At 42.9% G+C, this 60948-nt stretch overlaps 2 protein-coding genes across 3 annotated transcripts; one reads left to right on the top strand and one right to left on the bottom strand.

Annotated features, from left to right (window-relative positions):
- Nucleotides 1-15690: 15690 nt before the first annotated feature.
- WRAP73 (WD repeat containing, antisense to TP73) lies at nt 15691-48362 on the top strand. Of its 2 annotated transcripts, none has more exons than XM_075018146.1 (12): nt 15691-16032; nt 19784-19936; nt 20479-20595; nt 35432-35504; nt 38904-39007; nt 39631-39717; nt 40186-40320; nt 40405-40482; nt 41563-41668; nt 43366-43491; nt 44927-45118; nt 45652-48362. In XM_075018146.1, the coding sequence occupies exons 1-12, from the start codon at nt 15964-15966 to the stop codon at nt 45759-45761; spliced, it is 1350 nt and encodes a 449-aa protein (XP_074874247.1). In that variant the 5' UTR covers nt 15691-15963; the 3' UTR covers nt 45762-48362. The 2 variants fall into 2 exon arrangements, with proteins under 2 accessions (XP_074874247.1, XP_074874246.1); XM_075018145.1 differs by having other exon boundaries at nt 38883-39007.
- Nucleotides 48363-50249: 1887 nt separating this feature from the next.
- On the bottom strand, nt 50250-57656 carry TPRG1L (tumor protein p63 regulated 1 like). The gene is made up of 5 exons (XM_075018188.1): nt 57405-57656; nt 56559-56650; nt 52916-53092; nt 52656-52809; nt 50250-51830 (listed from the first exon to the last, which is right to left on the bottom strand). The coding sequence occupies exons 1-5, from the start codon at nt 57600-57602 to the stop codon at nt 51636-51638; spliced, it is 816 nt and encodes a 271-aa protein (XP_074874289.1). The 5' UTR covers nt 57603-57656; the 3' UTR covers nt 50250-51635.
- Between the last annotated feature and the right edge of the window lie 3292 nt (nt 57657-60948).

The raw sequence follows: 60948 nt of genomic DNA, 5'->3' as shown, positions 1-60948 counted from the left end.
CACTTACTTTCACTTCCTTGCCTTCTCTCCCACCCGGGACACAGGACCCCATGTTTGTCCAGTTAGTGCCTTATGCCCACCCCAGGGGTAACCTTTTTCAGGCAGAAGACTCGTATTGCCAACTGTGAGCCCCTTCGGGTTGTCATCTCATATGAAGAACCTAAAAGCTTCCTGCTTTTCGATCTTCAACTGCAGAATCTGAAAGCAGCAGCTTTCTAACCAAGGGAGCTCTCGTTTTTAGTGGACAGATACCCCTTCTGGCTCGAGGAGTCCCCTGATTATCCGTCCCCTTCCTCTGTGTGCTCACCCTGAGTTACTTGGAATGTAAAGGATTAAAAAGTGACTGAAAATACCACCTTGGAAAGTTAAAATGAAAGCAGCCTGAAGATCATTTTTCAGCTGTCCTAGAGCCTGGGGTTCTATTACCTTTGTGTCTGGTCTGTGAGATACAATGTCCACAGATGATTTTCTGCGGGGGGTCTTTCCCAAAGCAACAGTGGACTCATTTGCTAAGAATTTAGCCACAGAGGATTCTGCCTGTGGAAGTGTCAGACCCCCCAGCTCCATTCACACACGAGAAAGAAACTTTGTGCTAGGAAAGAACACAGACTGCAGCTTTAAGAGAACGCTTAGAACCCTTCTGAGCTGCAGTGAGGCTTTTGTGAGCAACCTTACCCTGGCTCCATGCTGCCTTTCTTGGTCCAAGGAAGGAGCTGCACGTTCTCTTTCAGCAGAGAGAGCACTTCAGCAGCATCCACTACAATGTGGTCATGATGGGTGACACGGTTTCTAACCACGTGGTTCAAGTCATTTTCAGAAGAAAAAAACAATCTGAAAATTTTAAGGGCGTTTTTGGAGTTCAGAAGCAAAGCCAGGCTAGGGTCTCTGCACAGCTCAGAGCTCCCACGAACACTCCATGGCATAAACTCTGTGGTGTCCCGAGAGGCTTGCGTTATTAATATGGTTACTACACTGGTCTGTGCATTTGCCAGTTCATCTGCCGCAAAAGAATGGTAGGAACCAGCACAGCAAAGATGGAGGAATAGTAATAATAATACTTTGACAGCTTAGAATGAAAGACAGAACTGCAAAGTACTTTCCAACTATTAGTAATCCCAGAAGTCTGCAGCAAGGAGAGAATCCTCTAAACCAAGGGGTCCTGAACTTTTTTTCTGAGGCCCCCTTTGAAAATATATGATGACCATTCTCCCCTCAAAAGTGATAGCCCCACTGCCCATACCAAGCCACCCTTCTGCACCACTGCTGGCAGCAGTGCTGCCTTTGGCGCTGGGGGTCCAGCTGCTGCTCTCTGGCCCCCCAGCTCTGAAAGCATTGCAGAAGGAAGGGTGGTAATCTCGTGACACCTCTACCATAGGCCAGTGACCCCTTTTGGGTCTGGACCCCAGTTTGAGAAATGCTCTAAAATGAAATCTAATTTCAAACCATTATTTCTAATTAAAGTCAAAATAATTTAGGGTGGGTGGTGGGGTGTCTGTAACAGCAAGATTTCAGCACATTTTTGCAGCAAGATCCATTGGAAGGGGAAAATGCCCCAGTGCAAATGGTGGATGCTCTACCACTTCTGTTAATGAAAAGTGAGCTGGGAAGAGCCCTATGGAAGAATCCTGTATTGCTGGAGAGGGGCGGGCTAGATAATCAGATAGTCATTTTCCTCCCTTGTTTCCAGAGCACTGTGAGCACAGTGCCATGCAGTGGGGAAGAAAGGAGCAGTGCCCCTATTGCAAAGCTAAAGCTCTAATACAACAAAGTGACTAAGCCAAGGCTACACATGTAGTCAGTGTCAGAGCAAAGAACAGAAAACAATTCTCCTGATTCCCAGTCCTGTGCTCTAGTCATTAGATTACCCTGTAGCTGGGAGTAGTTTTCTCCTCTCTAAACACTGCCGTGGTGTTATAGTGCACTTCATATTCCTCAATGACAGGGAAAGGAGCAGAAAGCAGTGGCTCCGTTAAAACAGCTAAGTTGGATGCTGGGTAGTCATATAATCGGGCAGGGGAGAGGGATGCTTCATTGACAATGGGTATCTCACTATCCATGTCTTTAGCTGAGGATTTCACTCAAACCAGGTCTTTAAATGCACTGACAGATCCTCTCTGGAGTCTGTAGCATCCCATGACATTGCCGATGATTTCTTCTGGCCTGTCGAGATTTTCATGCCTAACCCATTGGGTCAAGACCCACCCCCCCAGGTGGGTAAGGGACAAACATTGCTTCCACCTGATATGTGGCAGGGGGTCTATCTGTCCAGTTAATGTCCACATCAGAAAACCACCCTGTAACTGGCCCTGGGCTGACCATCTCAAAAGACACCAGATAAGCCACGGAGACTAAACTCCTCTTTCCTTCTTTACCATGGTCCCTTTGGATTAGGCCTGAGGTTCTCGGCAGAGGAACCCTCACAATCCTCTCCCACTGCTTTGTGTGGCTTAGGACTAAACAGAGCACTACAGTCACCAATGTCATCAGCCCAACTCCAGTTGGCAGCACTACAGTTACTTTGTCAGCTAAGGAGAAAGTCTCTAGGTAGGGCTGGTGGTTGGACAGCCAGGACTGGGAAGCTTCCTGCGAGGGAGAAAGCTCTGGCAAAAGACACCCGAAGTAAAGACCCCTGAATTTAGGGGGAATTTGGACCCAGATCCAAACTGTGCCTCTGAAAGCCCAATAACGAACATTTCTTTACCTGGGGAATGCAGCACCAAGGGAGCTGCATGTCTGTGCACCTAGCAGATCGCAGGGAAAGTGAAGAGTTTTACTGGGCATGCAACTCATTTGAACGTCCTTAACTGTCTACCAGCTCGCCATGGCTATGAACGGACATGGCTGGCTGCAGAGTCCCCTCTCTGCCCTGTGGGAGATGGGAGATGTTCGGCAGAGGAGGGTGGGTAGCAAATTTGTCCAGAAATTTACAAGATCCTGGAATTTAACAGACATATTCGAGTTCTTGGCTGCTTTTACCCTATGCTTCTGGCACTTCTGGGCTTGTGTTTTCATTCAAAATGGAGGCTTCCTCGGCAGACCCCCCTTCTGAGACTAACCCCACCCGTGCAGCGGCTGCTGCTTTCCTCTGACGTTAGTCAATGCCTTAGAGGAAATGCCCGGAGTTGAGAACATTAGAACTAGACAGGGGCAAGAGCAAATCTTGCTTTTGGGTGTCTCAATAGAACATGCTCCCCTGAGCTGCCCTTCTCACATGGAGGCTCTGGATTTTTGGACTTTAAAGTTCCTAGAAAGGCCTTCCTTTGTTTCAAAGGGCTTGATCTGTTCTGTGGATTTCTCATCCGTGTACGTTGCCTGCACAAATGGTTTCTAAAGAAGTCCTTTAGACATGGTTTCAAACCATCAGCCTCCTGGAAGAAACCCTTTCTCGTGTAACTTTGCTTGTATTATACATTCCAAGTAAATCTGATTAATAGTTTCAGCCAACATGACCTCTCATATGCCACTGTAACCTGAATAATATGCATCAACAGTGCTCCCTAGAAGTCACTGACATGTTGGGAGGAGAGAGAAGTGGCACTTCCAAAAATACAATAGCTGAATCTGCACAGCCTCAACCACAATTAATTCCAATTTAAAAGCAGGTGTTACTTCGAGGATGACTTTAACCAATAGATTCCATGCAATTCTGAGCAAGGGCTGATACGTGGTGCTCATTTACCTCTGTCTGCAGGATGAATGGCAGTCTTAATTTTCAGTTGATTAGGCACCTTATTGTCAGCAGAAGATTTGTGTTTTATCCCTTGCCCTATTGTTGAGCATTTCTTTGTAGCTACTACTGTTAAAAACATCAATTCCTTTGTTTAACAATGTAAAGAACATAAAGGACAATGTTCTCTCCTGGTGACCTGATTTTGGCCCCAAGCCTGGTTCAGATCTAGTACCACTGCAAAGGGGTCATTCTGGCATCTGTTCACATTCTGAGATATTCTAACTCCTCCACTATCTTTCTGTGCAAAGGGAACCTTGTGTTTTACCACCAAATATATCCTTGCTTCACACAGACTTGTTTTCTCTGTGTAATGAGAGAACTCCATTGCCATTCAGCGTTCTAAAATGACATGCTGCTGAGACCTCATGGAGGCTCAGGTCTATGCTACCGTGCTGTCGTGTAACAGTGCCTGGTGCATGCAGAACACAGCTATGGAATGCCATCATTGTGATCTGGTGACATTCTACGCCCACTCTGCTGTGGTGTAGATGACTGTGCAAGATGCATTAAACTCCCATTACCCAACAGCCTTCAGGCATGTCCTGAGAGGAAAAGACCCATGCACAAACAGGCCGTACACCCTATGTAAATCAACACCTTTGAGGCAACTAGTCAGAGAAAACTAGTGCACCATGTTTCCCAAGTGCTGCTTACCTAGTGGTTAAAACACAGTATTGGGATCAGGACCAGTGTTCCCTAGAAGATGAGTACCTGGACAGCTGCCCAGGAGAGAGTCAGGTGTTGACCATCTGATTAGCAGAGCTCCCACAGTCAGCAGCATGTGTTTCTACTGGTGGTGCACATCCCCCTGTGCCTTGGTGCACATAACAAAATTTATTCTGCCCATGGATGGAAAAATTAGAGGGAGCCCCTGGCCAAGATTCCAGGGTTCTACTTCCAGCTCTCCCACTGACTTGCTGTATGGCCTGGATGTCACATGACTCAGTTTGTACCTCCCTCTTCCCATCTGTAAGTAGGAACACGATGCTCCTCTGAAGCAGAGGCAGCTGAGATAATGAATTAATGTTGGCAAAGTGCTTTGAGATCCTTAGGTGACAATTCATAACTATTACAAGTAATCATATGCTCCTCAGTTCATATGTGGAAAATGGAGCTTGCATGAACGGACAAGCAACATTAAGCTTTGCCAAAGTACACTTGAGTCTCCAATTCTGTTACTGCCCAAGAGCTCAGCAGCAATTTGCCTTTCAATGTGTCTTGCTACTGTCAACAGCAGGGCCTTTTCCATGTTTGGCTCTAGACATCTCCTCAGCCCACGGTAATGGTGTTCTTTGGCTTGCTTTGGCTTTCCCCTAAGGCAGGTGCAGTATGTACTGTACCTTACAGATCCTGCATGGTGTGCAGTTTATAACAGTTATCAAACAGGCCATGACTGACCTGCATATAGTCGTGCAGTATTATAAGGGAACAGTTAATGTTCCTGTTTCAGGTGCTGAGCACTGGCAAACCCTTGATGACTCCTACAGAAGAGAAATATTCCTCTTGAGATGTGAGAACAGACGAAATTAAAGTTGCACCAGTTGTTTGGAAAATGGCCATCACTGTGATGAATCCACAACAAGATTGGAGAGGTTAAATGGGAAGATGGACTGGTACACAGAAAGACAGAAAGAGAAGAAATCTCTGGGAATTTTGTAATACGAAAGGCAATTAATTAATGACTTCTGGCAGCTAAATTCCCCCTCTCAGTGTCAATGTGACTCCACTGAATTCTACTATGGTAACACAAGCATGACACAACTTCCCTCTGTCACCATGCAGGTGACAGGACACAGGGCATCTAACTACCTGCAGCCCAGGCGTTTTATCTGAGGCTGTTTTCCCCCACCAAGGCTATAACTCAGGATCAAAGACACATTGGATCAAACTATCCAAAATGTTCAATGTCATATAACAACTCTAGGGAGCAAAGTAGCCATAAGTCATCCTCTTGAGGCCATACTGAGATATTCAGAGAGTCTGTGCTAAATAAATCACACATACTCACAACCAAAGAGAGATACACAAAAGGCCCCCTACCTGCTCTGTAGCCCTGAGTGTTTGGAGTTCCCCCGGAGGTCTCCAGCAGACAAGGGGTGGCCTGGTATTGTGAACCTACGGTATTTGCTGCACTACAAGCCAGTAGCGTCCTGGTCGCCTAGGCGATGACATTGGAGCTGTTGAAAGCTATGTGAAAAGTGTGGCAAGGGCTTGCGCTCTCCTTCCTGAAACAGAAGGGAGTCACAAGGGGGTGGGGAATAATCAGCCAACTGTGCCTGGGAATTAAGACGGTCACTTAAGCTAAGCAAGGGGCTGGCTCCTCCAAGGCTTCAGAAATGTCCAGCCATTGAGTAACAGAGAGCACTGCCCTCATGGTAAACATGCCCATGAAAAGAGAGTCTCTGTTGTATTAGTGTTTAATCCAATATGGTGAGAATGACGCTGTTATCACAAGGTGGCAAGCTCACACCCAGAAGCCAAGGAATTCTCTCTCTCACTCACTCGCTCTGGTCAGACAGTTGTTGAATAGTATCATTTATCGCAGGCACCCGCACTCTGTTGACATCTGAATGTGGATGGGAAAATCTGACCTGCCGAACTGCGCCTAGAACAATCCCAGTAAAGAGCCCTCCGTTTCTGACTGAAAACTATAGGCACTGTCCAGCAGGCAAGGCCTGCAGAGTCTCCAGCTAACACACTCATTATCTTTGGATTACAAAATTGTTAAATAACTTCATACTGTAGCAGCTTGCAGTCAGCCTGGCTGTTACATGCATTTAACTCCATTTGGTCTCATGAAAACGGGAGCAGAGAGGGCAGTGCAGGAAGGTGAGGAGTACAACAAAGCAACCATGGCAAGTGCCACTCTAGTGATAGGAGAACCTCCAGCTAACATTGACCAGGCCTAGGGGCAGGGGACCTCTCTCCAGCTGGCTGCTCTCCCCTGAGAGGTAGGCAGTGGGCTCTAGATATTGGCTCTAGATTGTGATTGACAGCCAGGCCAGAAGCTGTTGTAACTTCAGTGCAATATAAATACTTCCTCCAGTCCTGAGAAAATGAATGGTACCTTTGAGCATGCTGGGACAAATAAAGAGACACTGACAGAAATTTGTTTTTATGCAACAGTCAAGCTCTAAAAAGGATTGCACATGTCGCCTCCCTAATTCAGAACAACAATCCAATGGAGATCTTGAGTGACCTAGAAGGAACGATACAGACTACGCTATTCTGTACTGTTTGGAAATAGGATCAGGACAATAAGGAAGGTACAATTTCAACTTGAATTATGCATTAAACGTTTCTTTGAAAGTTATGGGTCAAAATTCATCCTCGGTCTTGACCCCAGGGCTGTTACAAACAATGTGTTAAATTGTTATAAAACAAGGATGCAGTCTGATTATCTGTTAACCTGAAATTAAGCATGATTTACACCTTTAATACTGATTTGAACTTAGATGAGCCAGTCTTCCCTCACTTTATTTAAACACAAATCCACTTTTCACTTTTCTCAGAATCTTATTAATTTTTCTTTTTAACAATCTAATTCTTGTTTACCAATATGGTTCATTTTAAATTTGTGGAGGAAAATATGCACAAATGTATGTGTCTTTTCTCATTACTGCTAATAATTAGTCAGCAGGCTGCTCATGATCAGAAATTAAGAACCAGGAAGCAAGTTGGAACATGGCTTCTTAAAATATATATATATATATATATATATATATATATATATATATAAAATACACAGGCACTTTTAATTATGAGACCAGTTTATTGACATTTGTGGACTGTAGGAAATGAGGAATGTGGAAGGAAGACTAAGAAGAAAAATTGGTGTCTAATCACATAGTGTTGCATATCAGATCTTATTAAATAGTGTGCTGATTGCTTATCCTATTTGCATAATAAGTACTAGTTTCATCTCTGTTCCCGATCATTATTTTATTATCAGACTTCACACACAAATTGTAGCCAAAAACAATACGTCTATATATGTGGCACACATATCTCCCTTTTCTTTATTACTCAAATAACTGTACTTAAGCACCAGAAGGAAGGTTGTGTAGATAATGATACTCTCTTTTGAATGTTGCAGTTAGGAGGAAAGGAAGAATGGCATTGCTTCTAAGACATTAGACTGGGTTTTAAGAGAGCTGGAGTCTGTTCCAAACTCAGCCCCTGATTTTCTACTGACCTGAAGCTAATTTCTTCTGGCGAGATTTTTAAAAGTATTCAGATACATAAAGATGCTTTTCAAAATGTAGCCCTAAGTGCTTCTGAAAATCCTAATAGGTGGCAAGCTGCATCTTTTGGTGCCTAAATACCTTTAAAAATCTGGCCCTTAGGGTCCTAAATCAATGGAATTTAGGCCCTTGGGACATGTACATTTGACACTAGGAAGTTTTACCTCTAACTGTCCTGGGATTATTAAAGTGCTACAACCTTCAAGTGTGGCTATATCATTTTTTCCCAGAATCAAATGGGAAGAAGAGCTTTCGAAATCAGTGGGTCCTTTTGAAAGGCCCCTGTCTACATGGGCAGTGTGCGTTTCAAAACGCACATGCCCACCATTATTATTATAGATGGCAGTGCCAAACTCCCTCGTTACCATGCCCCTTCCGAAAGGAAGGGCTAGTGTAGACACAGCCTATGCGTATAAAGAGGGTTTGTACTAGAATCGCCAAGGCTGCCATTTTGGGAGAGTGCAGCAGCTAAGTGTATGGAAGCATGGCTTGCTCTCCTTCCCCTTTCCTTGACTATCAGGGAGCAAGAGGAAAGTATGCAGCTTGCATGCATGCCGCTTACTACTGGCCGGTGAAGGGAGGACACAGAGGAGTGATTCGTGAACTCTGTGTATTTTCCACTCGCTCCCCGGACCAGGATAAAAGCAAGCAGCATGCTGGTACAGGCGGCTGCTTCCCCCCCACACCCACCGCCCTCCTGAAATGGTGCTGTTGAGTATCACTATTCCCACACTGGTATAAGGACATCAGCACTAGGGAGTGTACCACTTTTATTATTTTAGTAAAGTGTCGCATGTTAACCGGCTTTTAAAACTGGCCTATGGAAAGTATGGTATATAGGGAGTTGAGTTATGGATAATCTCTTCTGGGCCATCACCACAGGTGACTGAAACACTGGCTGTAATTCTAAATGTAAGAACAGCTTCCTCATTATGAAGACACATTCCCCAAGAGAAGGTCTCCCAGAGGTTTCTGCAGCCAGAAACAGCTGGTGGGCAATTAACCACCCTGTAACTGGTAAAGGTAATAAAATGAATTGAATCTCCAGATGGCACTTGGCACAAAACATGTTGTTCTCAGATGCTGAGAATGTGTTCAGATTGCAAAGGGGGAAAACACCCCAGACACGGTGGAGAAGCTTCTGAGTCATTATTCATTCTCTGGATACTGTGCATACATCATGCTCTGAATTGACTGTAGTCTTCTAAGCAGCAATGACCTTCTAATTTATGTCCAGATGCAAAATAACAATGACACTGGAGTGGTGGTTATTCTGGCTCTACCAAAGGTGGGGGTAGAATATTCATTTAAGAAAGCTATTTTCCCTAGGGATGCCAGCTTATTAACAAGTTGCCCTTCTATAGCACCTTACCTCTAAGGATACCAAAGCATTTTACAAACGTTAATTAAGACTCTCAAGCACCGACTATACCCATTCTACATATCGGTAAATTAAAACAATGGGCCAGTCTGGGGTGACTGGCCCTAAATCAGCATATCAGGAGAATCAAAAGTGATGACAAAAATCAGGAATCTTTCTCTGACCACTGAGAATTAGGAAAGTATGATACAGTATGAAACCTACCATCCAAGCAGACATTTTCTGTCAGCTATGGGACGTAAGGCCAACCACTTATTATATTAGGCCTGTCCCATTGGCTTTATAGAGTTTTCAACCAGTCTTTCCTTCTGGTTTGTCCTTGTTTCTGGTTTTGAACTCATCCCATTTACCAGCTGCTTCAGGAGACAAAGTCTGCAGCAGAAGGGAATAGCAACCTTATACAGCCGACTAAGATACTCTTCTTTTCCTCCCTCTTTTGAGGGGGCATGAGGGCATTGTATAGTCAGTTCTTCCAGGGAGAGAAAAATCTATGAAAGGAGATAATTTGTCTCCTTTAGGGTTCTTATTGAAACTCTGAATGTATTGCTCCATTCTGTGATTGTCTTTACTTTGGTGTTTTCTTAGACAAAGAACTAAACACTTCTACCAACTGTATCTTAAAATGCTTCCCTGGCCCCCAATCTTTCTATATGAAATAATTACAGCAAACAAATTGTTGAATTAGAATAATGCTGTCTCAGTTCATCTTTAGTTTGTTAAAAACCCCAAAATATAAATAGCTTGTATGCATTAGATTTTTATATGTGAATGTCAATAAACGTTGGTTTCACCATACAAACCAAGATATTTTCATTTATAATAATCAACTTTTACAGCTAGTAAAATAATAAAAATTCTGCTTGAGAAGTTACTAGAGTTTGATTTTAAAAAGTTTTACTTTGCCTATTTTGACATGTGACTTTCTCAATTTGTGTTTTCATGCTTATAAAGGTTTAACTTTTTTGAATTAGTGTCTACTGTCATTAAATAATGTCTAATCCCCTCCATAATTTCCTGCAACTATGACAATTTAAATCAATAAACATTGACAAATGCTTACACCCTTATTTTTCCATAACTGTGAACATATAAACAAATAGAAATTTTAAAAAGCTTAAACATAAACTTTTCTATTATTCATCAAAATTGTATTAACAATCAAATTCTGCCAAGCTGAAATATAAACATTATTTGTTATAAAGAAATGACATACACCTGTCCTACGAGGAGAAGGAAGACAAGTTCCCACCTTTCACTGACCAAGGATACACAAATAAAGTCAAATAACATCTCAGAGCTGGGAAAAGATATGGTGGTGTTTCTAAGAGATGCAGCTGCTGGTAAAACCCTCCTTTGTAAAATAATTTTACATCTAAGCAGCACTAGCCTCTCCTTCGTCAGTTCTCATGTTCTGCTAATTCTCCAAAGAACATGTCTCCGTCTTTGTTTTACAAGTTCTGTTACATTTTGTAGCATGACTTCCTCACCTGTGTAATGTTCCTAGTTGGTTACACTGGTGTCTATGGTAACAGCCATAGTAACAGAATACAGTTCACTCCTAAAGGATCACTAACATGCTCTCTCAGGATTAAAATGATTGGATCTGGAGCACATACTAAACTAGATTCTTCTTTCAATTACGGTGGGGTAAATCTAGTATAACTCCGGTTAAGTCAATGGGTTAAATTCTGCCCTAAGTTATGCCAGTATAAATCAGAAAAAACTCCAGTGTAGTTAATAGGAGAGGCCAAATTTTGCTGTCAGTTATACTCACTGATGTAAATTCTTCTTAATTTTATTTTCTTCAATCTGGTGGTTTTATTCTATTTGACTTCAGTAGGGTAAAGAACTGTATTCAGATACTGAGCTGATGATGACCATCAAAATAAGCAGGAGGAGATGGAAACTCCAAATTTACACTACATAAATGAGAGCAGAATTTGGGCTGCTGTGTTACAAGTCTGTCTTGCCTTGAGCAGAACTTCTGTTGGAGCAAGGAGCAATATTTGCCTTAGTTCACAAAAAAATCCTTTCCTGCCCACCCCCTTCCAATATATCCTATATTGGGAATGTGTCTGCTGGAAATCAGCCACTAGGAAAGCTTGCAACATAATTATATCTTTACACCCCAGGAGATTTGGGTGTGTGAATCCTCAGCTCACTAGCCACAAAAGACTCAAGAGAACAGCATCACCTTGGCTCTCAACTTGGAAACTACTATTCTGAGACCCGCTGTAGGGGAAGTCATGAGAGATGGGTAATGCCCCTTCTCCTCCTGCCTGCACCCCCACAATGAGAATGACAAGCCAGAAGAACCAAGGGTCCCTGGCCACTCCCCAGGCAAGCTTCTCACACATCTGGAGATAAGGCTGGATTCTCCTTTTGCTTCTACCAGTTTTACAGTGCCCCAGGGCACTAATTTCAATGAAATTATCTCAGCGTGAAGGAGAATGGACAACTTCACAGGTACTGATTTCATAGTCACCAATTTCCAAAGCATCATCTGGCAAATAGCAGCCCAAGAGAAGCTGGTGTTAACTTCCTACTGTCCAGCCTCTTAGGTCATCATCTGTGGTCTGAGAAATGTTGACAGAACAACAATGCTCAGCAGATCAGCAACCAGCGGATACTACAGGCAAGAGAGGAAGGAATCACTTCACCTATGTCTGCATTTGGCTTCCTCGTTTGTTTGGAACCATCCTTGTAGGAAAAGCTGCGACCCACATGCTGTTGTTCAGGAGCTGCCGGCTCTGAACAGGCTGGGAAGAAATAGCTGGGCCTGAGTATTGCTGTCCTGAGGCTCAAGTTTGAAGACTCAGCCAGGTAGAGGGAGGGAGAAAGAGGGGGTTAACCTAGGATGAAAACCAGCTTTTTAGATAGTATCCCACCCGCCCTTGTTGGCTTGCAGGCAGGCGCACACACACCCGTGACAAAAGCAAGCTTGTCCTGCAGCACCTCAAAGACTAACAATATTACGTCTTAAGCCATGCGCTTTGGTGGGTGAGACCCACTTCATCTAGCGCTTCCATGTGTTAGGTAATGAGCTTCCCTGAAAAAGCTCACGGCCTAAGACATGGTGGTGTCATTCTCGGAGGTGCTACAGGAGTGTGCCAGAGGCTCCCCTCTGAGCTGCCCTCCCCGCCTCCAGGGGGACTGCAGGAGCGGGGCAGAGGGACGGGCTCCGGGCTCCGCTGTGTTCGCTGCAGTGGAAGCACGGAAGTGCGTCGCTCGCTCTTGGTTTAACAGGGCCGCATGGTCCCCGCGCGCCGCAGCACGAGGAGCCGCACTCACCGCGCACGGGCCGCCCCGCCCCGCCGAGAGCGCTGCTGGTTCTCGCGTGTCCCGGGGCGGCTCGTTCGCCGCGGAGCACGAAGCGCTGTTCAATGACCTGCCACGACGGTGTTCATGGGCGGGGGGTCCCCTTGTCGGCCCAGGTCCGCCCGCAGAGGGACCGGCTCGGGCACGGCAGGGCGGCCGCTCCTGGCTCCAGAGCTGGACGGAGAGCAGAGCCCGGAGCGTCCCCGCTGCCCTGCCCTGCCCGCTCGGCCCCGGCCCCGGCCCCGGCCCCTACCTGGCTGCAGCGGTGGCGCTCCGTGCGGGCGATGGTGGGAGGCGCCACCGGGCTGCGCCGCACCAGGCTGGGGGTTGGTGTCGCCGCCTCCGCCAGGGTCCCGGGGGCCGCGTACGAGGCCTCCTTAACCCGCGCCAGCCCGCGCTGGGCCGGCGGGAAGGGAGCAGCGGCACGAAGCCCGCGGCCGGGGCCGCCGCTGGGACCCCGGGCACCGCCTGACCAGATGCTTCCCGCCGGCCCCGGGCCGGGCCTCGCTCCTTGAGTCTGAGCTCCTGGGGTCCAGGCCAGGCCCGCGCCCCACTGCGCGGGAGGCAGCCGGAGAGGCGGCGGGCGGACCGGGGGTGTCTGGAGGGGGCTGCCCTGGAAAAGGAGCGGTGCCCGAACTCGACTCTGCGGCTCTAGCAACCCTTCCCCGGGCTCCTGCGAAACGGGAGCCCCATCGCCCCGTCTGCCCAGCCCTGGGCTCCGTAGCTGCTCTGCCCCGACGCCGCTGCCTAGCCTGGGCAAGAGTTTTGTTCTACATCTCTCTGCGACGTTGCAGCGCCGCGCTGGCTCCGAGCAATGGGCAGTTCTGCGGTTGAGCCCCAGCGCCCGGGTTCGTACCTTCCAAAAGCAACTGAACTGTCATCCCCAGAAGCGTCCTGCGTCCCTCCCCGTAAGGCACTCCTGCAGATTCGCTCCGGTTATGGCGATGCGACTTCTTAAGTCGTTAGTAATTTTTTTAATTGTCTTAATCTTTGTCCAGGAAATCAAATCGAGAAAATATAGGCCAGGTGCCGACCCCCAGTTCTGGTGTCACATTAACGCCACTCAGGAGCCTGCAGGGCAGAGACTGGACAAGCACTCACTGCTGCACAAAGGAAAATACGTAGCAAATGGAAAGCAGGAGAAAATTGTTAAAATACGTTTTGCACTGATACAAATCCCCATTCCTGGGTTCACGGAGGAATCCGTTTCCTTTGTAACTCTACATTGCTAAACTGACAATTTACAGATTCCAAGAGTCTTTCTGCAAAGGTAGGCGATCGCCTTCCTTCTGTTACTGCCAGAGGTGATTCTGCAGAGCAGAGACATCATCGTAGTACTGTGGGATCATTGCCAACAACGAAAGACAACAACAACAAGCCTCGCCTGTCGTCTGTATTTAGGCAAAACTCCCCATTTTGGAGCTCTTGTAAACTCCAGCTGTGTATGAAAGCTATGCTGAAGGGGCTTTTCATAGTCGGATGCAAGCAGAAATACTGTGCCATCCCCCCTTTACATACTATTTAAACATCTTCGGCGGGATTTGGTCCGTAGCAGCGCTATATAAATAAAATAAATACACAAATAATTTTATCTACTGTTAATTAAATTTCACCGAATGACTTGACATCACAGAAATTATTTTAAACAAGCCTATTTCTTAGGGCAACATGTTATTTTTATTTTGTAAATTCTTAAGCAGAATAGTGTCCCCTCCTTTTAAACACTGACAGCACTTATTGTTTGGTCCAAACTGCAAACAGTTCTTGGTTAAAAATAATCCGAAAGGTTTTGCGATGCGTTCCTTTGAAAAACGGACGTGTAATTAATTACACCTCTGAATAGGTGGACGCTTCCAATCGGATTGTACACAAAATGTAAAGCAGCATGGTGCCAAGAAAAAAAACCCAGCTCTGAATTGTAACTTTAACTATGTCATAATTTATTTCCTACCGATAAAAAGAATGAGAAGACAATTATGTAAATATGTTATTTGAAATATTGTTCAGGCCGGCAGCGGTAACTGTATTACAAAAGGGAGAGAAAATTCACAAAAACGCATCGAAGGGACTACTTGCTTTTCACCTTGCTTGGATGTATTTTGTAAACACGCGTGTAAATAACTAACCCCAAAGGGTACCCAAGCGTAAATTCCCAGGGAGGAGCTCGTGTCCACCTGCCAAGGTACAGCCAGCGGGGCTGGCAGCAAGCAGACGTTATCCCGCGCGTATCGGATAAACTAAGGAGCCTGCTCAGTACCCGCAGGAGGCACCTGTGAATGGATTAGCAGCTGCGTGACCACATTCACGCCTGAGACGCTGCGGGGCATGTCCCGGGCGTTGTTCTGCACCAGCGCGTCCTGCAGCCATACCGGGAGGGTGCTCAGCTCTGCAGAGGCCACGAGCTCCCCGTGCAGTGACCCCCTCTGTCCTAGGCACCGACTGTACCTCCCGGCCTCTCGCCAGCGCCACTAGATGGATAGTAATTCAGGTGGGGGTCCCGTGCAGACAAGGGCTCTGACAGCTCAGTCCCCGTGTGTCCCGAAACATAGCCCGCCGCAGCTGTCTGCCTGCCTGCCTGCCTGTCCGTCGCATGCACATCCCTCACATCCGCTGCGTCGGGGTCCCACACGTACTCTGCCCGTCTGTCCCACATGCCCCGGCTGTCTCTCTATCCCACACATACTCTGTTGCCTCTGTGTCCCATGTCTGCCCCTCATGTCTGCAGTGTCTGCTACACGTACTCTGTCTGCCCCACACGTGCCGTCTTTGTCTGCCCCTCCCCGTTTGCTCCACGCAATGCCCTGCCCACTCCGTCCGTCTGCCTCGTACCCCAGGGTTTGCCTCTGCGTCTGCCCTTCCCACGGATGCACCTGTCTGTCTCTGCCTTGCGCCCGCACTCCATGCCGTGGTACGCGCCCTCAACCCACCCAGGACTACAACTCCCAGGCTGCCCCGGGACAGGCCTAGCCCCGATTGGCCGCCCGGCTTCCCGGCACCCTCCAGCCGTGCCCGCTTCCGGCGCGGAGTGGCGGTTAGTGGCGGTCAGGAGCGCGCGGGTTTTAATCGGGTTGTGAGTGCGCGCTCGTCGCTTTCCGTCCTCCGTTCTGCGGGAGGCTGCGTTGTCAGGGCAACGGGGCAGGCTGCAGCGGGGCCTGGCTGCCCCCAGCGCCCCCGTGGGGCTCTGCTCTGCTCGGCTCTGGGTGAGGCCGGCTGGCCGCTGCCCTGCGCGCTAGAGCTGGCGGTCTTCGCCCCCTCCCGTGAGCTCCCCGCGGCGGCTCGGGGGCCCCGCCATGAATTTCTCGGAGGTGTTTAAGCTCTCCGGCCTGCTGTGCAGAGTCTCGCCCGACGGCAAGTACCTGGTGGGTGCCCCGCTCGGCGACTGGCGAGGGAGACGGGCCGGGGCGCGGGGGCAGCAACCAGGGCTCTGCGGGAACGTGCCTCGGTCTCGCAGGGCCTGGGCCAGCTGAGCCAAAGCTTGTCCAGTCGCCTCCCGCAGCGCCTCTGAAATCCGGGAGGGCCCGGTGACCGCCCTCCTCTGCTGTGGCTGCCGCTTTCCCGGCAACAAGTCGCCTCAGACTCTGAGGGTAGGACTAGCAGCAAAGTGCTTAAATTGCAGCCAGGGAGGTTTAGTTGGGCGTTAGGCAGAGCTACGTGGCAGGTATCAGAGAGGTAGCCGAGTTAGTTTGTATCTTCAAAACCAACGAGACGTCCTATGACATCTTATAGACTAGCAGATTTTGGAGCGTAAGCTTTCGTGGGCAAAGACCCACTTCGTCAGATGCATCCTGCTTGTCAGGGTGGTTAGGCGCTGGAATATACTGGGGAGTGGATTGATTTAAATCACCCCCTCCCCCCAAAAAAATCATGCATTTGAATCAAGTTACCTAAAAAGCTAAGATTAATTGACTGTGCTTAGAGTGTACTTAATTTTGGAATAAGCCCCAGTGAACTCAATGGTACTTCTGGCTTTGTTTTCTCAAAAATTAAATACAAAAATCAAAAAAGAAAAGGGGGGGGGGAAAAAGAAGGGGGACAAGTATAGAATGGGGTTCCCTTATAAAAGCTCTGTTGTTCTCAAGTAAAATAGGGAACAGATTTATGGCATCACCAGTGTGGTCTGTAGCCATGTTCCAAAGTAAGTGGCATGTGCTATGTAATACAGTAAACCTTTGTATTACATGGGGGTTGCATTCCTGCAATCTCCACGTAACTCAGATTTTTGTGGAAGTTGAGGGGAGATGGGAACCAGGCTGCAGCCTCAGTCCTGGCTCCCCTGGGCTTGCAAGAGCCAGGAAACTGACCAGCCCACCAGGGCTGGTCAGTTTCTTGGCTCCCAGGGTGGTGGGGAGATGGGACCCAGGGTGGCAGCCTGGTTCCAGTCTCCCTGCTGCTTGTGGACCCAAGAAACTGACCAGCTCATGGCTGATTGGCTTCCCAGGTCCTACAAGCTGTGGGGAGCTTCTGCCCCTTCTCTGGGGACCCCACAGTTGGTTCTGCCAGCCAGGCACTGCCCAGTCGGCTTCCAGCTGCGGGGCTCTGGGTCTTCCTGCCCAGGGACCCCACGGCTGGCTCTCATAACATGTATTACTGTATAAAATAGAAAAATGACAATGGCAGCTAGAACCTCCAGATTTCTCATACTGCAGCTTTGTGTACTTAAATGATTGATAGGTTCTAAACCTACATAGCTAACTAAGTAAGCCATAAGGATTAGCTAAACTAATTCTTTTTTTCTAGCAACATCCAACATAGCAAACAGCTTGGGAATTCACTTGTTAAATCACACTTATACTAAAAGGCATGGAAAGAGTCTTGAAGAATGATGCAGTGCAAAGTGAATTATTTAAGTTACTAACCAGTTGATCCACTCAGCCATAGCCACAGTTTCATCGACATCATTTTCTCCCAATAAGCAGATCCTTTATGGTGTTTTATTCTAGGCCCTGCATCTCCTCCTGGCACTGCTTACATGTGACACATTTTCCTCTTCTATGCAGGGAGTGAATTTCTTCAAAATATTCACAGCTGGGGACTCTCTTCCACCTAGAAGCCAGGACAGTTGTTCTGTGGCAAGAGTGTGGGGCACAGACACACTCAGGCAGCTGTGTGTCCACTGCATAAAGTCTTCCCTTTTTCTTTCTAGACCACTTTGCTGTTCCTTTCTATGCTGCCTCCACCCTTTCCTATATATGATCTCTGTCTTTAAGGCCATGTCTTAACTAACTCTTCTGACTTGCCTTGGCCAAGATCCACCACCATATAATCGCAGAACAAAAATACTCCTATCCAGCATGTATCTTTCTTTGTACATGCTACTTTTAGTCTGCTGAGAAACAAAAATTGAAAATGCAGACTATTGAAAAGCAAGAACTAGTAGTTATGCTGGACAGACTAGAGCCATTAATTCATTTTTATGAGACTGTAAGTGTACGTGTAGCATGTTTGTGATGAGATTTAATTGTAGCTCTTATTTTTACATGAGAAATTTAGTATTTTATTGATATAAAAATCCAATTTTTAACTTTTTAATAATCAACCATTTTTTTCCCTACTCTGATAAATTGCCTAATGAGGTGGTAGAATCTCCATCACTGGAGATTTTTAAGGGCAGATTAGACATACATATGTTAGGGAGGATGTAGTACAACAGGGTTCCCATCTTATCTGAAGCCACTGTGTGCTAATATAGTAGTGAACCTGGGAGAGACAGGTAGCAGATCAGTCTCTTCAAGTCAAATCCCCATACTTCACAAATTGTTTTTGACACTGAGGATGATACAAAATCATGAGTAACTTAAAAAAAAAAACCCAAACCATATTTTAGCAAAATAGTTTGAACACTCTAGTTACAATATAGAAACTTCTGTCGTTTTAAATTCTATTTTGCGCTGAATGTAGATGTAGTGTCATATTAAGTATTATAGTGACGCCTGCTGGCGATTGGTTTCTTTGTTACTTGGAGTTGATATAGTTTCTTCAAGACATAAAATAGTGCTTTGAACTGATTATCACACAAGATCTCAGTCCAGAAATTTGAAGTTTCAATGTCAGAATTGTTCCCATTGACTTGAGTGGGACCAATGTGTGACCTTCAGCATTGTAACTAAACTAGAAATATTTGTAATTTTTAATGTACTGGTTTAGTCAGTTTTAAAGTTGAGTGAAAACTCAAAAGATTATGAAGTTTAGCCCTATTGTATTGTTTGAGGAAGACACTTTTCAAAATCTTGAGGCCTTGGTCCTGCTGTGAGTTGTCAATTGTCTACAGATGTGTAACTTCACTTGCTTGTTATTAACTTACTCTAGAACGAGCTCTTAGCTAATTTTTCATTCAAAGGAAGACATTAAATTGAGAAAATATAGTTCTAAAGGGTAGGTGCAGCTGAAGTATAAATAGGAGTAATGTAGTAAATATATATTTTCCCTTACTAATATAGGCCTTAGTGCTGAAAATACTTAAGCGCTGCTTAATTTTTTATGGCTCTTATTATTAAAACAACCTGTTGTTTTTTGATTTTTCTGTTTGTTTACTTTATGCATTTGATGATGCTTTCTGTATAATCAGCTTCCTATGTTTTAAGGGCAGAGGAAAAGGAGGAAGAGAAAATAAACTTTTTAAAATGTCAAGGCAACAAAAACTGGCTCGGGGAGAGTCAGATATGTGCAACATCTAAAGCTATTATAACTCAGTTTGAAATTGACAAGATTAAATGTAATTGTGTCAACCTGAAAATAGTTTTTGTGATTAAAAATATTTGAAAATATTTATGCTTTCAGTGTAAAATAAATTTAGTAGCTTTTTTAAATTTAAAAAAAAAGGCCTGAAATCAAACATTTCTATCCTTCAGCTTAGATTACACAGGTGAGTTTTTGGCAATTCTTACATTGCCATCAGTGTTTTTTAACATTTGCTTTGGAGTAATCTCTTTTCAACTTCTTTTTCAATTGATTTTATAGCTCCATTACAAATGTACAAATCCAAATATATAAGTCCTAGTGTGTCCCAAACATCTAAATTCTAGATCACAGAGTGACAGAGTGTGAATGATGCAGCACAAGTTTTGGCACTCTGAACGTCAACTAAGTGATTTATTTTTTGTTTGCATTCAGGCTTCATGTGTGCAGTACCGTTTAATAGTTAGAGATGTGAACAACCTCCAGATCCTTCAACTGTACAGTTGCCTGGATCAGATCCAGTACATAGAATGGTCATCAGACTCTCTCTTTATATTATGTGCCATGTACAAACGAGGGATTGTTCAGGTAAGTACAGATACATGCCATATTTCTGTGTAGAATTCACTAATTGCTAAATTGAGAACTTGAGCGTCTTTGCCAAAGTAACGGACATTCTGGTTTGAATAAAGCTGAAGTTGCTACTGTTTGTCAAAATCTTGATTCAATGATTATTTGTTAGTCTGAAAACAGATATCAGAATAAAAGCACCTGAAGCAAATTTATGAAAGCAAAAAGCTTCCACAAAGTATCACATTCTTATGTTAATGCATAAGGAAACAAGTATATACAGACTTTTATTAAAGGGAACAAAAGCTTTAAAAAGGATGGCCAGTCAGAAAACATGACAGAAAAAATATGCTTTGACATAGTTTAATGCACAGAGATGTGCGTCTTACTTTTGTAATGGAATCCAGCGCCAGTCCTTCATGGCAAGACTTTCAAAGGTTTCCTGACCTCCGTGGTATGTATTGATGGTATTTGTTCCTTAGCTGTAGTGTGGTTCTGTGAGGAGAGGAAGTTTTGAAGTGCTAGTTGGTGTGCTGCAATGACTGGTCTCTCTGATCTAGGTCTGGTCCTTGGAGCAGCCAGACTGGCACTGCAAGATTGACGAGGGATCAGCAGGATTGGTGGCTTCATGCTGGAGTCCAGATGGTCGTCATATTCTCAATACAACAGAGTTTCACGTAAGTGTGAAGTCATAATTGTTCTTTAGAGTATCGTATTACTTGCTGCAAATGGCTCCTTAAATAGCCCAAAGCTCTTAAAGCTGTAGTAGTCAATAAATTGAGGTATATGCACATTTTTTCTCATTTCAGATCAATTCTGATTTAATCAGTGCTTAATTCTTTTACATTTTGCTTTCTTAATTTTTGACAAAAACATGGAATATGGAAGACTCATGCATTTCAAAATGAAATTTATTTATTTAAAAAGTGTGGTAAAGAACTGTCATTTATGTTACGAGGTGCACAGCACAAAAGTGAACTGAAATTCAGTTTTGGGCGAAAACTTTTTCTCTTCCAAAATCTATGAACAGAAGTGCTTCTATAAAACAAATTGAAACAGTTATTTTTAAATAGCTGTCCTCGACAAAGGCGCTAAAAGTCTGGAAGTAATCTGATTTTCATTATCCACACTCTGAGGGGCGCAAATGCAAGCATAAGCATGAAAAATAATAGATAAATTACATTTTAACAAATTTTTGCTTCAACAATTTAATGTGTGCTGCGTAATATAGCCTTATAGCATGGCTCTTAAGTAAGCTTTTCAATTAAACTAAGGCAATGCTGTTTAGATAAATTACTTCTGAAACGTAGAATCTGAACTGCATGAAGTTCCACATATGCTTAACTTTACTCTATTAGTCTTATCAGTTTCAGTGGACCTTTTTGCAGACCTAAATTAAGCATATGTTGATACTTCCAGGATAAAGGCCATAGTCTGGAATCCTCCTCAAGATATGCTATTGGGAGTTTGATTAGTCAGAGCCTGGTTCAAAGCTCATTGAAAACAATGGGAGGGGTTTCACAGGTGGTTTTCAGAGCTATCTGATTTAATGAGGGCTCAAAGCAGTAGCAGTCTTGGTGAAAAGAAGCTAGGACTAAATACCATAAATTTGCCTTGCCATTGTACCTTTTCTGTGTGAGTATATATAAAACTTAATATGCCAGGGCTGTCATACTGCAACTTTCACCAATACAAATTCACTTTTTAATGCAGCAAATTCGTAGCATGTATGTACTGCGAAGTTCTTTAAAGCTTATGGAAATTTCACGAGACTGGATATGAATGTCCTTTTAGAGGTAAAGTTGAGGAAATAGCTTGAGAAGAAAATTCACTTCCCCATTCTACACAGTGGATCCAGGTTCCTATATCCTGCTATTGTATGAAATGTGCATTGTTATCAATTGGGGACGCGGTGTGGCAGCTGGAGAGCATAGTATTGGAGTTGGTAACTTTACTGTGGAGATAAGATTTTTGTTCTGTGCCTGGACAGTAGAGTGGTAGTGTGAGCCTTGAATGCTAACATTTCTAAGTTAATGTGAGTGACATTGAATTCAGCCAGAATATATGTCTGTCTGAGAGAGAGAGAGAGAGAGAGAGAGAGAGAGAGAGAGAGAGATTGTTTGTTTGTTTGTTTGTTTGTTTGTTTGTTTGTTTCACACAGGAATGTTTGGTGTCAGGTATAACTAGCACTCTGTTTTCTTTTTGTATAGTATCCCTTGTTTTTTCCAGGCTGTTGGGGTGAGTATAGGGTGATGAATCCAGGAACAATTTTTCCCAGTATTGATTCTCCTTGGTGTGGATTAAAACAAGTCCAGTTGTTCAAACTAAAGGCAGACATGTGTCTAACAGGCAGGATTGTTGTAGCCTGAGTAACCAAAACTGTGGGCGGCTCCTGCTTCTCCATGCTACAAGTAGGTTTATAATGGCATGTGCATGTGGGGGTGGACTAGTGAGTATTTTTTTATCACCTTTCAGAACTCAGTTTGACCCTACAGGATTTCATTTAAGCCTTTGCCAAGTTGGCATCTGTGCTGGGATAGGTTTACTCTCCAGCTGTAAACTGGTCACTAAATTTACTTGTCAGACAGCTGCTTGGGTTATGCCAGTGTCTGTGTTGTTTACTCTCTAGTACACTAAATCCATAGTCTCTACTAGAACAGACAGTGTTTGAGACAGGAACTAGCAGGATACTTAATGTCATCCTATTATGTACATTGTCAAGTTCAGGATTGTGTGAAAAACTTTTCAGGTTCTATCTTAACCCATGCAGCTCAGATTCATCAGTCTGGTATTTTCATGTAACACCAACTAATTATGACTCATACTGGGATTTTTCTGGTCAGTTTCTGAGCTTAAAAATGGGTTCATTAATATGTTTTTGTTCTCCTCATACAGTTTTTTAAAATGATTGATACTTTATTTCTAACCACCTGTGCAGTTTATAACTTTCTGTAGGTAAACTAGATGAGTTATTTTTGTAGTTGGTTCTGTATTGCATATGAATTATAAACAAAGTATAGTACGTAACACTGACTTTTCTCTGATCTGTGTTCAGGAGCTCAGCGTCTAACTTAAAATATGTGGGAGTTTTTTAATGAATACTTCAAAGTCCATCACCACTTACGGTGTACAAACTCAGTAGTGGATACTTTGAGACACATAGCATTACACTGGATGTATTTAAGATAAAAGCAAATCTGACAATGTTTCAGTTTAAACTGGTTTTATTGCAAATGAGAATCCTTTGTATATACCCTTTGTGTACACATGCACCATATGTTTGAATATATCCTTTGTGTGTAACAGAGAGATAGCCGTGTTAGTGTATATTCTATCAAAACAATAAAGCAGTCATGTAGCACTTTAAAGACTAATGAAATAATTTATTAGGTGATGAGCTTTCCAGGGACAGACCCACTTCTTCAGACCATAGCCATACCAGAACAGACTCAATATTTAAGGCACAGAGAACCAAAAATAGTTATCAAGGTTGACAAATCTGAAAAATTGTTATCAAGGTGGGCGAATCAGAGAGCACAGGGGTGGTAGGAAGGAGGGAAGTGAAGAGTTAGATAAAGCAAAGTATGTAAAAGAGTCCTTATAATGAGCCAGGTAATTGCTGTCCTAGTTCAAACCATGTGTTAGTATCAAATTTGAATATAAAAGAGTTTTGCACTCTTTCTTTGCAAATGATAAAGTTCCTTTTCAGTAAAACGCAGACTTTCAGGTCATTAACGGAATGGCCCACTCCATTAAAGTGATGGCTGACAGGTTTGTGAGTTAGGAGTCTTTTGATGTCTGTTTTGCGTCCATTCATTCTTTGTCGAAAAGTGTTTGAGTTAGACCTATATACATAGTATGTGGGCATTGTTGGCACGTGATGGCATATATGATGTTAGTTGAGGAACAGGAGAATGTGCCCATGATTCTGTGAATAAGCTGGTTAGGTTCAGTGATGGTATCTCCAGAATACATATGTGGACAAAGTTGGCAACAGGGCTTGTTGCAAGGAAAAATGCCAGGATTGGTGGTATTATGGTATAGTCTGTGGTTGTTGCTGAGAATCCTCATAAAGTTGTGAGGTTGTCTGTAGGAGAGAACAGGCCTGTCACCTAGGACCTTCTGGAATGTGGCATCCTGATTAAGGATAGGTTGCAGGTCTTCAATGATATGTTGCAGTGGTTTGAGTTGGGGCTGTAGGTAATGACCAGTGGTGTTCTGTTACTGGCTTTTTTGGGCCTGTCTTGGGGTAGCTGGTTTCTGGGTATTTGTCTGGCCCTGTCAGTTTGTTTTTTTACTTCTCCTGGTGGGTAATTCAGGTTCATGAATATTTGGTAGAGATCTTGTAGTTTTTGTTCTCTGTCAGTAGGATCAGAGCAAATGTGATTGTACCTAAGGGCTTGGCTGTAAACAATGGATCTTGTTGTGTGTGCAGGATAGAAGCTAGAAGCATGTAGGTAAGTATAGCGGTCAGTGGGTTTCCAGTAGAGTGCGGTACTGAACAGGCCATCATTGATTTGTACTGTAGCGTCCAGGAAATGTATCTCATGTGGAGTGGTCAAGGCATAAGTTGATGGTGGGGTGCAGGTTGTTAAAGTCTCTGTGGAATTCTTCCAGAGTCTCTATACCATGGGTCCAAATCATAAAGATGTCATTGATCTATCCTAAGTAAAGGAAGGACAATAGGAGATGAGAGCTGTGAGGAATCATTGTCCCAGGTCATCCATAAATATATTAGCATATTGTGGGGCCATGCAGGTGCCCACAGCGGTTCCATTAATCTGGAGGTATAAATTGTCCCCAAATCAAAAATAATTGTGGGTGAGAACAAAGTTACAGAGGTCAAACACCAGATTGGCTGTGGCGACATCAGGGATGATATTCCTGATCACTTGTAGTCCATCTTCATGTGGAATATTAGTGTACAGAGCCTTTGCATCCATTGTGGGAAGGATGGTGGTGTTGGGAAGTTTTCCAATGTTTTGTAATTTTCTCAGGAAGTCAGTGGTATCTCGGAGATAGCTGGGAGTGTTGGTGGCATAGAGTTTGAGGAGGGAGTCCATGTAACTGGATAGTCCAGTGGTAAGGGTGCCAATACCTGAAATGATAGGGTGTCTGGGGTTTCCAGGTTTGTGGATTTTGGGAAGTGAATAGAATAATTCAGGTTGGGGCTCAGATGGTGTGTCTGAGTGAATAAGGTCCTGAGTAGCAGCAAAGAGTTCCTTAAGAAGTTGTAATTTCTTTTGGAATTCCAAAATGGGATTAGAGGAGAGAGGTCTGTAAAACGTGGTGTTGAAGAGTTGTCTGGCTGCCTCTTGTTCATAGTCTGACTTATTCATGATGACAACAGCAACCCCTTTGTCAGCTGGTTTGATTATAATGTCTGGATTATTTTTGAGACTCTGGACAGCATAGCGTTCAGCATAGTTGAGATTGTCTCTCATTTGGTATTGTTTATGTATAATGTCAGTCTGAGTACGGGTGTGGAAGCATTGTACGTAGAAATCCAGACTTTCACTATGATCATTAGGGGGAGTCCACATAGAGTTCTTCTTTTGGTGTTGGTTGGGGGGCGGGGGGTGGAGTCGAGAGAGTCAGATTGATGTTCATAGGTGTGTTGGAAAAATTCCTTTAAACAGAGATGGTGAAAGGCTTCAAGGTCACCACAGAATTTTATTAAGTTTGTGGAGGAAGTGGGGCAGAAAGAAAGACCCTGGGATAAGAGAGACTCTTCTGCTGGGCTGAGTTTGTAGCTGGAAAGGTTAACAGTATTGTTCATTGAGCTGTGGCTGTTTTATTTGTAGTATCCTGAGGTATGAAGTAATTTAGATGATTTATTGTCCTTTCTTTTTTTAAGAAGTGGAAGTGTGTTTTATAGATTTCTTGTCTAGTATATGTAAAGTCTCATTCTATGGGGTCTTGTGTGGATGCCTGATTATTAAGAGTTTTAAGTTCAGAGAGTTCATTTGTAATCATCTTTTGTTTATTGTAAAGGATTTTGATTAAGTGGTTCCTCACTTAGCGTGTGTGGCATAAATTCTGTAGTTGGTGTAGTACGTTGATTGTAGTGGGTTTTTCACTGTCAGTCCCTTGGGTACAATGTCCATTTTCGTGTATTTGGAGAGAAAGACAATGTCTGTCTGGATCTGGGCGAGTTTCTTCATGTAGTTGATGGATCTCCATTTCAAACAGCTGAATGTAGTGCCTTGCATGTTGAATAGTAATAGAGAGAGAGCTGTGTTAGTCTATATTCTATCAAAACAAGCAGTTCAGTGGCACTTTAAAGACTATAACAAAATAATTTATTAGGTGATGAGCTTTCGTGGGACAGATCCACTTCTTCAGATCATAGCCATACCAGAACAGACTCAATATTTAAGGCACAGAGAACCAAAAATAGTTATCAAGTTTGACAAATTAGAAAAATTGTTATGAAGGTGGGCAAATCAGAGAGCAGAGTGGTGGTAGGAAGGGAGGAAGTCAAGAGTTAGATAAAGCAAAGTATGTAAAAGCGTCCTTAAAATGGGCCAGGTAATTGCCATCCCAGTTCAAAAAAAGAGAGAGAGAGAGAGAGAGTGTGTGTGTGTGTGTGCGCGGGCGTGCGCACACATGCACCATGTATCTGAAATTGAATATTATGGCACAACATCCAGAAATACAAAATGCTGCCTACATGTAGCAGGGAATAGTACGGCTGAAAGGGGACCCAGCGTCTTCTAGTGCAGTCCATTGGACATAGGTGTTTGTCTAACTTGCTCTTACAATCTCTGTCACTGGAGATTTTTAACACTTCACCCAAATGATGGAATTGAAGCATGGAGAGTAGTACACAGTTTTTACTGGACCAGTCTTACTGGAAATTATGTTCAGAAAAGTGCTGCACTTTTCTTTGTATTTTATTTGTTGCTGAGTAATGCCCTGCATTATCATTTGTATGGATGGTTTTGGCATATTCAGTTTAAAAGAAATGGCGCATAAATCTCCAACTTTTAAAAGCTGTATGTATTCTTTTCTTGTCTTCTGCTTGCTTTGCTGCTTAGTCTTTAATTTCAGATAGTCCACTCTTTACTGACTAAACGTCTTGGGGAAACATTATTGAGTGCTTGGCAACCTTTAGAACTTTGAATTTGGTCCACTGAATCCAGCATCAGGCACTATATATCATTATAGAGAACAGCAAAAGAGAGACTATTTCTATCAAACATCTGAAAATAGCAAGTGATTACCGTAAACTTAAAAATATAGACTTGGCTTTGCTCTTGTAACTTGCATTGCCAGGAGTATTGTGGAACATGTGTGCATGTCTTGGTTGGAACAGTATTGAAAAAGAATGTAATCAAGAGTTACTGTTACTTGATATTTTAGTAAAGTGTAGTGAAAATGGGCACTTGGAAACACCCGTATACAGAAAAGAAACACACGGACCAGATTCTGAGCTTTTTTTAGTAATCATCTGGCTAGCCAGAAAAGGAGTTGCATAAGAACTCTCTTTAATAGAGCAAGGACACATTGTAGCAAGAACTTAGCAAGCAAAGCCAAAGAGAAACATCTTAATCATATTTTTAAATTAAATGGCTATCCAAAGAACTTCATCCAAAGATGCTTACATAAGAGTCCAAAAATCAAAAAGTACTGAACCTTTGGTTAAAATAATAGGATTACCATATATTAGAAATATTTCTGAGATAACATCAAGATTATTGAAACCGCATGGAATTGAGGTGGCACACAAATCAACAAATACATGGAGAAATATTTATTTAAGCCAAAGGACCCAATTGAAAGTACATGTAAAACAAATGTGATTTATAAATTACAGTGTTCAAGCTGCTCTAAACATTACGTTGGACAAATGGGAAGGACATTGGGCACACGTATACACTAACATCAAACAGCGGTTAAATGACATGACCCTTTATCCTTGAGCTCATGGCACAAAGATAACACAATTCACAATGTGGAAGTTATTGGACAATCAGACCTTAGACGAGGACAGGAGTTTCTAGAAGCGTGGTTTTCAGGTAAGGATTCAATCAACTGGTATGTTGAATTGGATCCAGTGTTTGAGCCCATGAGATTAACAGGTAATAGGAAAAGATCTTGTAGGGAAACCATGGTTAACAATGATTGGTCAAAGGTAAACAATCAAGACTGACTATTGGTCAGGTTCACTTAAAGAAGCACTATATAGAGGACTAGCTGGGGAGGACTTTATTGAATCAGATTGTGCACTGATGATGTTACCTTGAATGGTAACGAAATGTTTGCATTTTAATTGCCAAGCTCAGCGAACAGCCGTACGTTAAATAGTATTACTTCTATTTTTTCATCCATGGGTGGAATAAAGTTTGTGTACCAATGCATAAGTGGATATGCACCACCAGTAGAAACACAGGCTGCCATCCATGAGCCACTGTGGGTGCACTTGCTAATCAGCTGGATGCATCTGAATCTTCCCTAAGTAGCCACCCATGTGCTCAGCTTACAGGGATCACTGAGTACGATGTGTGTTGCAGTGAGATGGTTCTGTAAATTGTCCAAGCAGCTGACTGGGTTGGGACATTGTATACTGTGGTGATATAAAAGGTGTAACCCTTTATTAGGGTCTGCTACCATCTTTGCTAGCTGTCACTGAGCATACGTCAAAGTGCAGTCAGTCATTTATAGCTTCCTTTAGCTGAAAGTTCCCCTTTGAGTTACATGTGTACAGCCACATAATAGACCAACATAAGGGCTGGTTACTGGCAAAGTTTGCTGCTTGATTTTTATCATCCAGGGAGTATTGAGCTGATTTCAAAAGTTGTCAGTGCTTTTAGCCGTCTTAGTGTGATTAGAGTTTGAAAAGTGACTCTCTCAATTGTGTTGTGGGGTTCTATTTTTCTACTGCAGTGATACCAGATCATTCCAGTTTAATTTAAAATCTAAAATGGTAGTTCTAACTACCAGCTCTGCAAACTCACCCAGGAATCTGAAAGTCAAGCTGGATTCCTTCTGGCTCACTTGGAAGTCTCAGTGAATTCTATTGACTTATGAAGTGGAATAGAAATCAGTTCATTCTCCTATAGTTATATTTGTATTTAGAAGTAGGGATAAAAAAGTCATATGTTCTGTTTACTTGCTACAGTAAACAGGTATTCTTCTAAACTGAACATGCATTCAGATTTGTAGAGAGAATTGATAATTTTTGCACAGTCAATTTTCAGAGCAGAATTGCACTTTCAGAAAATAAGTGCCTATTGGTGTATTAATGTAACAACCTGGTAGCATCTATCAGTGGGAAAGTAGATACTATGCCAGATATCTTGCATCTGATGATGATGTCCTTCTGTATGCTGTTACACAATGTGGCAGTCTATCTTGAAGAGAACTCAGACTGCATATAAAGGGAGAAAGTAGATGTGGCTGTATAACAAAGATTTTGTTTGCATGGGAGTATAGGATATTTTCACATCCCACCCATTCAGATAATGCCTATTTGATAACTTAATTTTTCGCACTTTAAAATTCTTGTAAATAAGTCACTCTTCTGATTCATAGGAGATGGAAGATTTAGGTCTCCACTTTCTCATTGTCTTTCACGTTTGCCAAATTACAACACAACGATTCGTACCGCACATCCTTCAATATTTCCACTGGAAATAGCTTATGTGCTGCATATTTCTGCGTTTCCTAGCTCAGAGGATTAAGACACCAGTGAACCTACTGTAAATTAAAGACACCTTTTAAAAAATGTGCTTTTGTGCATATTGGATCTAATCCTTCAGTACAGCCATTTACAATTATGGTTGAAAAGTATTTTCTGTCAAGGAATGTGCCCTAAATAATACTCTGAAATCCTGTGCTGACAGATATAGCTATGTAAGGAAGCCCAATGACCCAGTCAAGTCTGGGACAAAAGTTTACAGTCACTTGAGATACAACATGGTTTAAAAGCATGTTTTTTTGTTTTTTTTTCATCTAGTGAAAATCACCAGTCTCACCTGCTTGAACCTGTCAAAGTTGGGATGAAGTCTCTAACCAAACACTGGAGACTGTTTATCACGTTACTATCTAAATACTTTTTTATTCTCAGCTGTTTTAGGCTATTTTAAAAATACTGCTGCTTTTGGTTTCCACTGCAAAACAACAGCTGAAAACTTCCTGTACAACATTACCATTAGGTTTTGAGTTTGACCATTCACTTAGTCTAGTCATCTACACTAAAAGTAGAACATCTTGGGATGGTCAGTTTAAAAAAAAAAAAAAAAAAAAATGCATGCTACTGATCAAATGATTTTTTTCCTGTAACAAAAATTCATTTTTTTTAGAAACCTCATTTGTTAAACTTTAAAGTGCTGTTTTACATTTTTCACATGCAGTGAGCACTGTATTTTTTCCCTTCCTTCTTTGTCTCTGCTACCAGTGAAACAATCTTTCTTAGCTAATTTGCATAGAGGGTTATGGTAAATATGTGGATAAACTTGGTTGTGACCATTGGGAATATGAAGGCTCTCTTGTCAATGTGTAATTAGGCTGATGGACAATGATATGTACACAGTATAACTGTACTCTGCATTTCATCCATAGATTTTTGAAGTGCTTCTCAAAGTTTGGGATCCCATCTTCCCAATTATCAGATGGGATAAGAGTTGCAGAGAGTAAGAAAAATATCTTCAAACCTTGGTACCAAACTTAAGGCATTTCAAATCGCCTGATTTTTCAGGTGCCTCATTTAGGCACAATCTTTGAAAATGTTGGTCTATGTTACTTAAGTTATCTGTATCAGAAGGGTAGCCCTGTTAGTCTGTATCCACAAAAACAATGAGAAGTCCTGTGGCACCTTATAGGCTAATAGATTTATTGGAGCATAAGGTTTTGTAGGCGAAGACCCACTCCATCGGATGCACACAGTGGAAATTCCAGGGGCAGGTATAAATATACAGTCACATAAAAGGAGGGGAGTTACCAATCAAGAGGAAGGCTCCAATAAACCTATTAATTTGTAAGGTGCCACAGGACTTCTGAGAATCAGATAATGTAAAAACAATGAGATCTTGTGGCTCCCAGTGATACATTTATTGTACAAGACTACAGCTGCTTCTCAAGTGACATATTTGAACTGGATAGGTGATCCTGTGGGTTACTATGTTTACCTCTATGCCATGGATGCATTAAGAAGCTGAAGATATGTGCTTTGCCTACTCAAGAAGCCTGGTGACCATTTTAAGATCTTCATTCACTCTGGTATTTCTGTTATAAAAAATTTCTTTGTAACAGTTACAGACTTATAATCTGTGTAGAGTACTGGGTGTGCATGCTGAACCTGGCAAATCCTCAATATTATAATGACCATTTGTTTCATTATAAATCAAGTAAGACATAGATTAGATGTGTAGAAATATGTGCAGTAATATTAACACATGTTCTGAGTGTCCGCATGACCACATGCTACAGTATGAGAGTGAGTTTCCACTGCGCGCTCTCTCACTCTCTCATTCAGGACATGTCTCAGCTGTTTGGGGAGGAGAAGCAGTGCATGTGCTTCCTGAGATGCCAGCTCTGGTGAGCAGCTGAGGGGCTTCCCCCTCCATGCCAGAAGCCAGCGGGACCTCCCTTTTTGCAGGAGGTAACACCAGCACAGACTCTTTCTTGGGGTGCTAGGTATTGACCTGGAGGGAGGCTGGGTTGCCTCACACCCCCCAGGTTGGGAACCTGTGATGTAGAGTGATGTGGCTAAATGCTGTACTAGGCCTGCTTTGCCAGTAACCGAGAGAAAGCCATGCTAGTCTATATATTCTATCAAAACAAAAAAGCAGTCAAGTAGCACTTTAAAGTTTAACAAAATTATTAGGTGAGCTTTTGTGGGACAGACCCACTTCTTCAGACCATAGCCATACCAAACAGGCTCATTATTTAAGGCACAAACTGTCTCAAAGAATTAATGGGCACAAAACAGAGATAAGAACACCCCTGATTCACAAACCAATTAGTCAACATTTTAATGGAGTAGGCCATTAAGAAGGAAATAGCGACTAGAATAGCGAAAGCAAGAGCGAGTTTGAAGGCAATGGATAAAATCTGGAAAAGCAAAGCAATTAGCTTAAGAACGAAGCTGGGCGTCTTGAAAACGTGTGTATACAGCAGCATGTTGTACGGATGTGAGACGGGTGATAACAAAAGACTCAAAAAGAAGAATATTGGCGTTCGAAAGGAGTTGTTGTAGAAAGATTCTAAGAATAGGATGGATGCAGAAGGTCACCAAAAAGGAATTATATAGGAAGGTACAGCCGAAAGAGAACCTGCTGCAGAAGGTTATAAAACGGAAGCTACAACTATTTGGACATATTTGCAGAATGAACAACAAACGAAAAATCAAGACCCTAGTATTTGGCATAATGGATGGCTCGAATAGGAGAGGCAGACCCCACGGAGAATGGATAGATGATGATGTACATTGGTGCAGAGCTAGTCTACAGAAACTAAGCCACTCTGCACTGGATAGGGAAAGATGGAAGGAAATAGTGAGGGAGGCATCAGACACCAACGGGCGCTGAGTCCACAGTTATTGATGATGACTCTGTTAATGACTTAAAAGTTTGCGTTTTTAATGAAGAGGCATTTTCACAACAGTCTGCAAAGAGAGGCTTCTGAACTTTCTTTTATATTCAAATTCAACACATTAACACGTGATTTGAACTGAGATGTGAATTTTCTGGGTCATTATAGAAGCTCTTTTGCATATTTGGCTTAATCTAATTCTTGACTCCCCCCGCTGCCCCCGGCCCCTCTACTCTCTGATTTGCTCACCTTGATAATTTTTTTCTGGTTTGTTAACCTTGATTACTTTTTTGGTTCTCTGTGCCTTAAATATTGAGTCTGTTCTGGTATGGCTATGGTCTGAAGAAGTGGGTCTGTCCCATGACAGCTCACCACCTAATACATTATTTTGTTAGTCTTTAAAGTGCTATTTGACTGCCTTTTTTGTTTTGATACTTTGCTAGTGTTTGTAAGATTGGTGGGTAAATTCCACCAATCTAGAACTTGGAATCTGGCAAAAATTTGTTGGTGTCCCACTGTACTATACCTGTTACTTATATCACCTTGTTATAACAAAATATTGAAAAAGCTAGAAGAAATTCTTCTCTGCAAACATACATGGAAAGGTTCACATGACACTGATGATGTCTGTGTGTTGCTGGTGTTGCTTTGATAGCATATTTGTTTTTAATTGATTGATTTGCAGATGGTAATGCAGAGCTTTTATAATGCGGATTGATACCTTGATGTGCTGTGGCATGGCCTGTTTTGCAGCTGACTGCTTCCTCTCTAGTTCCTGAATTTTACAGATGTATGAGTGCCCCAAAATACCCCAAAACTATGTAAATGATTTATATTGATGCTTTTGAAAATAGAAAAGTGACTTGTATTGGGAAAACTGTTTGGGTGTGTTTACCCGAACCCCCTCCTTTCGGAAGGGACATGTTAATGAGGGAATTCAAAAGATGGTAATGAGGCGCTTCCATGAATATGCAGCACCTCATTAGCATAATGGCAGCTGTGACAATTCGAAAGTGCTACTTCCGAATTGCGCGCTGCCTATGTAGCCAGGGGCCTTTTGAAATGATCTCCAGCATTCAAAAGCCCCTTTTGCCCATTTGTTTTGGGAACATATTGAATTTCTCACCTCTTGCCAGCCTTTGCATTTCACATTCTTCCAGATTCCTGTAAAGTTTTATAAATCACATAACTACAAAAATGAGTGATAGCTCAGTGGTTTGAGTACTGGCTTGCTAAACCCATGGATCTGGGGCAAATAGATTTAAAAAAATAAAATGTTAGGGATGGCGGTTAGTCATGCAGGGGACTAAACTTGATGACCTGTCAAGGTCCCTTCCAGTTGTATGATATAGGTATATCTCCATATATTATCCTATAACACACTGGCAGTCATAATGCAAGCAGTATTTAATTCTTTATGTAAAGTTACACAAAGTATTGTTGACCACGTTGACTTTGTTTCTTTTAGTCATATCATCAACATTGTATTGCTGTGTGCTTCCATTACTAAATTGGAATAAATGTCATTGACATAAAAGGAGGGATGGGATTTTGTGTTTGTGGGAACTTAACATTTCTAGCAACCAGAGCTCACAAACTTCCTTAGTGAAACCCACAAAAAGGAGTTGAAATGATAAAGCTAAACTGTAGCGAATGACTCCTCTCACTGTGACAACATGTTGCCCCACACCTGTAGATTCAGTTTTGTGTAAAGTATTGCACATTAAATTTAGGTGCATTGGCCCAGATCCTCAAGGGATTGATTTCAGCAGAAACCAGGAGCTTAAAATACATTTGGGGGATTTGGGCCATAATTTCAAAGTGTAGGGGCTGAAATGCAGTTTGTTGTTCCCAAGTTCAGTTACGTTTTTAATAACCTGATCTCTTGTTAGAATCTCTACATATAGCCCAGGGCTCTGCTGCCAGTTTTCTGGACCAGGCTGTGTACTATGTCTGCTTTTAATACAAAACTGAGGTTCACAAAGTGGCATATTAGATATAAATCTGGAAGAGGGCTGCTACCATTGCTGTGTGGAAATCTTCAGCGTTTTGGCAACTGAGTGCTAATCTCTATGTATCTTGGATAATTCTTTGTACTACAGTGCAACACAAGCTGATTTTTTTAAAATAATGATTTGCATTTAAACTCCAGCTGAAAACTGTTTACAGAACTAAATCAAACAGGACAGGTATAAGTTTGTTTTTAAAGCTGTTGGTCAGTTATTACAATATATAATGGCCGTGCCTACACTAGCCAAAAACTTTGAAATGGTCATGCAAACGGCCATTTCAAAGTTTACTAATGAAGTGCTGATGTACATATTCAGTGCCTCGTTAGAATGCAGGCAGCTGTGGCACTTTGAAATTGCCGTGGCTTGCTGCTGCGCGGCTCGTCCAGACAGGGCTCCTTTTTGAAAGGACCCCGGCTACTTTGAAGTCCCCTTATAAATAAAGAGGACTTTATAAATATAAATAAGGGGACTTCGAAGTAGCTGGGGTCCTTTCGAAAAGGAGCCCCATCTGGATGAGTTGCATGGCAGCAAGCCGCGTCAATTTCAAAGTGCTGCAGCTGCCCGCATTCTGATGAGGCGCTGAATGTGTATTTCAGCACTTCATTAGTAAACTTCGAAATGGCCATTTGCATGGCCATTTTGAAGTTTTTGGCTAGTGTAGACATAGCCAATGTGTGAAGAGCATTAAAGCGAAGTTATAAATTTGTTAGGAAAAGATGTTTTATTTAAAAAAAACGAAAGAAAACCACAAAAAAACACCTCAGTACAATTTAATATAGAGACATTAACACACACTGGAACCAAAGACTTCTCCTAACAAAACTGTTGCACTTAAATCTTAATGTGAGACCCTCCCTGTACAAAAAATACAATAATCTAGTTTAATGTTGAATTAGTCTTTGTATGCGGGTTTTTTTAATCTGCAAAGATAAACACATAGTCCTGTTTTTTATCTTTCCACCAGCTGCGGATAACTGTCTGGTCCTTGTGTACGAAATCGGTGTCTTATATCAAGTATCCCAAAGCTTGTCAGCACGGTGAGTGTACCAGACCTGATATAGGAAAGGATATTCTTAATATGGCAGTACAGGAAAATGAAGTTTTACATATAATGATCAAGCATATGTTTATGGTCAGTGTGCATTCAAGTACCATCCTGCTGAAGCATGTATACTAGCCTGAAGGGACAACCATCTTAAGGTACGTCTGCACTTACTACAGGATGTAGAATACGGACAATGCATGTTCAGCTGGCATAGGTATAAATGCACTGTACACAGGGAGGCACAACTTACATAAGTAGAGTGATCTACATGCCTGAACCCCAGGGTGTGTATCCTACGTATCTCTCTATGTGCCTGAGCAGTGCCTCCTACAACTATACTGCTGTTTTGAGCAATGTAATATCCAGCTGCCATAGCCTTTCTCCACCTCATTGAAAGGGTCTGGCAGGGCAGAGGCAAAAGCAAAGGGTTCTGGCAGCTTCCCACTGCCTGCATGCTCCCAGAGCTAAATGCCAGTGACAAGTGTGCACAGGCTGCCTTACATGGACTGTGTAATGTGTAACCTACATGTCCCCACAAATCTAAACAAGGTCCTAATGAGTTCCATGCCCTACGTTTTGGCCGTGTCTACACTTGCCCTCTCCTTTCAGAAATGGCATGTTAATGAGGCAGTTCAAAAGATGCTAATGAGGAGCTGACATGAATATGCAGCACCTCATTAGCATAATGGCAGCCACACTTGATTTTAAAGTGCTGCTTTTGGAACACATGCTGCCCATATAGATGGGGGACCTATTTGGTTTTAGGAAGAAGGGGCTTTTGAAGTCATGGGGATCCTTTCGAAAGGCCCCCATCTACATGGGCGGCATGTGTTCCGAAAGTGGCCCTTTTGAATTGTGCCTAGCTGGAATTATGCTAATGATGCACTGCATATTCATGTTAGCACCTCATTAGCGTATTCCAGACTGCCTCATTAACATGCCACTTCCAAAAGGAGGGGGCAAGTGTAGACACGGCCTTAGTGTTTGTGCGAACAGTGGGTGCTAATCTGCAGTCAATGGTTTTACTAGGAATGAGACATAAATACTACATTTAGCTTATGTGCCTGTCCAACTTCCAAACACTTGTCAAAAAGCCCAAGATATTGCAAAAACTGGAAACCAGTAATATATTTTGTGTAGCTAGTACAGCTAGAGACTTTGACAAACCCAGAACAAAAATGTGGAGCATAAGCATCCTCTTTCAGTTGCTCATCTTTCTGTTATGCAACTGTATTCAGTCCTCATATACGTGCATGTAACAGAGTGATAGACTGTAGCATTCTATACAGAGACTTCTCAGAATCATTTTAATAAAAGGTGCTTGAACCATGTGTGAAAAATCAGAGTATTCACAGCTGAGTCAATAGCGGGTGTATTTTGTCAACTGATGGCAGGTTGGCAGAGAGGCTGAAATGTCTCTTGCAGAAGCAAAGGGAAGTAGGCAGGAATAGGGGAAATGATATAGGGAGAATACTGGGTACAGCCAAGCCTGGCATGTGAGGTCAGAGGTTGAAATCTGTTTTACTACCACAAAGGAAAATCCCAGGAAGGGGTTAAGATTAGTCTGTATAGAGTGTGTATATCTTCAGAGAACGACGGGAGCTCCATCTGCTTACTGGAGTGTGGGGGTAGAGGTTGTTCTTAAGAAAGAAGGAAAGAGTGATTGATTGATAGGCTCTTTGGGACAAGGATGTTGTTTGCTTAGGCATTTCACTGAGACCCAACATGTGTCACTACACAAATTAAGAATATGATCACTCAGCATCATTTAGATTTCTTGGCATTTGTATAGCACTCAAACGCTATTTCTCAAAAAGAAGGAGGTGGTTTTTATTTCTATGTTACAGACGAAGAAACTAGAAAAAAGAGCTGCTATGAGAACTTCAGTTGTTGGCTAGTTGCTTGCACTCAGATTGCTCCATTCATAAAATATAATCCTTTTCAGAAAGCAATGTACATGTTGTACATACAATAAGAGGGCTGTTGTGTCTGATCAAAAGTGCCATGTAATTCATATATTTTATATAACGAATTCCTCTGTTTGAACAAAGGGAATTGTTTATTTAAACAAAGTAAGGCCTAACATTATTATGATTTTGGTCAGTAGTTTAAACTTGATTCTGGAGAATGACAGAGTTCTGCAGTGCCTTTAGAATGAGAGCTTTGGGAATTACCCATCTAATGTATGAAACTGCCACATTAATCAAAATAAATAATTCTTTAAGTGCACTGAATGAAACAATTCATACTATTAAATAAATCTTTATTTTCCTTTTTCTTTTAAAATGGCTTTTCTTCCCCAAAAAACTTTTACTGCGAGTTCATATATTTTGCTCTCTTCACCTCCTTTTCTAAAGATTCCAAAGCACAAAAGGGTTTCTGTGATGAGGTAGTCTGACCTCCTGTTATAATACAGACTATACAACTTCCCAAAGTGATTCCTAGAACAGAGCTGAGTAGCCTTACTTTTTATTTCTTGTGGGTGTTCCAGCCCCAGAGTACCTGTAGAGTTGGGCATACTTTCTGGATCAGGGAGTTGTATTCTGGAAATCAGGGACTGTGAGGAAGACATGAGGTGGGAGGGACATGATCAGCTAAACATGACCTTGCAGTGTGGTGCTGTGGCCAAAAGTGCTAGTGTATTAATGGAGTCCATTATTTTGCCCAGTATTGATGTCAGGCTAATTAGGCCTACAGTTACCTGGTTTGTCCTAGTTACTTTTTTTTTTTTTTTTTAAATTGGCATAACATTAGCTTTCTTTCAGTCTTCTGCAACTTGTGCTCTACTAACTGAAAATGAACATTAATGGTCCAATGAGCTCCTCTCCCATCTCTTTTGAAACTCATGGATGTAAGTCTTGGTTTAATAGTTGCGATTTAACGTCCTCCAGAGACACTAGTGGAATGGAAAAAGTGATGAGATGACATTATTTGTTTTTCTGAAAATACAAACATAAATATTGGTATGTACACCATTTCCATTTAGTAATGGACAAATACCATTGTTGAGATTGATAAGGGAAGTCAAGGGACATATGTCTTCTACACTTGCTAACTTTTAATTATATTCATGATGACCAACTTTCCCCTTTCTACTATGTATTTATTGTAATTGTTTTCACTTCCCCCAAATCAAATTGATTCTCAATCAGTACACTTCCACTTTGTATGGAATTGTGGCTTTTTGGGCATCAAATACACATTGCAAAATGATTCCCAATCATCACTGACAGTTTTCTGATTAAATTCTTACTTCTGACTGACTTAGCTCATAATTTTTTTCAGCTTGGTTCTTTAAATAAGGTGAGTTTCGTGTGTGTGTGTGCGTGTGCGAGTGTATGTATATATAAAAATATAATTACTGGACTAGATTTTCTAATTTCTCTGACAGGAATAGCCTTCACAAAGGATGGTCGCTATATGGCACTAGCAGAGAGGCGTGACTGCAAAGACTTCATTAGCCTCTTTGTATGCAGTGACTGGCAGCTACTGAGGGTAAGACATGCCCTTGCCTTCTGCTGCTATTGCATTCATTTAAAGAGTGCACGGTAGTGTAGAGCATAATTATGTTACAAAACAACTTGTAAGGCCACATTTCAGACTTGGCAATACAGGACATTTCCTCTGTAAGCCAAGAAAGAGCCTCCAGGTGTGATGGAAAGCAGAAGAACTGTCCTCAGTAAACTACATACAGTAATGATAAAGCACTGCATTTTTTTTTTTTTTTTTTACTGTGAGAAGTATTCAAATATTCTGGCTTATTTGAGTAATCCTGTTGATTGTAAAATACACTGCAGAAGAACCATGTCCAAGAACTAACTTCTGCTAAAATGATTGTACCTACTGGTTCAGATAATGTGAAAGTCCTTTTTTAATTTAAAAAGTGTGCTTTGTTACAAAATATCTTTTGATTTTTGTATAGTTTGGTAGGAGAAAATAAGGAGATAATCAATGTAGTGTATTATAACAAGTAAAGGAAATGTTTCTATTTTATGCAGACATACAAAAGGATGTGCTAAATCAATGTTTCTTTTAAAATGTGTAATGGTAATGTGATACAAATTCAGGATAGTGTCTAAAACTGTTTGATTGTTTTGTTTTTCTCTGCATTTGGGAAGCATTTTGATACCGAAACTCAAGACCTAGCTGGGATTGAATGGGCTCCTAATGGCTGTGTGTTGGCAGTGTGGGATACCTGTCTGGAGGTATGAGAAAAGGCAGATTATTTCTGACTATCTTGAACATTTAGTTTCTGTTCAAGAGCCATTAATTAAGTCAACTTCTCTGGCTGCTACATAGAATGGAGTACCTTACAACATAAAAATAAAAGGAGGGCTTTAAGAAATAATTTTTGATATTGTACTTACTCTTTGTTTATGGGTGTTTTTAAAATTTGTTTAAATTTTAATGTAAAGTAATTGTTACCAAATCTTCCTACTCATTATCTTTTCTGTAGTTTAAGTGTCTTATTAAAACTTAATGCACAAACTTAGTTTTACAAAGTTGCAGAAGATCCTAGTAACTATTCAAATAAATGAGAATTAGTCCACAAGGGAAACTCCATATTGAACATCTGTGCGTTTGAGATGGGCATGGTTCTAAGAGAGTTTAGTCCTTATCTGTTAGCTTTTAAGTTTCACCTAGTGTTTAAATCAAATCAATTTATGTTGCAGTATAAAATCTTGCTGTACTCCCTTGATGGCCGTCTGCTGTCCACATACAGTGCATATGAATGGTCGCTGGGTATTAAATCAGTTGCCTGGAGCCCCAGCAGTCAGTTCTTGGCTATTGGTAGCTATGATGAAAAGGTAAAAAGGGAATTTAAACCCATACAAGTCAGTTGCAAAATGTTGCCACAGCAATCCGCTCTTACTAAACTTTTCTTGAACTAGGTACGTATCTTGAACCATGTGACTTGGAAGAAGATTACAGAGTTTGAACACCCTGCAACCATTGCTAACCCAAAGATAGTAAGTATAGAATTAGGACTCATGGGATAATTAAGAAGCAGTTCTGTGCTATCTTTGGCAAAAACTCTTTAGTTTTACTGAAGGCCTGCTTTTCTGCCAATTTGCAAATGCTGCTAAGGAAATGAGTGAAAGTGTTAATAAATAAGGAAAATAGATGAATAATTTTTAGTTGATCCCTTTTCAGTGAATTCTCTCCTCTCCATTCTCCTTTTCTCTATGTAAGGGAATCATGGATAATTATTGCTAAGTGTTAGTGTCTTCTCATACTGATGGTGATTGTGTTTACAGACAGGATTTTCATGCGATGTGGTACCCAAGTGCTGGGAAGCTGAATATGAATGAGAATTTTGTAAATCTCAGCACTATACAATTTGCAGTATAAATAGTGTTGGATTTGAAGTGCCTTATGATCATACCTGGTCTTAATTTGTGTACACAACTCTAGCTCACTTAATGAACATTTTCTGTAGGGGTGTGTCTATGCTACAGTGATCTTTTGAAAGATGATCCTCCAGAAGATCTTTCGAAAGAGCATATCCACACAAAATAGTCTGATTGAAAGATTGATCCACTCTTTCAATAGAGTGTTCACTCAGCCCCTGCTCTTTCAAAAGGACAGGCCAGAGACTGAAAAATCCAGCACTGTGAAGACTGCTCTTTTGAAAAAGGGGTCCATGGAGTGTCTACACATGCTTTTTTCTAAAGCTTTCGAAAGGAGGCACTCTTCCTGATCCAGGAGTGGAAGAGGGCTTCTGGAAGAAGAGCCACATTCTTTCAATTTGCGATGGAAAGACATTTTTGTGTGTGGACGTGCTATGTGTTCTTTAAAAAATGGGCCTGACTTGCTGCAAGAACTTGCTAGTGTAGATGTGGCCTAAATGTGCATCACAATCTGTTTTTTCCCTGCCCATATCTTCTTGCTCCCAGTGTACAATAGCAGAGAGTATTGATAAACCCTATGTAAATTTTATTATGAATGTATCTTAGTGCTCATTTTGAACATGGGATGTGAAGGACTCAACCCACTACATTCAAATTGTGCTAGGCCCTTTTGTGAAACTGTCTTCTCTTTCTGTGCAGATTGTATATAAGGAAGTGGAGAAATGCCCGAGAGTTGAAACTGAGATCCTTGCCTTCCCTCCAGCCCGAGTAGAAGCCAGCTCTCTTTTCAGCACACAGAGTAAATGTGAGCAAGCAGTATCAGCCACTTTAGAATACTGGTGATGTACAATCTTTAAGCATTGTAAACCAACATTTTGTAGCACACTTTGGCTATGTCTAGATTGCCGAGAATTATTTGCAAAAAGTGCACAAATTGTGCAACACATTTGTGTATCTCCTGTCAACAGTTCTGTCGGGAGGGCCAAATGTTGGGAAAACCCCCTCTGCTGACACATCCCTTATTCCTCTTGGAACAAGGAAGACCGGGATTTTGGCAGAAGACTCTCAACACAGCAGACTTCTCCCAACAGATGCTTTAAGTCTAGCCATAGCCTTTGCCTTTGAAGGTGGGGGCAAATCTTAGGTTGCTAAAGGGAAGCCCATTCAATTAAATGCACAACCTTTGTAGTCTGATTTAAGGATGATTAATATTATTAATTTGGATAGTCTGAGTTGTTGGCTCACTAGTGGAACTGATCAGAAGATAAGTTTCTTGTCCCAGAATCAGGCTGTACAGAATATACAGAGGACCTTCGTGGGTATGTCAGGATGTTCCCACTGAGACAAAATAATTTAAAATATATGTAATAGCAATCAAATAGCAATTTGAGTGGTAAAATAAATCAGGGTTACAGCTACAATATAGTATTATTTGTACAAGTAGTGGTTAATATACTCACAACTGTTCTTGATAACCCAATGATAGAGAGAGATGGCCATTACCTCTGGTAGACCATGACAGTTCAGGTCCAGGTTTCTCAGTTCTTGAATGGGAGGTGCAGAAGCAAATGCTATGAGATAATTGAAGCTAATTTAGTTTACCTAACTGACAGATTTAAGTCTAGATTAAGAGACTATTAGAAAGACAAGAATGGTCTCTAACCTCTAACTCCTGTTCTTCTTCCTTTTGTCTTTCTTCCTTTTCCTAATTTCTCCCTCTCCAACATACTAAGCTATCTCAAACCTAATCAAATCTCCAAGTGCACTGTTTTATAGGCTTAGGTGCTTGGCCCCTCCTTCTATACCCAAATTTAATGTCCTAACCCCCAAACTATTAGGAGTATACTTCATAGGCTGGACACGTTTGTATGTGATGATGATGTACATGCATATTATATTAGATCACTTCGACACACATTATTTCTGTTCTTGTGGTGTACTTGTTAAATTTAGGGGCATTCTTCAAAGCTCTCCCCATGCCATGAAAAGTTGTTCTATCTTACCACCATCTATTCAGGTGAAAGATCCTAAATATATGCAAGTTTTCTTTTGCTATCTGGGTGAAAGGTCTCAGACAAGAATACTAACTTTGCTTAACATACAGGATATGGCCTGTAGGTTTCTTGTTTTAAAATTAAATTACTTTAATATAAATCTACTATAATAAAAGTAATTAAATAATAAAATATACATAGGTAGAGAGATACAAGCTAGCAGATTAGCTCTGTAGTGTACACCTAAAAGGTCATGCCTTCCTTAGCTAGAAAGGATGATGGTTGCAGAATGTGGCTAAAGAGGAAGAGCTTAACTTATGGGTAATGGATCACTCCTGGGGAGGCATCGCAGACTTTTCTGGGGTGAATGTGGGTGGAAGTGACAAATGTTCTACTTGTGCAAAATTTGCCTCAGAACAGAGATTTTGGCTGACTTAAGTCTCTGCAGCAGTGATATTTCTTGTCTAGAATGATATGTTGGTTAGAGTGCTTTTATTTTGAATTTCAGATGACATTTCCCAGATACCAGTTTCTTTACAGTGTGTCAAACCAATTGCTGATCGGGCAAATCCCAGAATAGGAATTGGAATGTTATCATTTAGTCCGGATAACTGTTTCCTGGCAACCAAAAATGGTTAGTATTCAATGGACTATATTTTAAAGGAGAAACATTTTTGGTACCATTTAAGTCTTGTTGTTTATGCTATAAATTATTTGTGAATTATTAGTATTCTGATCACACCTAGAGTACCTAGTTGGGTTTGAAACATCAGTGAACTAGCACTGTAAACAGAGACATTTCAGCGTTTTTCATAAACCACTAAGCTCTAGGACCAGCTATGAATTGCCTCTGCTGATGCATGAACTCATAGCTTTGATTTTAAGTACTATTTGCTAAATTATCTCCCTTCGTAGTTATCTTAGCTCACTATACTGTATGCATAATCGTAGCTAAAAATCCATCTCTCTTTCTCTCCCTGTGCAAATAGCCATTTTCAGAATTTCCGAAAACAATAATTTCTGCCTTAGCAGTAACTATGGGAGTTCTGGACTTTACATGTAACATTTTCCTTAGTAGATCTGGAACTCTGTGTATCAGGATATAGCATTTCTGGTGCTAAAGTAACAAGGAGTCCACTGGCAATTGAAAGACTAACAATTTTCTTATGGCATAAGGTGTGCCATAATTAAATTTAGTCTTTTAAGCTGCTAAAGGACTCACTGTTTTAGCGGAGAAATAGGGTAACCATCCATCCTGTATTAGGCAGGATGGGCCCGTATTTGGGATACCAAAAAGGCATCCTGACTTATTTTTTAAAAGGGACGAATTGTCCTGTACTTATGCCCTCTGGGGGTGGGAGCGCCCACAGCCACCGCTTTCCCATGGCTCCAGGCTGGGAGCTCCCGCTGCTGCTACTTCCCCAGGGTTTGGAGCCAGGAGCACCTGTTGCCACTGCTTCCTTGGAGCTGGGAGTGCTGTGGCTGCTGCTTTCCTGGGGCTCAGGTCTGGGAGTGCTGTGGCTGCTGCTTTCCTGGGGCTCTTAAGCCAGGAGCACCTGTGGCTGCCGCTTTCCTGGGGCTGGGGGAGTGGGGGGGCCAGCACCTCAGGACTTGGTGCAGCCAGGAAGAGATGCCCCTCCCCACCATATCGCCCTATCCTGTGTGTGGAACAAGGAGATATGGTTGCCCTACTGAGAAATGTTCACATGACATACCCACCAATAGTGTCATCTCTAGGTAGTTTTAGAAAAAACAGAGAAGGAAAAGTCTATACAGTGAACTGGAAGTGTAGATTTCCTCAAAGTGAGAATGAAGGCACACTGCCAAGATACTGCTATACGGTACTTAAAACTGCAAGCCTTCCGCACACATTATCACCTTTCACCATTACATAAAAGGGATAGTGTTACATGTATTGTTGATGATTCATAACCTTATGCCAGTTGCCCAGATTTCTCTGCACTAGTGTGGCAAGCAGCAGTATAAACTATTGGTAGTGAAGCCCCACAGTGAGATGGTATTGTGTTCCTTACAGCATTCTCACCATTCTCCCTCACCATTTCTAATAGATAACATTCCTAATGCCATCTGGATCTGGGATGTTCAAAAGCTGAAACTATTTGTAGTGTTGGAGCAGTTGTATGCTGTTCAGTTGTTCCAGTGGGATCCATGTCAACCTCGACTTGCCATATGCACTGGGAATAGCAAAGTATACCTGTGGTCCCCAGCAGGATGTGTGTCAGTGCAGGTACCAGTGGAAGGTAAGGCCACCTAAAGCTACTGCTGCAAGTCAGAATAATTAGTTTTTAAAACATTAAAGTGATAAAAAGCTTTTGGTACTTAGTCCAAATATTCCCTACAATCAGGAGATTAGGGGGAGAATGGCATGTAAATTGCAAGATAATTCCATTGTTACTGTAATGTAGTAATTGGCATGTAAATAGAAGCCCTTTAAGGTTTTGCTTCGTATCAGTTATTTTTTATATGGAAGCAATAGCTATCTGGTATGCCAAATGCTGAAATAAGAACTGTATAATATCTACCATACTTCAGAATTAATATGCCAGAAGCACCAAAATAACACAAACTGTGAATCTTAAATCTACTCCAACAAGGCAACTGCGATCAATTTTGGGATATTTAATTCATTAAAATGATAGTCAAGCTTGCACACAAAATATGTACATATAGTACAAAATTCTGTTCACATAAGCCTTTTATCTCTCTTACTAATGAATTACTGAGCTATGCCAACTAAGAGAATTCTGGCTACTTATTTGATTTGTATTTGCAGGTGACTTCCAGGTCCTCTCACTTTGCTGGCACTCTAATGGGGACTGCATGGCACTCTTGAGTAAGGATAATTTCTGCATGTGCTATTTGGAAAAGGAAGAGGGAAAATAAGAGGCTATCAAGGAAATTACTTTCCATACCAGGCTTGAAAAGCCTACCTTACAAATAGACCTTTGTGGAAAAAATGCTGCTATAGCTGTGTGGAACAGGTAAGAATAGGCAGGCTCTCATTGTTAAATAGGAAGATATTTTGTACTAATAGCAAATCTTATGTTGGGGAGACTGTAAGAAGACTCCCTTGCATGAAGTACTATGATGATTACTTGAATGAAGTGTGTTTGGCAAAATAATTTACAGCACTGTTTGATTTTTGGTAACTGAAATTGTGGAAACCAGCAGTCTCAATTAAGTAGTTTTAGAGTTCAAGGATTAAAAATTTTATGTAGAATGTTGTCAAAATATTTTCTAAAGTGGTATCTGTTTGTACATAGTGTATAGAAGTTATTTAATTTTGTAAAAATGTCAGTAAACACTTTGATAATTATAGCCACAATAGCAGAACCCATCAAACTAGCACTACCCTAAATAAATGTAGATTTTGCCATAATATTTTGGGCTGGAACTGAGGTTTGCATTATACATGTGTATATATCACTTTTGCTGACATCCTGATTTCAAATGGACAATAGCTAAATGGCTGCATACCATTTATACATCAATCCTCATATGGCCCAAAGGCTAAGAAAGACTGAGGCAGTTTTCCAGTAGTACACAAGTTCGTAGATCAGTCTTTGCATTTAAGTTACTAGTACATTTGAATACTCCTTATGCCTATGTCTGCATTAGAGAGTTTTGTAGACAAAACTCAAAGCATCTACACACAATGCATTTTGTTGACAGAAACTCAAGAAAAAAGGTATGTAAGCACTCCAGGGGCCCTCTTGTCAAAGTTGATCAAAAGATTGATATGCTTTTATGTGTAGATGCGCACTGTTGACTGAAGTTTTGTTGGAACAGCTCTTCCGACAGTAACTGCTGTGGACAGATGCTTTTAGTGTAGACATAGCCTATTAAAATTAAACATGGTATGAAATGAATATAGTTCTGAGACCAGAATACTTAAATAATCAGTTACTCCAGTTCTGATGAGAGAATTATTATTTTAGCTGTGACGAAGTTGTCAAGTGCAAGTGCTTTACCCAATTAAATGTTAAGCTGGTATATCAGAGCCTGAACAGTGTCACTCTAAATTACAGGTGATTGTGCAGAGTAGCATTTGAAAAAAGAACAGGTGAGATTCCTCCTATGACTGTCCCCCTTGCTCTCACATCTATATTAGTTGTGCAAAATAGGACAAAAGCACACAATAACAAGTGTAGGAGAGAGGATTCCACAAGATCTACATCTTCACTAGCGCTCTTCTGAAAGAGCGCCTTTTGAAAGAGAGTGGTTGAAAGGGGTCACCTAGGACATCGAAAGAGAGCATCTACACTTAACAATGGCCTCTTTCGAAAGAAAGGGCCAGGAAACACTGCGGATGGGGTCGCAAGGTGGCCAAGCTCTTCTGCAACTTGGGCCTGTACCACTGGCTGGAAGCAGGGATCTACATCCCCCAGAGGGAGATCCTGCTGGGGAACAATACCATGCCCCGCTGTCTGGTGGCCAACGCGGAATACCTGCTTCAGCCCTGGCTTATGTGGCCCTATAACAGGCCATACCACCCCCAGCCAGGAGCATTTCAATAGCCAGTTCAACCACACCTGCCAGGTGGTTGAGTGCACATTCAGCTGCTTGAAGGGGTGATGGCACTGCCTCCTTGCCTGACTGAACGTGGGTGTCCTCAGCATCCCCCAGTTTGTGGGCACCTGCTGTATGCGCTACAGTATCATGGAGAGTAAGGGGGATGCCTTCATGCAGGAGTGGGCAGTTGAGGCCGCCACAGGCTGCCCCTAGCCGCCAGGCCTTTCAGGATGGGATCTATGTCTGGGAAGCCCTGTGTCCCAGTAAGCACCACCCCAGCCACCCCGAGTGGGCCTTTCTCACACCGCCCCACCCCCACCAAGCACACAGGGGTTTTGGAAAAATAAAACTGTAATGTTAACTGCTAAAACTCTGTGGGTACTACCTATTGCAAACCATTACCTAGGTGGCCTGCCCCATGGGCCATCACTCTGGGGCAGGAGTGAAGGGGTGTGGCCTGTGCCAATCCTGGGTCCCATGCCTGCCCCCTGCTGGGGTTGCTGGAGGGGCTGGGTGGGAGCGGGGAGTCTGGGGAGGTAGGGCTGGGGATCGACCTTGGGCCGGTGGTCTAGGTCAGTGGGGTCCTCTCCCAGGGGGCTGTTGGGTGGAGCCATGATGATGGGGGTAGCAGGAGGGGGCAGCCAGACCAGGCGCTCCCAGTAGGAGGCTGCACTGTCCAGGAAGGTGCCCATAAACTCCCCTCAGGCTGCCCAGCGGCTTCCCCCTCCTCAAACCAGAGCTGGTGCTTGGCCAGCTCCATTTTGTGCCAGATGGAGGAGGCAAGGTGGGGGTCCTCTGCTGGCTGCCTCTGGCTCCACTGCAACCTGGCTCAGCCTAGCACTTGGGGTGGTTCCATCTGGTTGCTGTTCCTTGCCTCTGGGGGACTGTCCAGGACCACCAACAGGGTGAGACTCTCCCAGCCCTCGGATGGTGCGGCTGCAGATACGGGGGAAGAGAAGAACAGGCCATGAGTACCAGCCCATGGCCCACGCCCCTCATCCACCCATGGGTGCTGGGTCTCTGTCCCCTGTCTCCCATCGGTGGGTGTGGTGGCCCCGTGGGTGGTCCCACCCCCTCCCCCCTGGGGCAGGGCGTGGGACTATCCGTGGGAGCGGGTGCTGGCAGGCACTGGCAGCTGTGCCACCATCCTGGGGCTGTGGTGCGCCTGGGCCCTGCCGGGTGTGTGGGGGTGCTCCTGGTCATGTATGGTGCCCCTGTCCCATTATCCCAGGCATGTACTCTATTGGGTGGGTATATACCTGAGGCTTCACTGCTGAGGTAGGGGGACATCCGTCTGGCCAATGTCTGACTGGAGGTGCGGGATGGGAGGTTGATCACCACCTCCCCCTCCTTGCTGGACCAGACCCCGTCTGAAGCTGGCCCCATCTCCACCCTTTATGGTGTGGGGCTGGCCGATAACCCTGGCTCTGGCTCTTTGCCTGGCTGGGGCTCCTTGGCTGCAGTGTCCAAGATGGCCAGTGGGGAGGTAGTATCCCAGGGGCCCAGGATGCCCCTGAACTCCCTATAATAGGGGCAGGCCCACCCCAGGTGGTCAGGCCCTCTGCCAGCCAGGTGAAGGTGGCTGTATTCTACTGCTTGCTCCCCATCACCTGGAGCACCTCTTTTTCCTCCTGCCAGAGCCCCAGCAGGGGCAGTGCTCCCCCCTCCGGCTGGACACTTGAGAGCCCTGGGTGTGCTCAGAGGGAGGGGCCCTGGGACTCCTGACCTGCTTGGGTGCTGGCCATTGCAAGCAGGGGGCAGCTCAGGGTCACACTGAGGCATGCAGGGGCAGTACGTGTAGCAGCTGCTGCCTGCATGCTCTCGGCTTCAGTTTCAAGAGACGTTGCGTGCATGGACTGTGGAGCCTTGCAGGGGCTAGGCAACATGTCTCCACCTGACAGCTGCCATGGCAGACCCTGCTCTTTTGAAAGAGTGGGATGTAGAGCATCTAAACATCCATTGTTGAAGTAAGTCATCAAGGCCCTGTCTACACTAGCCCCAAACTTCGAAATGGTCATGCAAATGGCCATTTCGAAGTTTACTAATGAAGCGCTGAAATACATATTCAGCGCTTCATTAGCATGCGGGCGGCTGCGGCACTTCGAAATTGACGCGCCTCGCTGCCGCGCGTCTCGTCCTGACCGGGCTCCTTTTCGAAAGGACCCTGCCTACTTCGAAGTCCCCTTATTCCCATCTGCTCATAGGAATAAGGGGACTTCGAAGTAGGCAGGGTCCTTTTGTAAAGGAGCCCTGTCGGGATGAGGCGCGTCAATTTCGAAGTGCTGCGGCCGCCCGCATGCTAATGAAGCACTGAATATGTATTTCAGCGCTTTATTAGTAAACTTCGAAATGGCCATTTGCATGGTCATTTGGAAGTTTGGGGCTAGTGTAGACATGGCCCAAAGGAGCAGCCTCTTCTTTTTTTTTTTTTTTTTTTTTTTGGAGGAGCAGTTTCGATTCCCGTGGCACCTAACATTGAGTTCATCTTCACAAAAGCGTGCGGTGTGTGTAAAAGCAACACGCGCTACTTTGATGTGGAGCCTGCTCTTTCGAAGTACCAGGCTAGTGTAGACACAGAAGATGTTTTAAAAGAGAGTTAATTACAGAAGTGTGGAGTATCATGATGAGAGGATGGAATGGAAGTATAATTTGGTAACTGCTGGGCAGAGGTGATTCACCTTGGTCAGCCTCCTGAATGGAGCAAGCAGCAAATGCTTCTAAAGGAAGGTAAAGCGGATGCCCCTGGCAAATTACTTATGTCTGATTTTTTAACTTTGCTCATCAGTTTGTACTTGGTATATATCCAAGTACTGCTTTTACAACATCCAGTGCTCTACCAACTAAAAACAACAGAACAAACATGATTAAGTTTCTTTACTGAAAGACTGACAAAAGCTAGACAGGTATTAGAGAAGAGCGCATATTGACGTGAACATGCAGCTTGTTGCCTTGCAAAGCAATATTCAATACATACTTTATTGAAGTTAAAGTAGATATTTTAACGTACCAATTCCAGGGATGCGCAGCATTTCACCAACATGTTGCAGGGTACAGAAATACCTCTGATAGTTGTAGATACTGATCTATATAGAGAATTAATCCACAGTGAACTTGTCACAGTATTCTCATACGTGTAGTTCTGTTCAGTATCTCTGTATATTGTTGCATTTATTTAGCTCTACTAATGAATTTACTTTCTGCATACTTAAATAGCTTAACATGGCTACCCCTCTGAGATTAAAAAAGACTGAAGTACAATACCGTGGTGAAAGGTTCCACTCCAAAAACTACATGGCCAAATCATTTACAAAATAGCCCTTACTTTAGTGCTATTTTAACCTTGCCCATGTTTTTTTTTTTAACAAAAACAAAACTCAAACTATACTTTTGCTAAAGGATATAAAGCTACTCAGAGTAGAAGTCCCTTTAATTATAAAACTATTCCCATGCTGTATTAAAAGTAGCTTCATAGGAAGGCAAAGATATCCTTTAATGTTTTTGAAATGTTTGGTTATTCTCTATTTTTGAAATACAGAGCTGCAAACAGAAGCCATAAATAAAAGATAAACCTGCAAGTTACACAGATTTAGATTTGATAGTTATTTAAAAGAAACCCCTGACATTACTGAAACTCTTCAACTTACAAAGTAACTGAGCAATTCCACTATTTAGGAGAAGGCTCCGGTTTTGACCAAATTAGCTAACTTTGCTAAAGAGCATCAGTTTTTTAAAAATTCCAGACCCTTAATTAAATTCCTTAATTACTGTAGTCTAGATATTAGTACTGTTAGCCAATATAAAATGTCTTCACCTGCACATGAAATGATAGCTATATATACATAAAGATTCAACTGCAATGTAGCAGGAGCATGCTGTGTTTACATTTGATATTGATAGAGTATTTCACAGATAAATCAAATTTAGGAAGAACATTTATCTAGAAATGTAAAAGGAAACATCATTGCTCATTACACTTGCATACAAATAGTGATTAGATTAAATCCAGGTAAATAAGAATGTAACTTCTTATGAGCACCTGAAATTGACAGATGATTTAGTCTTCATTAACTTCATAAGAGTAAACTAATTGTTCTATGCAGTAGTCATTCTTTCTGCAACTAACCAATCCCTTTTATCCATACAATTTATTCATGTTTGTTCTATCACCTAGTGAGCTTCCAACTCCTTCCCCATGATACTAATTTCAGATTGCTTTCCCTTTTGAGTGCATTGATTACAATGAATTTAAAATCCAATTTTTCCTCTTGTCATGGAGTAGCCAAGCTTGGCCTCATTGTTGATGAAAGACATCAGTCCCACATAAGTTTCAATAAGAAGAGGACGCTCCAGCACTAGCACTCCGTTAGCTCTCCCTGGCAATGGACGCTCTTTATGGGCCTTCTTCACAGCTTGGATTAATTGAGTCTTAAAGTTCTCCAGCTAAGGGAGGGAAAAAAAATTAAGTACACCAACTGTACGTATGTCATCTTAACACTATATGGAAGTGTGTTGCTAATTTGCTTAACAGCAGAATTTTTCAGAAAAGCCAAAGTAGCTGAAACAGAAGATTACCAACACTTAAGGTTCTAATTGTTATACATAAGACTAAATATATCTTATAATAAATTGCACATGCTATCATTTACCGATAAGAGTAGGTTCCAATGAGAACATGCTTTCCTAAATACATAGGATGTTTGCATAAAGATCAGTTATAACAGTAATTTTTATAATAAATGCTTAGCTTTAACAACTGTGTACACAACTAATAAGGTAAATAGACACACGTGAAGGGCTTTTTTTAATTAAGTCAGCTACTGAAGCATAAGTGCACACATGAAAAGGGTTTATATTTAACTACACACAATTTACTGGATTGTTCTACAATTACAAACTATAAATAGTTCAGGTAAAGCCTAGCTCTGGACCACTTCCCAGGAAAGAAGCTTGACAGAACTGTATCTAGTGTCACAAGGAAATGTCTTCCTTTTCACCTTTTAGTTTTTTTGTAAATTTGTAAATCATTGCAACCTTATGTTCATATAGTGAAAATGATGTGAAAAAGCAACAAGACTTGCCTGAAGACTTCTAGCTACAGGCAAGCTGCAGGACTTCCCTGCTGAAATAGGTAATAGCAAAGAAAAAGCTTGGACAAGGCGTCTGTTTGTTTGTTCTGTTTTCATCATCAAGTCATCTTCAAAAGAAGGTAAGTTCTTAAGATCATCAATGTGGTCATATCTTATAGAGTATAGAAAACTTCCTTACTTGGCAAAGGGATGCAATCTTCTCATCAGCATTTGCCATTGGATGTTCTGTGAAGGTTGCATAGGGCACATTTGTGGACCATGGGTTCCATCTATTTATGAAGGATGCACGGCTTTGCTTATCCCATTGAATTCGAATGCCAATGCCTTCTCGCCTAGCAAATTTGTTGTGGAAAGGAAGCAAATGGCAAACTTGATACATGCTTAATAATAACCTTAACAGTACGGTTAAACTTTTAAAAAAAAATTATCAAAACTTACTTATTCAGTGATTTAGGTGGGAACTCAAATTCTCCAACAGAAATAGTGTCAACTGCATTGAGAGAGATTCTAGTAACCTGCTGGCATTGCAAGCTGATGAAGTCATATTTACAGATCAGAAAGGACCAGTCAGTGATAAGAACCAGACGCTCCTTCTCATTGTTCCAATGGTCAACTCTGGTAAGGACAAACAGAAGATTACCACAATTTTTATAATCGTCCTTGTAACTTTCCTGAATCCATGGGCTATGTCTACACTTGCCCCCTTCAGGCTGATGCGAAGTTACTAATGAAGTGCTGTGATGACTATGCAGCACTTCATTAGGCTAATTCTTCCCCACAGCAACTTCGAAGTGCTGGCATGCTGTGTAGCTGCAGGTATTTAAGTGCCTTTACTGCCCTATTTTGATACTTCAGAGTTGCTGCAGGGGAGAATTAGCCTAATGAAGCGATGCATATTCATTGCAGCACTTCATTAGTAATCGCCCATCAGCCTGATTAGCATGCCCCCTTCAAAGAAGGGGGCAATTGTAGCCATAGCCATATCATAGTTTTGACTAATACAATAGCAACTGTGAGAATTATTCAAGCAACAGCAGTATTCTATAAAAAAAGTAAAATGCCGCTACTTTTTCCATTTTCCATGGCCATTTTTGTATAGGATCAACAAGAATATGAAAGCGTATTTCAAAAACACAGGCTATGTCTACACTAGCCAAAAACTTCGAAATTTCGAAGTTTACTAATGAAGTGCTGAAATACATATTCAGCGCCTCATTAGCATGCTCATAGGAATAAAGTGACTTCGAAGTAGGCAGGGTCCTTTCGAAAAGGAGCCCCATCTGGATGAGCCGCGTCAATTTCGAAGTGCTGCGGCCACCCGCATGTTAATGAGGTGCTGAATATGTATTTCAGTGCTTCATTACTAAACTTCGAAATGGCCATTTCCATGGCCATTTCGAAGTTTTTGGCTCGTGTAGACATAGCCAGAATATAGGAGAAAGATTAAGGACAAAACATCAATTATCATCAACCTGTAATACTGTTTAGTGCTTACATAAATCAAGAGGTAGCACAAATTTGCAAACGTTCAACAATGAAGGCCAAATAATTCACACAGCTTACTGTTTCACTGGAAGTACTTTTGTCTGTGTTCCTATATTTATAGGGGAAACAACTTTTGTTACATCAGTGCCTCTCCATTTCCGGCTCTTTAATACTTAACTATTACAGCAGTCTAGAACAGACTGTAGCTTCAATTAACTGAAGGGAGTATACCCTCTAGGGGCTTCAAAAAGCTGCATTTTAATGCACTGTTAATAGAAAATAAGTGTTGGTGTTTTATTTTCAGAGAAAGCGATTTTGTATGATTTAAGAGGCATTAATAAAAAGGGCTCCAATATTTAAAAACACAAAAATAAACAAGTCCTAATTTATAGGCTGGACAGCCCACCTAATACGCCTGAGCTGTTTACAGCCTGACCTTTCCCCAGTTCAGCTCTTCTTAGCAGGCCAGGATTGAAATTGATAACTTCCCTTGCTCTGTGAAGTGCTCGGAGCTGAAGACCTGAGTGCACCCTCATGTTCTGGTCCCTCCCAACACAGGTTAGGACTGTTATGGGATGTTAAAATAAAGGCTGGAATAACTTAATAGGACATCAATTCTGGAGTCTTACAAAGCTTATAGTTCCTTTCATTAAACAATTTCTATGAAATACTCTATTACAGTATCAGAGAGGTAGCCAAATTAGTCTGTATCTTCAAAAACAACAAGAAATCCTATGGCACCTTATAGACTAACATATTTTGGAGCATAAGCTTTCATGGACGAAGACCCTCTTTGTCAGTACTAAGACTTAAGGTGGGAGAGATACTATTTTTTATTTGGCACAACGATACTGCATTCCAGAACTAAGACTCAGGCTGCTGCTATGCTACCTCTCTCCTGTCAGAGGTGCCATAGTAATGAGGCAATTTGAAGCAGGCTAATGACACTAACATGCATATTCAGCACCTCATTAGCATAACCACAGAAGCATGAATTTCAAATTGCAGACTGACCTTGAAGATGGGGGCAACTTCGAAATAAGCACCCTGCTTCAACATTCCCTTATTCTGATTTTGTTCTGTGGGAATAAGGGAATGTCGAAGTGGGGCACTTATTTTGAAGCTGCCCCCATCTTCACTGACAATTTGAAATGTGAAGTCTGTTTGCATGGCTACCATTATGTTAACGAGGTGCTGAATATGAACATTAACACCTCATTAGGCTTCTTCGAATTGCCTCATTACCATGGCTCCTCCGAGGGGAGAATGGTAGTGTGGCCGCAGCCTGAGAGAGGCAGCTACATTCATCTATCTGCAAAAATAATGAGAAGTCCTAGCAATGAAGGGTCCTGTCGCACCTTATAGACTAACAGAAAAGTTTTGAGCATGAGCTTTCGTGAGCACAGACTCGCTTCATCAGATGCTGGTCTTGGAAATCTGCAGGGCCAGGTACAAATAAGCCAGAGCAAGGGTGGGGATAACAAGGTTAGCTCAGTCAGCAAGGGTGAGGCTTACTACCAACAGTTGATCTGGAGGTGTGAACACCAAGGGGAGGGGAAGCTGCTTCTGTATTTCGCCAGCCATTCGCAGTCTTTGTTTAAGCCAGAGCAGAGGGCATCGAATTTGCAGATGAATTGTAGCTCAGAAATTTCTCTTTGGAGTCTGGTCCTGAAATTTCTTTACTGTAGGATAGCTACTTTTAAGTCTGCTACTGTGTGGCCTGGGAGATTGAAGTGCTCTCCTATGGGTTTTTGTATATTGCCATTTCTGATGTCTGATATGTGTGCGTTTATTCTTTTATGTAGACTGTCCAGTTTGTCCGATGTGTATAGCAGAGGGGCATTGCTGGCACATGATGGCATAAATTGTATTGGTAGATGTGCAGTTGAATGAACCCACAATGGTGTGGCTGATCTGGTTAAGTGCTATAATGGTGTTGCTGGTGTAGATATGTGGGCAGAGCTGGCAATGAGGTTTGTTGCATGGATGGGTCCCTGAGTTAGAGTGACTGTGGTCTGGTGTATAGTTGCTGGTTAGGATTTGCTTCAGGTTGGCAGGTTGTTTGTGGGCAAGTCCTAGGACACCCTAAAGACTAAGATGTGGGCATAAGCTTTTGTGGTTAAAAACCAACTTATGTCCAATAGGACTCCTTGTTTTTTTTTTTCTAGAACTAAAACATTTACCATTTAAATTGATCAATTCCTTTCTCCCTCTCTGCTCCCCAAAACAACAACAACAACAGAGTAAATGAAGTAACTGTTGGTATAAATAATAAATGGCGGACCATCAGAGGGGAATTCTGAATATACAGACAAACATGGACTTTAAGAGATTTGTAAAAGCATTTTACAAACAGTCAATATATGAATGTATAAAACATACAGTAAAGAAATTTGGTTTTATGATACATTGCTGGATGAACTGTATATTAAAGACATGATTTTTTCTGTCAAGTTTGTACAGCAAATCAAAGTTGCACTCTAATTACTTGCAAATTTCAAAGAGCAACAGTATTTTTAATAAGTGGACAAATACAGGAGAAAAAATCTTAGCCTAAGAAGCTAAATTCCCTTTGTTTTTTAGTACAGTTACTTACTCTGTTAGCAGCCACACACTTTGCACCTCTCCATCTTCAGTGGGCATCACAACAACACGAATCTCATTTACCGCCTGTTCTATAGTCCCAGGCTAAATCAAGAAGAGAATCATGTTTATTTCTCCATTTAGATGCTCAAAACTTCTGGACAGTTGTTATTTTACATGGGGAAAAGATAGTGAAACAGTTATTCTATAGCTCTTATTTAAGGTGATAGGGAGGCCTGTCAGATTGTTGTGATCAGGTAGGTGTCATTCCTTCCTGGCTTCCTCCATCTCAAGCAATGGGATTTCTATGTCCTCCTTTAACAGATTATTTTATAGTTTATGTGGTCTCTGTTTTAAAGCACTCTAGGGTTTACCCCCTCTTTCTCCATTAACAGAAAAAACATCAGCTTGATATTTATTATGTTTTCAGTTCCTGAATGCTGCTCCTAAGGTGTGGTAGGGAGATTTCATCAGGAATATGACAACCCCCCTGGCAGAGTAAAGGTTCACCTAGGCCCGGGGCTAATGCCTAGTACCCCCCGCCCAGGGCATGAACAAATCACGTCATCCCCAAATGACCCTGACATCCGTTCCCAGCTTCTTGGCCGAGGCTAGGGCCATCCTTCCTACTCCTCCCGGCTAACAGCCATTGCTGGACAACCCCCCCGGCGTGGCTCCAGTTCTCTTTTGAAGCGCGTCGCAGTCTGGCCCCTCGACGTGCTCTGGCGAAGGTGAGGAAGCAGATTCCCCAGAGCCAAGCCGGTGCCGAACGCAGGGGCAGGGCCCGGGCCCGGGCCCGCGCGTGCGGGTTGCTCATTCAGGCCCAGCGCGCTCGTCTAACCCGCCCCGCGCGGCGCACCCGGAACACGAAGTACTCCTTGAGGCGGCCGCCCCGCGTCGGGTTGCGAACGCTGAGGGGCCGCAGCGTCTGGCGGGGAGGCAGCGGGTCCCCGGGCGGGCTGAAGGGCACGTCGGCTTCGGCCGGCACCAGCAGCGCCGCGGCCCCGGCGGGGCTCCCGCCCGGGCCGCCCTCCACCGCATCCCGTAGCTGCAGCATCGCCCGCGGCCTCCGGCGGCCCGAGTCCTGGCCGTCCCCGCCGCTGCCCGCCCCTTCCGCTTCCGGCAGGGAGCGGCGGGGGCCGCAGGCTGGCGGGGAGGTGGGGGAGGAAGGCGTGGCGGAAAGCGGAGGCTCGGGCAGTACGGGAGCGGGAGGAGCGCGGCACGCAACGCACAGCTGTGCGGGGCGCCGCCAAACGGGGGCTGCCGTGGTGCCCTCGGCAGCTGCGTGTGGGCGCCCGCTCCATCCCCGGCCTGGACCGCCAGGGGCCGTGCCCAGCTGCCGCTCAGCGGGCGGTGGCAAGCAGCGCAGGCCGGAGGACTCGGGAGGAGCAGTGGCAGCCCCGCAGCCGGCTGGAGGGAAGCAGCTTTTTCGCTTCTCTCCGGCCATTGCTGCACCTTCTCATCCCCCGGCCCGCGCTTGCCGCCGCCGCCGCCCGCACCTCCCATCTGCTCCCTGAGGCTGTTAGGCGAGCCTGCCGCCCAGCCCTGCTGCTGCCGCCTGCAGCTTGTGCCCCACCAGCCCCCCTCGTGGAAGGGGGAGCCCTCCGGTGGAGAGCCCCTGCCCCCGCGCAGGTGCGCGGGCTGCAGCATAGGTGGGGATGGTGGTGAGGAAGAGTGATTAAAGCACAGCAATCGAGCAGCCATTCTGCCCTCTGCAGCGTGAAAGCGTGAGGGCTTCTCCCGCTGCCAGTCGCGGTCCTCTTGGACAGAGGAGTTGGTGGAGCTAAAGATTGAGGCTGCTGTGAAGAGGGTTTGGGGGTTCAGTGGGATCTGCCTCAACTGTGTAACTAATAGAACTGGATGGAAGATGTTCATCTCATCCAAGTCTTGACTGAAAACAGTAAAGAATTTCGCTGGGCGTGTTTTGCTGTTTAGCTGGTACATGTTCTGCCCAGGCCTGCTGACAGCAAGTCCGGGCCCTGGGGCAGAACAATTGATGGGATCCCTTGCTCATGCAAGCCATGGCCGTGAAGACACGGTCTCTCTTCCCCATGACGTTTGAGTGTTGCTGCTCCTGCGCTGCCAGCTGGACATGCTCTTCTGGCACAGCCAGGGCTTCCACATGTCTGCCTGGTAGAGTTGCCAACTGTTTAATCACCCAAACCCAAAGACTCAGGCTATCTTCCTGCTCCTACTCCCTAGCCCTGGCCCCCACTCAGCCCACCTGCCCTCCATCCATCACTTGCTCTTCCCCACCTTCATTTTCAGGAGGCTGGCGCAGGGGGTTGGTGTGGGAGGAGGGGTGCAGGAGTAGGTGAGGGGATCCTCACCCGGGTAGGTACTGCAAGCAACCAGCACACCCCTCTGGCACTGCTTCCCAGGTAAGGACCCCAAGCAGTCTCCCCTTCCTGCTGCCCTCAGGCGCTACCACTGCAGCTGCAGCCAACGGGAGATGCAGAGAGTGCTCAGAGTGGGGCTAGCGTACTGAGAGTGCCTGCACCTAGGTGGCACAGGGACTTGGTGTGTGCCAGCAGCTGCTTCCAGGAGCAGGAAGCAGCGAGGGCGGACAGGAAGCCTGTCTTAGCCCCACTGCAGAGGATCACAGTAGCAGCTGGAGGCCCGGACAACTTTTCAATTGCTGGGTCTCCTGGGCAATTGCTCCCTGGTGGGCCTGCTTCTGCCCCCTGTGTTTCACGGGCCCTTATTTCTGATGTCAGTAGGCTACAGTGGAGACTGTCAGAGTAGTGTGTGGATATGCCCCACTTTCTCTAATACACATGTAGCCCAAACAACTTGGCAGTACTCAATGGGCTGGCTCAAGATGGCCTAGCACATGGTGGGATGGAGCCATGAGATCCTCCCCAAGTCCCCATATAATCATCTGGGTGATTTTGACCTGACCTATTGAATGTATGTCGTTGGGCTCTTAATAAGTTGCCAGTGAGTCTCTTGTCTGGGCAGAATGTGAGTACCCATAGTACGCAAATAACAGGTATCCCAAATGTCTGTGCGTGTAAGGGGTTTTGGGGTTTAAAATCTAGGATTTCTTCCTTTTGTCTCAGCATAGCGGGGTCTGTCAGCACGTGCAGTGTGTTAGAGTGGAAGTGGTGGGACTGTAACCTGTATGGGAAACAGGCAAGTGTTGAAAAAACATTGAATGTCATAAAAGACATAAACAAATTCTATACGTAGTGACTGGAAAAGCATTTTGGGAATACTGCTGCAGGTTCAGGACCAGACACAGGATTTTTTTTTTAAAGCAACAGCTGCATGTACAGTTTTTACTGGCACATTTCTCAGTGTTCTTATTCCCTGGTATCTACAAGAAGTGTTAATAGCACAAAGATAAAAAAGGGTTAGATGAAGTGAATTCATGCAGCATATTACAGGGTCTGAGTAGAGAATATTGCTGCCATCTAGAGACCAGGGCTTAGAGTCTAGGTATTTAGGCTCCTTACTCTGAAATAGCATTGAGGATCTGGACCCATGTCTAAAATCCATGCCTCTTAGCTACAGTAATGCTGCTTTCTAATGTATAGGATCATTTATGTACATTTTGGGATAAAATTGTCTTAAGAGCCCAAGGCACTCTGATATAGGCTCCTTTGTGTCTGTCTCTTGAAAAGGAGACATAGGCCTACAAGTCACATAGGTGCTTTTGAAAAATTTCCTGTTCATTTCAAAACACATTATTGAGTTGAATAAAATATATAGCGAGAAGGAGAAATGAAGAGGCTCAAGAAGGGGAGTAAATAATACTTTTGGATGAAATCTGAATAGTTAAAAAGTTTGAGAGTCTGAGCTATGAAGGTATCACATATGGCAGGAGCTGTAGGGGAGAGATTAATGGAGATAAAACGTAGAGGGATTGGTGTGACACACTGACATTGGCACCAGGTTATTCTGAGAGAGAAGTTGTCCATCTTGGTTTTGTTAGCCTGTATTTTTGCTTTTAAGTAATGGCTCTCTGGTGCTCTGTGAAAGTCGTTTTGAACTAAAATATGAATAGGCCTTTCCTTTAAATTTGTTTTGATAATGAAGCATTTTTAAGGATACAAAAAGGTCTTATTCTCAATATATTAAAAATACATTGTTTGAACATATGGGGCTGGTTTTTCCTGTCTTTGTTAAAATTGGTTATATTTCTGTCAGCAGATGGCAGCATAAATCATTACAACCAACCTAAATTCTGGATTCGGTGCGCAAACTAAACACTGCTTTTCTGTAAGTAACACAGAGAGTTTGCATTGTCAACTATGCTCTAATACTTATTTATCATTCTTGTTAATAAGCAATTAGATGTGTATCAGTTAATAAGCAGATGGAACATACAATATACCATGAGTCAAAACTGAAGGAGGAAAGCATAACAAATTGAGCTATTATCAAATTAACTTAAGTAT

The sequence above is a fragment of the Carettochelys insculpta genome, chromosome 23 (genome assembly GCF_033958435.1).
Source record: "Carettochelys insculpta isolate YL-2023 chromosome 23, ASM3395843v1, whole genome shotgun sequence".
In the NCBI taxonomy this organism is placed as follows: Eukaryota; Metazoa; Chordata; order Testudines; family Carettochelyidae; genus Carettochelys; species Carettochelys insculpta.
The sequence above is the reverse complement of the archived record's forward strand: the minus strand, read 5'-3'. Positions and strand labels throughout refer to the sequence as shown.

What these genes read in the sequence shown, in the direction of transcription:
- TPRG1L (XM_075018188.1), bottom strand. Translation starts at nt 57,602, where the DNA reads ATGCTGCAGCTACGGGATGCGGTGGAGGGCGGCCCGGGCGGGAGCCCC. An exon ending in AGGAGTACTTCGTGTTCCGG is followed by an intron (nt 56,651 to 57,404) that starts GTGCGCCGCGCG and finishes TTCTTGATTTAG; the next exon opens with CCTGGGACTATAGAACAGGC. An exon ending in CCACCTAAATCACTGAATAA is followed by an intron (nt 52,810 to 52,915) that starts GTAAGTTTTGAT and finishes CAAATTTGCTAG; the next exon opens with GCGAGAAGGCATTGGCATTC.
- WRAP73 (XM_075018145.1), top strand. Translation starts at nt 15,964, where the DNA reads ATGAATTTCTCGGAGGTGTTTAAGCTCTCCGGCCTGCTGTGCAGAGTC. An exon ending in TTGGTAGCTATGATGAAAAG is followed by an intron (nt 40,321 to 40,404) that starts GTAAAAAGGGAA and finishes TTCTTGAACTAG; the next exon opens with GTACGTATCTTGAACCATGT. An exon ending in TTTCAGCACACAGAGTAAAT is followed by an intron (nt 41,669 to 43,365) that starts GTGAGCAAGCAG and finishes TTTGAATTTCAG; the next exon opens with ATGACATTTCCCAGATACCA.